The sequence below is a fragment of the Pinus tabuliformis genome, chromosome X (genome assembly GCF_031772625.1).
Source record: "Pinus tabuliformis cultivar Carrire ecotype Pingquan chromosome X, CPIR1, whole genome shotgun sequence".
NCBI lineage: Eukaryota > Viridiplantae > Streptophyta > Pinopsida > Pinales > Pinaceae > Pinus > Pinus tabuliformis.
In genome coordinates this window covers 1,744,789,416-1,744,861,504 of record NC_142308.1, presented here as the reverse complement: position 1 = coordinate 1,744,861,504, position 72,089 = coordinate 1,744,789,416, and the positions used below count along the sequence as shown (strand labels likewise).

General features: G+C 40.1%; 1 protein-coding gene across 1 annotated transcript; it reads right to left on the bottom strand.

Annotated features, from left to right (window-relative positions):
- Positions 1-24,636: 24,636 nt before the first annotated feature.
- LOC149146766 (putative calcium-binding protein At1g02270) lies at positions 24,637-61,954 on the bottom strand. The gene is made up of 11 exons (XM_089452993.1): positions 61,787-61,954; positions 61,246-61,673; positions 48,671-48,769; positions 29,130-29,235; positions 28,422-28,642; positions 28,127-28,203; positions 27,809-27,923; positions 27,311-27,436; positions 27,008-27,121; positions 26,720-26,830; positions 24,637-26,619 (listed from the first exon to the last, which is right to left on the bottom strand). Exons 1-11 carry the CDS (start codon positions 61,803-61,805, stop codon positions 26,206-26,208), a joined length of 1,830 nt encoding a protein of 609 aa, XP_089309119.1. The 5' UTR covers positions 61,806-61,954; the 3' UTR covers positions 24,637-26,205.
- Between the last annotated feature and the right edge of the window lie 10,135 nt (positions 61,955-72,089).

Sequence of the window (72,089 nt, the reverse complement as noted above, 5' to 3'; positions counted from 1 at the left end):
ACATAATGATTTTATACTATTTCTCTCTGTCGAACTATTGAAGATAAAAGAAGATTTGATCAAAGGGTTTCCCTACATTGGGTTTTGTCCCTGGCTAGCCACCACATCTTGTGTCTCTTGTCTTGGCTTGTTTTCTGTTGATCGTTTTATGTTCTATCTGCACTTTACTTAATATATATGTCATTGCTAATCTGTGGCTAATAAGAAGAAAAGACGTAAACTGCTCTAAGCATAAAACATACCATAATTTAACAGATATCTTCGAAGCGAGGTATTATGAGATTCAAATGGAGATTGTATGCCAAAGTTATGACCCTGGGAAGTTGACGTTCCAACTAACCCCAACGGGGCCTATAAGCTTTTGTCACTTCTTCTCCTAGGGTTAGGATTTTTTATGTTTAAAGTTTCCCTTTGTTTTTTAATGATAAAAAGGCCTCTGAGACTTATTGTAACAGAGTTCAAAAGGCATGTCGCTACCACTTCTCTTCTCAAAGATAAGCTACCATCACCTGAACTAGTTTATTTCCATTCTGCATGTAATAGTTTTCAGTACTTTGTTATTAATGAATTAAAGTTTTGTTTTCATTGTAGCTCTGTGTTTCTATTTATATATGTGTTTCATTTCGTTTTTGCATAAATCTGGATCATTATACATGAAGGACACCTTGACTTATCATAGGTCGAACCATGAACTAAGTTATTGGGTGGTTATCAATTGATATGATTCTCACCTCGCAATTTCATTGGGAGAGAAATGAGAGAAAAGTTGCAGAGTACGACCTAGGGTTCCATTCTGATCTCTGCAACGACAGTGTCAGGAGGGGGTTATGGTGCCCCCTGCTTCGACGCATTAGTCGTTGGCAAAGGGAAGGAGCAAGAAGCCTCCTTCTTCATAAAGCTCACCAACTTCAACGCATTTAAGAAGCCTTCAGCTAATCACCCGGGAGAGGGAGGGGCAAGAAAAGGAGTAGACCACCAGCCAATCAATCATTTTGCAAGCTCCAACGGAAAGCCCCCAACTCAGCCATAGGCAGCGAATCCTCGCAAACCAAAAACCAAGAAAATACCAACACTAGAAATAAAAGACCTGAACATAGCAGCCTACAGGGAATACATGCAGGGGCATGCAGTCATCTGCAAATTCATGGGCTACTGGCCCACGAAGAAGGCTCTGAATTAGTGGATACAAGTGAAATGGCGCCCTAAGGGAGGCATCAAGCTTCAGCTTGGCTCTAAGGGCTTCTTTATAGTGATATTTGATCTGCTGGAAGAAAGAGACCATATCTTTGAAGGAGGGCCTTACTTCTTCAACTCGACTGAATTATATATGAGATACTAGAAAGAAAACTTCACCCTGAAGGAGTACTTCACAAGAGTATTGGCTTGGATCCAGCTCTACTCCTTGCCAACTAACCACTGGTCCCCCTCAGTCCTCAAATGGATTAGAGACAAGCTAGGCGAATACATCAAAATATCGAAAGGAACATGAGCACGGCACTATGTCTCCTACGCTCGTATATGTGTCTACATGGATCTTTCTGAGGCTCTCTCAGAGGAGGCCATAAAACTTGTATTCGGGGATGAAATTTGGCTCCAAAGAAGAGACTATGAACGTATTCCTTTCAGATGTCACAAATGCCATGAGCACGGCTATCTTTTCCTTGACTGTCCTCAGAACGCATCACAAGCAGCCAATTATTCAACTCAACAGAAAGCAGATGAACAGGGCTTCGCAAAGGTAGCCTCCAAGAACAAGAACAACCGAAATCCCCAAGGCAAACAAGTCTCATCGAGCCGAGTCAACAAAAACAAGTTTGAAATATTGGGTGAAGATCAAAAGATCAAGATGGAGAAAACAATGAAACGAAAAGCAGCACAAGCGGGCAAATACCCCTCTCTCAAGCAATCTAGAAAAAGAAGCATCCCCCTTATCCATCCCAAGTACAATCGATCAAGGAACCGAAGACAGAAAAATGGAGTAATAAAGCAACAATGATCTAGCAGAGGAAGAGGCGATTGAAGAAATCATGGGGGACATGGACCTCAATAAAGTCGATGAAGTTTGGGAAAAGGGTAGACTAGAAGCCATCTCGGAGGAGTACCTTCAAAAGGTAGAGGAGGTGTACCTTTATCAAGAGGAGCTTAAGCAAGCAATGACCAAAAGGCAATACAAGAACCTCTACAAGATCGACATCAAATCCAACATCCCAGTAGATCAATACAATGCCAAAGGAGCAAGAAGAAAGCAAGGCAGGAAACCCACCAGTCAAATCATGCAGGAGCTTAAAGCAATGTTGATCAATGAAGGAAAGGTAAGAACCCTAATCTTAAAAACCTTCCCAATGAAGTTGATTTCATGGAACATTCGAGGTCTGAATGGACTTGCAAAATGAAGACTCCTCAAGCAGAAGATCATGGAAAGCAAACCAGAAATAGTGTTCATCCAAGAAACAAAGGTAGGGTTAGAGGCAATCCCTTCCCTGTAAAAGTAATGTTGGAAGGGTTGTAACAGTATTTCAATGTTGTTAGAGGCACCGCGGGGGGGTAGCTAATCATATGGAATGAAAATTTGATGGATCTCAAACATCCATTACTACACCCAACATCCAGACAGTCATATTTCAGTTAATAGGAACTCTAGAAACATTATGTGTTACCAATGTGTACGTCCCACATAGAGTTGAAGAAAGGATCAATATGTTGGACACCCTGAAGAAGATTCCTACAACCCTGCGAAGCACCCATAGAATCCCTGAAGGAGACTTCAACATGATCCTCCATCTTTCTGAGAAAAAAGGGGGCCTAAAAAAATTGGACAGAGATGCGGAAGCTTTTAGAGAGGTAATAGACCAAATGGAGATGGTGGATGTGGAAACTCATGATGACATTTTCACCTGAAATAACAAGAGGAGGGGACAGGAAAAATGCCTCCCACCTAGATCAATTTTTAATATCGGAATCCATACTTCTAAACATTCTGGAAAACGAAGAAAGAATCCTCCCATATGCGGGATCATATCATTGCCCAATTGTTCTGGAGATTCAACATCTAGGTACTCCCAAGAACATACCCTTCAAGTTCAAAGCCGTCTGGTTGGATCACCCAGAATTTCAATAAAAATGAAGAAATGGTTGAATGAAGACATACCCCTAAGAGGCTCCCAAATGTCATGTTTCCAACAAAAACTCAAGCACATCAAATCTTGAATCAGGAAATGGAACAAGAAGGTCTTTGGAGACATCCTCAAGGACAAAAAGACCTTGAAAAGCAAATGGAAGAGCTCCAGCAAAATATCATCCTCAATAGAACCTCAAAGCAGCTGAAGCAAATGGAACAAGATCTGCAATAGAAGTGGGAAACAAGAGCCAAACAGGAAGAGAAATTATGGCAACAAAAATCTAGGGTTCAATGGCTAAAATGTGGGGAACGCGACATGAAATTCTTCCACAAATCCATGATCCAACACAAAAAGGTGAACGGGATCCTCTTCCTAAAAAAAATGGATGGCAACGTGATCAACTCCCACAAGGACATTTCAGCGTAAATCAACGCCTTCTTTGGGAACCTCTTAACAGAGCCCACCATGGACAGGACCCCAACATTCAGAAAATTATTTAGAACATCCCCACAATCTTGAATTGTGATCATAACACCATGTTGCTTGAAGAAATCATTAAGCAAGAAGTGGAAGAAGTCATCGTGTTAATGCCCTCTGGTAAAGCCTCGGGGGCTAATGGGTTCACCACGAACTTCTTCAAAGCTTGTTGGCCAATAATAAAAGGAAAATTCCATGCCATAGTGGAGGATTCAAGATGAGCCAAGACAGTGTTGGAAGCCCTCAACGCCACCTTTCTAACTCTAATTCCAAAAGAAGAAGGAGCGGACACTACTGAAAGGTATCAGCCTATACCACCCTGTAATGTCATTATAAGATCATTTCAAAGGTTATAGCAAACAAACTCAAACCTCTGCTTCCTCTCCTTGTCTCTCCAATTCAATCTGGTTATGCTGAAAGGAGGCAAATTCTAGACAACATAATTTTATCCCATGAAACCATACACTCTCTCAAAGTTTCCAAACAACATGGAATGTTGATGCAGCTTGACATGTCAAAATCATTTGACAAGATTAGCTGGCAATACATGAGGGAGGTGCTCAAGGCCTTTGGATTCCACTAGGAGTGGATTGATTGGATTATGGCCCTCGTAACTGGAGCCTTCTTCTCCATCCTTCTTAATGGAGCCCCTGCCCAACCCTTCTCTCCCTCACGAGGGATCAGACAGGGAGATCCCCTATCCCCCTTCTTATTCATTCTTATCGTAGAGGGTTTGGGAAGAACAATCTTAACAGCCAAGGACAATAATCAACTGACCAGACTGAAACTTCATGACACCTCATCAACGTCTGCCCATCAACAGTTTGTGGATGATACCCTTCTTATAGACATCCCCACACTCATTGAAGCCAGAACTCTCAAGTAAATCCTTAATCATTTTTCTGAAGCCTCTAGCACCTCAGACAATCTTCAGAAATCTAAAATCTTTTTTTCAACACCTCTCCCATGTTCAAAGAAACATAACAAGCATCTCGGGGTTCCAAAATTGTCCCCTCCCCTCTGAGTATTTGGGTTCCTCTCACAGACAAAGTCCTCAAAAAAATCCACTTGGGAAGACCTCCTCTCCAGGGTCCAAAAAAAACTAAGTGGACCTTCTAATCCCTCAATCTAGCTAGAAGGTTGGTCCTCATCAAATCCGTTTTGCAGGCAATGCCCATGTACTTGTTCTCAACCTTGGTAGCTCCTAAATCAATTCTAAATGGCATTCACGACATTCAAAGGAACTTCCTTTGGAGAGGATCAGAGGAAAAATGAAAATGGGCTTTGTTCAACTGAGATAAACTATGCGGGCATAAATTTGTTGGAGATTTAGGCCTGAGGAACCCAAAAATCATAGGAAATGCCCTTGGAGCCAAGACATAGTGGAAATTGCTAAATTCTCCCACAACCCCATGGAAAAAACTCTGGAAAGCGAAATACACCCCCAATTAGCAACAGAAGGACCTAATATGTCTGGCAAGCCTTGTTAAGGGCTCAACCATTTGAAATCAAGCTTGGAAAAATAAATGGATCATTCAACAACACATTTTTTGGGAGGTTCGCAATGGTCAGAGTTCTCTTTGCTGGGAGGTTCCCTGGCAACAACTCCCAAAATTGAATGAAGAGGCCCATGCTCCCCTATAGGAGGTAATGCAGGGCAAGGGAAAAACTTTAGTATCCCATTACTGGAAACACACCCCTCAAGGAAGTAAATGGAGATCACGGATCGACGAGTAGGAATGGCAACCTCTCCCAGGAAACTTTGATTGGGAGGCTTTCTGGAAGCACCTCCAAGATCGTCAAATCCCCTTGGATCAGGAAAAAAAAATTAAGATGAAGCAGGAACATTATCTTTAAGGGAGCTTATGGCTATCTAGCCAACCACAACGAATTAGATCAACACCCTCGATGGACTTCTCTCTGGTTAAAAAAATCAATGGCCAAATATCACGCTCTTCCTATGGCTTGTCCTCCATGGCAAAATCCTCACTTGAAATAATCTCATAAAGCGCGGTTTCTCGAGCCCTTCCAAATGTAGGTTATGTGAAAACCAGGAGGAAACAATAAACCACCTTTTGAACAATTGTGAAACTACTTCTACAATCTGGGACTAGGGGGTGGAGGTTTTCAGAACCTCAGACAAGAATAGAGCATCAATTCAAAGCACCCTTAACATTTGGAGACCACAAATCTCCACTCATCTCATCATCAATAAAGCTTGGGATCTGTTTCCGAGGGCACTTTATTGGGTCCTGTGGAAAGAATGAAATGTGAAAATCTTTAGAAACTTGCAAGTCAGAAGGGATGTTCTACTTACTAAGGTGAAGAATATTATCTAGGATTCAATTTCAGTTTCTAGACTCCCACCGCAACAAGGTCCCCCAACCTTTGGACATTCGCATCCTTCAACTACTCAGTCTGGAACACATTCAAATTACTGTCATAAAAAACCCTTTTGATAACCCCGATACCCCTTATCTATGGTCTCCTCCCAACAACAATGTCTACAAATTAAATTATGATGGGGCTTCCCGAGGCAATCCAAGACCTGCTCGCTTCATAGTGATTTTTAGGAACCATAATGGTGATATTCTTTAGATATGCTATGGAAAATTGGGAATCAACACGTACAATGCAGCTGAGTTGCAAGCTCTAGAGCAAGGACTTGATCTTGTTAAGTCTCGCCATTTTGTTTTGTTGGTAGTCGAAGCAGATTCTGCGGTGGCCACCCTCGCTGCCCAAAAATTACATAATGGCACCTCAGTGAGCAAAGTGATAGCCAACTGGCGGTTATCTAAGGCTCTTCAGCGCATTCGAGACCACATCACAGATCTTGGTGGGGTCCACTTCCAAGTTGTCAAGCAAAAGGCGACTTCCTTAGCAAACAAACTCGCAAATGAGGGGACAGATGGAAATGAAACGTTGAGCTCCCATGGCAAATATTACTTGATGGCAAGTTGCATCAGGACTCAGAAAATCTCAATCGAAAGGACGAGGAAAGTAATGGTTTTCAAGAGCGACCAGTCTCTCTCTCCAGCCAATAGCCCACTTCATGATGAAAAAGTGCGTGAATTACAGAGATGCTTTGAAATCCCTTACACCCACCTCCCAGCCTGAAGCTCTCAATGAGCCCTCAAATCCTGATAAAATGGATGATTGGCGCTGCCAACCACCTCATCCACCCATCAGCGGCCTAAATCAACAACATTATGAAGTAGATCTTGCCTTTTAAATGCCCTAAACCTCGGCTTTTTTCCCCATTCGAGCCAGCCTTGCATTCCCTTATTTCTAACCTATGCCTTCTTTTACTTAGCCTAGTTTACTATTGAATGCCCCTGGCCCATCCCCCCTGAAACTCTTCCCATCTTGCCCTCCAACTCCCTTTGTTCTCATTCCTCTGGCATCCCTAAAACGGCTAGGACCCCCATTCTACCAAGGCTCCTCCTCGAGCCACAGACCAAGAGGTCGCAGCATGGACCGCGGAAGGCAGCCAAGCATGCGCCCTAGAGCTAGAGCTGAGGTTGCAGCTCGTCAGGCAACTCTCAACTTCCACATCACAGTCTCGCCTGAGGAAAAAGAAAATATCAATCAACTTGAGGAGCGAGTGCCAGAAATTATGCGAAACACCAGCACTGAGGTCATGGACAAGGAATTCATTGGATTCCGGGCCTAGGCCTAACCAGAGCACGCGAAAATCTTTATAGTCGCACAATTGAGCTCGCTTGGAGCATGAAAACTCTCATGGGTCCGGCATGTAGAAATTTTAAATAATTTGACACATATTCACAGAGATTATCCCGATCATACAATTATAAGCGGAACATGTATAATACATAATCTCCTCTACGTTGATCATCAATTTACAGAAGCAGAAACATTCACAGGCACACATAGAAGCACCAATCAAACTCATTAACACAGTATGTATCCCGGGGAAAGCATCTCGCTAAAAACCCCACACTATCTGTATATTATATTGATTGAATCATGTAACATTACAAAGTACAATGCTTATCACAAGTAATCGAGTACCATCTCCACCAGTTACACACAATACAGCTCAGATCTGATCTCCAAATCTATTCCACTACTTGCCTGCCTCTCCAGCTCAATACATGCTCAAGAACTGATGAGAATGGTTCACCAAACTCGTATTTCACCTCAAAATAATCACTCACACTTTGTTGGACGTGAGCAAAGACTACAATACTGGGCAAATACGTGAACAAACTCATTGACATCCTCAATCCCTTGATTGTGCAAGATCTAGTGCACAACTATAGTCACAACTGATAGCAATCTGATTCTCTAACACCTGTCTCTGCTGAACTGAACATGCACTGACATGCAACTGAGTTAACTGATGTATTCTATAGTTGCATTATGAGTTAATAACTTGTGAATTAATTAATAACTAATTCACCCAACTCATCTCTAGTCTATTGATCAGTTAGACTAAATACAACTAGTTTAACAAAGCTAAACTGAACACAACTCCATCAACTGTACCTCCAGTCCACTAAACTCAACTCACTTGAGTTCTAACTGAAGTCATGCATGCAACAACTCAACTGACTCATAAGAAAAGCGTATTTCCTTCTGACAGCTGCATGTGCCACCTCTGTAGCTCAAACTGAAGTGCTCCAAGAGAATAAGATCAAGTTTATAGTCCAAATATTATTATGAGACAATAATATTTGACTTTTCTGTTTTTTACAGCGAGTCTAAAAATAGACTTTGATCACTCACACTGTGATCACTCACACTTTGATCAAAAAATAGAAGTCCATCTATTTTTCCCAACTTGACCAATCATCCATAAACAGCAACCTGCAATCCATAGACATGATCCATATGTCTAAAAATAGACTTGCGCCAAAAATAGCCAGCGGGCCCACTTAGTGAAGGCGACTCTCTTCACTAAGCTCCATCATCTTGTTGCAATCTCAACAAGCATTTCTTGTTGCACACTTTTCAACACTCCCTCTCAACAAGAAAGGCTTCCTCTCAAACCCAATCTTGTAACTCTGGAATGTTCTCCATGCAACACATATGGCCGGTCCACTTGCTCTGTCATCAAAGTCTCTGACTGCTATTGCCTCTGTCGTCTGAAACTCTGCATCTCTGTGCTCTTCAGTATCTTACTACTCTAGCATCTGTCACTTTGATCTCTGACTGCATCTGTGCTGCTGCTAGTTCTATCTCCCAGCATTGCATCTGCACCGCACCTCCCAACTGACCTCCCTGTTGGGCTAGAAACACCCTCTGATGCTGAAGCTCTACCTGCTGTTGACAAGTGCTCCCTCTCTGACATCTGCGCTACTGCAACATCTCCATGCATCTCGCACCATTGCACACCTCTTTGTGCCACCTAGCACTGTGCAAAACACTTGTGCCTCTTGCATTGCTGCAGCCTGCTAGCTATGCGCTGTCCTGGGATTCCCTGCATTGTCGCTCTCTCTGCCGCTCCATCCACATCTGTCTCTACCCAATCAATCAGTTCCTGCTACTACACATCTGGGGCTCCCGTAGCAAGGTCTCATCCAAGAGGTTGGGTACCTCAAGGATCTTGCCCCTCCTCCTTGGGACAATCAATCCACATCACCCCACCTCCTACCTGGAGGTATGCCTGCATGCGATCCTTCAGCCCATCTGGCTCGAAGTTTCCCCCTACTGGAGGTCTCTGGATGAGTAGATGTCTCTACTCTATCTCCTCTCAGCTTCCCCTGTTGTGGCTCCTCCACAACCTCCTGAAGTTGTTGCACCAATCGTGGCTCCTCCACAATCGTCTGAGACTTCTTCTGGCTCTGCATGTTGAGAGGTAATATACGCTCCCTCTCAACCACCAAGTCTCCATCAGTTGCCTCGCTGCTCAAGGCTTTGCATGCATCTTGAACCTCAAGAGCATACAGGTTCTTGACCCATGAACCAATCTGCTTCACCTGTCTAGTGATGATGTGTCTAAGGAAAACCTTTCCCTTACTAAAGACCACATCATAGCCTTTGTCTTCCAACATCGCGATCGACACCAAGTTTCTCTTCAGTCCCGGTACACACTTGACATCGGTCAAGGTAAGGCGAGCTCCATGCTCCCTCTGAAAAATAACCGTGCCTACACCTGAGACACTATACTTCTCATCATTACCATCCCTATGAGTATCTGGAGATCTTTCTCCTCCAAAGTACTGAACAAACTTTTGTCACCGGTCATGTGGAAAGAAGCTCCACTGTCAAGAAACCAACCACTTCCCACCATGGATGAAACCATGCATGCGAAGAGTGTGAAGTCCAACTCAAACTGTGAAGCAAGTGAGGCTGCCTCACCTTCAAATCCTTCCTCGGATCCCTTCTTGGACTTCTTCTTTGGGCAATTAGTAGCATAATGACCCAACTCATGACAACAAAAGCATCTCACCTTCGCCTTGTCAACCTTCTTCCCATCATTGGAAGAACTGGATTCGGAAAGAGAAACCTTCCCCTTCCCCTTCTTCGCCTTACTCGTTAAGGCACAGTTCTCCTCATCCTGCATGGATGAAGAACCGTCTCTGGTGCTCTGTCTAATCTCCTCTTGCACAAGATCTGACCACAGTCTTTCCCATCCTGGCAATTTCTCCCGACCATTGACAGAGTCCTGGTAGCTATGCCAACTCTTAGGAAGGTCAAGGAGTGCTAGACTCACCATCCTCATCCGACAGTCACCCCCACACTTCCCAGCTCATCCCTGCATTGAGTGAACTTCGTGAGATATTGGGGCATACTGTCTCCATTCTCACACTGAATGTTTCTGAGTTTTATCTCTTGCTTTGGAATTAAATTCGAATTCCACCAGCTCAAAACTCAACCGCTTCCGATCTAGAATTCGTGAGAACAAAGTATTTCTTGTACAGAGATCGACTGTATGGGCATTTACCGGATATCTCACCTTCCAAAGGAAGGATGAATCCAGAGGCTACATGGCCCGATTACAGACTCTGCCTGAAGAAATAAAATGTAAACACTTTCTGAATAATAGATCTGATGATCAATCCTCGCTTGATATCTTGTAAAAATCTCTTCTACAAATCAAGCAGCTCCGATACCATGTAGAAATTTTGAATAATTTGACACATATTCACAGAGATTATCCTAATCATACAATTATAAGCGGAACATGTATAATACATGATCATCAATTTACAGAAGCAGAAACATTCACAAGCACACATAGAAGCATCAATCAAACTCATTAACACAGTATGTATCCCGGGGAAAGCATCTCGCTAAAAACCCCACACTATCTGTATATTATATTGATTGAATCATGTAACATTACAAAGTACAATGCTTATCACAAGCAATCCAGTACCAGCTCCACCTGTTACACACAATACAGCTCAGATCTGATCTCCAAATCTATTCCACTGCTTGCCTGCCTCTCCAGCTCAATACCTGCTCAAGAACTTATGAGAATGGCTCATCAAACTCGTATTTCACCTCAAAATAATCACTCACACTTTGTTGGACGTGAGCAAAGGCTACAATACTGGGCAAATACGTGAGCAAACTCATTGGCATCCTCAATCCCTTGATTGTGCAAGATCTGGTGCACAACTATAGTCACAACTGATAGCAATCTGATTCTCTAACACCTGTCCCTGCTCAACTGAACATGCACTGACATGCAACTGAGTTAACTGATGTATTCTATAGTTGCATTATGAGTTAATAACTTGTGAATTAATTAATAACTAATTCACCCAACTCATCTCTAGTCTATTGATCAGTTAGATTAAATACAACTAGTTTAACAAAGCTAAACTGAACACAACTCCATCAACTGTACCTCCAGTCCACTAAACTCAACTCACTTGAGTTCTAACTGAAGTCATGCATGCAACAACTCAACTGACTCATAAGAAAAGCGTATTTCCTTCTGACAACTGCATGTGCCACCTCTGTAGCTCAAACTGAAGTGCTCCAAGAGAATAAGATCAAGTTTATAGTCCAAATATTATTATGAGACAATAGTATTTGACTTTTCTATTTTTGACAGCCAGTCTAAAAATAGACTTTGATCACTCACACTGTGATCACTCACACTTTGATCAAAAAATAGAAGTCCAGCTATTTTTCCCAACTTGACCAATCATCCATAAACAGCAACCTGCAATCCATAGACATGATCCATATGTCTAAAAATAGACAGTCTAAAAATAGACTTGCGCCAAAAATAGCCTGCGGGCCCACTTAGTGTTAAAATTCGACAACTAGGTCCAAACTCCATGTTCTGATGCTCAGATTAAGAGGCTAATATTTTTGTTGGATTCCTCTTTCTGAGAGGTGTAAAATCCATATAAAAATAGTCTTAATCCGATGAGCAGAACTTATATTTTGAATTTATTATTCTTAATAAATTATATGTGCAAGGTCAGCCAGTTTTGTAATGTAGGCTCACATGCCCAACAGATGTGTCACACACCCTCATTGATGGATATATATACAGGAAAAGTTGGAGAGAATTTGAACACAACACAACTCACATCTTCCTCTCTCATCCTAAAAGTACGAGCTACCTGGAGGACGAATTTCAGCCACACGTGGGAAGGACGAAGAGGATCTTTCTGCTGCTAGGGTTTCTGCTGCTAGGGTTTCGCAGAAGTTTGACCAGCGTTGACTTTGGTCAACGCTTGGTCCAAACAAGCTGAACTGACTTGGGTTGACTCATCTTCTGGTTGGAGGGTTGTTGTGACACATGCTAGGCTGGCTGACCAAAGGAGACTTTGCTGGTTGAAGCATCCTGTTGACCGCCGAAACGAACACATACATTTTTCTTGTTTCTGATTTGTCTTCTGTAAGATCTGCTTATATGTTCTATCTGCATTTTGCTTATCTACTTGTATGATTGCTGTGAGAAAAGTGAAATTGCTCTTAGCATAGAACATCTACAAAACTTTACATGGTATCGGAGCTGAGGTGAAGACAAACTCTATCTATAGCAATCATCATCAAAGAAAATGGATTCCTCTAAGCTTGAATTCAAGGAGAATGACAAGCTGACTGGAAGTGATGACTTCCATGCCTGGAAGATGTTATTAGATCTCAAATTAGAAGATCATGACCATATACACTGTACGCTGGTCATGTATATATATATACATATACGCTGGTAATGAGCCGAATCGATGAAGTGAACACAGTCATGATACGCTGCTCCTGGAGGCTTATACTCACATCAACGGAGTCATATATGCTGATATATATATATATATATATATATATATATATATATATATATATATATATATATATATATATATATATATATACGCTGTCATGAAAACATTTCTCACGCTGTTTATGAAAACATACAGTGATGCCCTAGCAGCAGTGGTCGCAGTAATGAAGATAGCAGCTGTAGCCGCAGTGAGGAAGACATAGCCGCAGTATTTGATTTCATACGCAGTTATGGTGACAGTTAATATGTTACGCAGCAATGTGATACGCTTTTCATATATATGCTGATACGTTGGTTGATCTCTGGAAAATCCATGTACAACGCAGTTATATATGGAATGTTGTTAGTCGCAGAAGCCCGCAATTGGATTATATATGGAACACTGTCAGCATATACGTAGCAACTATCCTCTATAAGCTGTTATCTATACGCACAGAAATTGAATACTACTTACGCGCAGTTCTTGAAGACTCACAATCTGTCCCTGAATCTTCGGGTGATGAAGGAGCAGAAGTTACGCATTACAATGGGGCAGGGTTTCCGCAGAACAGAAGATACGCATTACTGTGGGCTAGGGTATCCGCAAACAGCGACTCAATTCTTTCGTGTGATCCACACTATAGGAAGGAGGGTACAGACCTCTGATAGTTGTAGGATCTAGATGCTATCGTAGTGTTTGGATACAGGCAGACCAGATCACGTATGACATGATAATGCCTTCTCACCTCAGGAACTAGGCATACTTAAAGAGGCATGAAACAGAAAGACAGACTTGGCATAATGGCGAGACACAATATAGTATGATATTGAGAACTGTGACCCCTTACTATTCTCCCTGTCTTGGATTAATGGAGATCACAATGATACTTAAGAAGCAACCTTAGTCTCTGCATATTAGCACAATGAGAATTAGTGATAAAGGTTTCAAGCAATGTCAAGTGCTGCTGTAGTGATGACAGTGATAGTTACATTCTCAGCATAGTGGAAGAAGTTGTGTCAAGAATGATCAGTGACAAAGTCATGATCTAGTTCTTGTATAGATCTTGATCTCGTTGAAGATTCAGAGATCGCCTTTGTGGTAACTTCTAAGGGACAGGCATGGGCAACACAATGTTGAATGAGATCATGAGCAGCATGATGGATAGGATCATCCACTTATCCTGTGAAAGGGACCGGGACTGTGACCCTCCACTTGTCTCAAGGACAAGTCCTCCATCTACAAGATGAACAATCTCAGTTCATGATGAGGAAGGATGCATTGTAAATGGGCATCCTAAGCAAGGGCAACATGATGATGAATGACGTACATTAGCAGTGGGCAGCATGATGATGAGAGCAAGAACAACTCAGTCATCTAGGTTCAATACATGTGACAGTACAACATGGTGTGTGTCACAAAGACATCTGAGATATTGCAACTGGTCCATTCTGATCTTTCCGGTATGTTGCCTGTAACATCCCTAGGGGGATGTTCTTACTATATGACATTTACTGATGACTTCTCTCGCAAAACCTGGATATACTTCTTGAAGAAGAAGGATGAGGCTTTCATGTGGTTCCGTACCTTCAAAGCCTTGGTGGAAAATATGACCGGAAAGAAGATCAAGATTTTGAGGACTGACAATGGCACTGAATATGAGTCAAATGAGTTCAAAGACTTTTGCAGAGAAGCTGGCATTAAGAGGGAGACTACCACTGCATATACTCCTGAGCAGAATGGTGTTGTTGAACGCAAGAATAGGACTATTGTGGAAGCTACCCGTGTCATGCTATGTGACCAGGGTCTTCCAAAGTTTCTGTGGGGAGAAGCTGCAAATACTGCTGTGTACATTCAAAACCGATGCCCTCATTCCGCTTTGGACTCCAAAACTCCCGAAGAGGTTTTCTCTGGTAAGAAACCTGATGTCTCACATTTTAGAATTTTTTGATGTCCTGTCTATTTTCATGTGCCGAAAGAAAAGAGAAGTAAGCTGGATGCTACTGGGAAGAAAGGAATGTTTGTGGGCTACAGTGAGACTTCTAAGGCATATAGAGTCTATGTACCTGGTCAAAGGGAAGTAGAGATAAGCCATGATGTCACTTTTGACAAAGATGCTTCCCTGAAGAAAGTAGTAGATCTTCCTAGATCTGAAGAAAACCATGAAGAAAGACCTGGAAATCTGGAAGAACCCCGGGATGAGACTATGCCTGATGTTGAAGGGCCAATGGACCCTATTGATCCTTCCCCTTCTCTAGGAAAGAGGCCATCATGGCTCAGGGACACCCTCGAAGATGCTGAGGGTCATGCTGCCCCAAGGGGAACATTCCGTGAAAGCAAGAAGCCGTGTAGATACCAAGGGTATCTAGCTGCCATGAGTACTATTATACAATCTGAACCTGGATCTTTTGAGGAAGCCATCAAGCATCAAGTCTGGAAGGATGCTATGCATGAAGAATATGAGGCTATTATGAAGAATGATGTCTGGGATGTGGTCCCGAGACCGAAGGACAAATCTGTTGTCACCGCTAAATGGCTCTACAAGATTAAACATGGATCTGATGGGAGTGCTGAAAAGTTTAAGGCAAGATTTGTTGCTCGTGGCTTCTCTCAAAAGGAAGGAATTGACTATGACGATATATTTGCACCTGTGGCTCGATATACCACCATCCGATCCATCATAACCCTTGCTGCTACGCAAGGATGGAGTCTTCATCAGATGGATGTCAAGACCGCTTTTCTGCATGGTGCAATAAAGGAAGAGGTGTATGTAGAACAACCTCTGGGATTTGAAGTTCAAGATCGAGACACTTATGTCTGCAGGTTGAAGAAAGCCCTCTATGGGTTAAAGCAAGCACCCAGAGCTTGGTATGAGAGGATGGATAGTTACTTGATAAAGCTGGGCTTCACTCGAAGCAATGCTGATCCAAACCTTTACTTTAAGGTTGAGGAAGGAAAGCCTCTCATTCTAGTGCTGTATGTGGACGACCTCTTCCTGACAGGTGATGACCCTCTCATTCATCAATGTAAGAGGGAGCTTGCTGCTGAGTTCGAGATGAAAGACCTAGGACTGATGCACTATTTCCTAGGCCTGGAGGTCTGGCAGAGACCTGGAGAAATTTTCCTTTCTCAAGGAAAGTATATTGTGAAGCTTCTAGAAAGATTTGGGATGGTGGACTGTAAGTCCGTGTCGACACCAATGGAACTCAACTTTAAGAAGTTGAGTGGCAGCGCTGCAGGGCCTATCTTGGCCAATCCTACTGAGTATCGTCAACTCATAGGAGCTTTGATGTTCTTAGTGAACACCCGTCCGGACATATGTTTTGCAGTGAATACTTTGAGTCAACAGATGGTTGAGCCTCATCATTTTCACTGGGTTGGTGCCAAGAATCTTTTGAGATATCTTCGGGGCACGATAAACCATGGGCTGAGATACACTGCCGGGAGTGTGATACTCCGGGGATATACTGATACCGATTGGGCTGGCAGTGTGGTGGATCGTAAGAGCACATCTGGATGCTGTTTCAATCTTGGTTCTGCTTCGATCTCATGGATGAGCAGGAAGCAGAAGTCGGTGGCTTTAAGCACCGCGGAGGCCGAATACATTGCTGCTAGTATGGCCTGTTGTGAAGCAGTTTGGTTGAGGAAGCTCTTTAGTGAGCTGTTCCAACATGTGCTAGATACCACTGTAATACTCTGTGATAATCAGAGTGGGATTCGTATGACTGAGAATCCTGTGTTCCACGACCGATCCAAGCATATTGATATCAGGTACCACTTTATCCGGGATATGGTACAGCGAGGCGCCGTAAGGCTCGATCATATAGGAACTGATGAGCAGGTCGCGGATATTCTCACTAAGCCCCTGGGGAAGGTCAAGTTCCTAACCTTCCGTGAGAGTCTTGGTGTCGTGTAAAGACCCTATGATGTGGGTCCTGTTGGACGATGAGCTCTGGGAGCTCTGGGGGGCTTTGGGGATAGCTTCTCGGAGCTATAAGCACTCATAATGCTTCTGCCCCACCCTTGTGATTATTGAGCTGGTTCGCCACTCATTTAATCTGTGCCTCGTATGCATCCTACCCATTGAGTTCAGGGCTCATGGGAAGTACCTCTCATTTGGCCAATGAGGTGTGGAAAAGCTAGAGACTATTAGCAAAGACTGATGGACGCATCAGAGATTGCCATACTCTCTATCTAGGATGGCATGGTCCAACCACTTGATCTGGGATCAAGATTTGTGAGGTCTGGGACCTCTGGACTGATTATGTCAGTCGGGGAATGATGTCTTTGTGACTGACCCACTTCTGTTCTGAAATAAAGAAGCCAGCAAAGCAAGTTTCGGCGGGATGACTCACGATGTTAATTGCACTAATAGATGGAGTTCTCCCTAGTTGAGAGGGAGTGTTAAAATTGGACAACTAGGTGCAAACTCCATGTTCTGATGCTCAGATTAAGAGGCTAATATTTTTGTTGGATTCCTCTTTCTGAGAGGTGTAAAATCCATATAAAAATAGTCTTAATCCGATGAGCAGAACTTATATTTTGAATTTATTATTCTTAATAAATTATATGTGCAAGGTCAGCCAGTTTTGTAATGTAGGCTCACATGCCCAACAGATGTGTCACACACCCTCATTGATGGATATATATACAGGAAAAGTTCGAGAGAATTTGAACACAACACAACTCACATCTTCCTCTCTCATCCTAAAAGTACGAGCTACCTGGAGGACGAATTTCAGCCACACGTGGGAAGGACGAAGAGGATCTTTCTGCTGCTAGGGTTTCGCAGAAGTTTGACCAGCGTTGACTTTGGTCAACGCTTGGTCCAAACAAGCTGAACTGACTTGGGTTGACTCATCTTCTGGTTGGAGGGTTGTTGTGACACATGCTGGGCTGGCTGACCAAAGGAGACTTTGTTGGTTGAAGCATCCTGTTGACCGTCGAAACGAACACATACATTTTTCTTGTTTCTGATTTGTCTTCTGTAAGATCTGCTTATATGTTCTATCTGCATTTTGCTTATCTACTTGTATGATTGCTGTGAGAAAAGTGAAATTGCTCTTAGCATAGAACATCTACAAAACTTTACATGGTATCGGAGCTGAGGTGAAGACAAACTCTATCTATAGCAATCATCATCAAAGAAAATGGATTCCTCTAAGCTTGAATTCAAGGAGAATGACAAGCTGACTGGAAGTGATGACTTCCATGCCTGGAAGATGTTATTAGATCTCAAATTAGAAGATCATGACCATATACACTGTACGCTGGTCATGTATATATATATACATATACGCTGGTAATGAGCCGAATCGATGAAGTGAACACAGTCATGATACGCTGCTCCTGGAGGCTTATACTCACATCAACGGAGTCATATATGCTGATATATATATATATATATATATATATATATATATATACGCTGTCATGAAAACATTTCTCACGCTGTTTATGAAAACATACAGTGATGCCCTAGCAGCAGTGGTCGCAGTAATGAAGATAGCAGCTGTAGCCGCAGTGAGGAAGACATAGCCGCAGTATTTGATTTCATACGCAGTTATGGTGACAGTTAATATGTTACGCAGCAATGTGATACGCTTTTCATATATATGTTGATACGTTGGTTGATCTCTGGAAAATCCATGTACAACGCAGTTATATATGGAATGTTGTTAGTCGCAGAAGCCCGCAATTGGATTATATATGGAACACTGTCAGCATATACGTAGCAACTATCCTCTATAAGCTGTTATCTATACGCACAGAAATTGAATACTACTTACGCGCAGTTCTTGAAGACTCACAATCTGTCCCTGAATCTTCGGGTGATGAAGGAGCAGAAGTTACGCATTACAATGGGGCAGGGTTTCCGCAGAACAGAAGATACGCATTACTGTGGGCTAGGGTATCCGCAAACAGCGACTCAATTCTTTCGTGTGATCCACACTATAGGAAGGAGGGTACAGACCTCTGATAGTTGTAGGATCTAGATGCTATCGTAGTGTTTGGATACAGGCAGACCAGATCACGTATGACATGATAATGCCTTCTCACCTCAAGAACTAGGCATACTTAAAGAGGCATGAAACAGAAAGACAGACTTGGCATAATGGCGAGACACAATATAGTATGATATTGAGAACTGTGACCCCTTACTATTCTCCCTGTCTTGGATTAATGGAGATCACAATGATACTTAAGAAGCAACCTTAGTCTCTGCATATTAGCACAATGAGAATTAGTGATAAAGGTTTCAAGCAATGTCAAGTGCTGCTGTAGTGATGACAGTGATAGTTACATTCTCAGCATAGTGGAAGAAGTTGTGTCAAGAATGATCAGTGACAAAGTCATGATCTAGTTCTTGTATAGATCTTGATCTCGTTGAAGATTCAGAGATCGCCTTTGTGGTAACTTCTAAGGGACAGGCATGGGCAACACAATGTTGAATGAGATCATGAGCAGCATGATGGATAGGATCATCCACTTATCTTGTGAAAGGGACCGGGACTGTGACCCTCCACTTGTCTCAAGGACAAGTCCTCCATCTACAAGATGAACAATCTCAGTTCATGATGAGGAAGGATGCATTGTAAATGGGCATCCTAAGCAAGGGCAACATGATGATGAATGGCGTACATTAGCAGTGGGCAGCATGATGATGAGAGCAAGAACAACTCAGTCATCTAGGTTCAATACATGTGACAGTACAACATGGTGTGTGTCACAAAGACATCTGAGATATTGCAACTGGTCCATTCTGATCTTTCTGGTATGTTGCCTGTAACATCCCTAGGGGGATGTTCTTACTATATGACATTTACTGATGACTTCTCTCGCAAAACCTGGATATACTTCTTGAAGAAGGATGAGGCTTTCATGTGGTTTCGTACCTTCAAAGCCTTGGTGGAAAATATGACCGGAAAGAAGATCAAGATTTTGAGGACTGACAATGGCACTGAATATGAGTCAAATGAGTTCAAAGACTTTTGCAGAGAAGCTGGCATTAAGAGGGAGACTACCACTGCATATACTCCTGAGCAGAATGGTGTTGTTGAACGCAAGAATAGGACTATTGTGGAAGCTGCCCGTGTCATGCTATGTGACCAGGGTCTTCCAAAGTTTCTGTGGGGAGAAGCTGCAAATACTGCTGTGTACATTCAAAACCGATGCCCTCATTCCGCTTTGGACTCCAAAACTCCCGAAGAGGTTTTCTCTGGTAAGAAACCTGATGTCTCACATTTTAGAATTTTTGGATGTCCTGTCTATTTTCATGTGCCGAAAGAAAAGAGAAGTAAGCTGGATGCTACTGGGAAGAAAGGAATGTTTGTGGGCTACAGTGAGACTTCTAAGGCATATAGAGTCTATGTACCTGGTCAAAGGGAAGTAGAGATAAGCCATGATGTCACTTTTGACAAAGATGCTTCCCTGAAGAAAGTAGTAGATCTTCCTAGATCTGAAGAAAACCATGAAGAAAGACCTGGAAATCTGGAAGAACCCCAGGATGAGACTATGCCTGATGTTGAAGGGCCAATGGACCCTATTGATCCTTCCCCTTCTCTAGGAAAGAGGCCATCATGGCTCAGGGACACCCTCGAAGATGCTGAGGGTCATGCTGCCCCAAGGGGAACATTCCGTGAAAGCAAGAAGCCGTGTAGATACCAAGGGTATCTAGCTGCCATGAGTACTATTATACAATCTGAACCTGGATCTTTTGAGGAAGCCATCAAGCATCAAGTCTGGAAGGATGCTATGCATGAAGAATATGAGGCTATTATGAAGAATGATGTCTGGGATGTGGTCCCGAGACCGAAGGACAAATCTGTTGTCACCGCTAAATGGCTCTACAAGATTAAACATGGATCTGATGGGAGTGCTGAAAAGTTTAAGGCAAGATTTGTTGCTCGTGGCTTCTCTCAAAAGGAAGGAATTGACTATGACGATATATTTGCACCTGTGGCTCGATATACCACCATCCGATCCATCATAACCCTTGCTGCTACGCAAGGATGGAGTCTTCATCAGATGGATGTCAAGACCGCTTTTCTGCATGGTGCAATAAAGGAAGAGGTGTATGTAGAACAACCTCTGGGATTTGAAGTTCAAGATCGAGACACTTATGTCTGCAGGTTGAAGAAAGCCCTCTATGGGTTAAAGCAAGCACCCAGAGCTTGGTATGAGAGGATGGATAGTTACTTGATAAAGCTGGGCTTCACTCGAAGCAATGCTGATCCAAACCTTTACTTTAAGGTTGAGGAAGGAAAGCCTCTCATTCTAGTGCTGTATGTGGACGACCTCTTCCTGACAGGTGATGACCCTCTCATTCATCAATGTAAGAGGGAGCTTGCTGCTGAGTTCGAGATGAAAGACCTAGGACTGATGCACTATTTCCTAGGCCTGGAGGTCTGGCAGAGACCTGGAGAAATTTTCCTTTCTCAAGGAAAGTATATTGTGAAGCTTCTGGAAAGATTTGGGATGGTGGACTGTAAGTCCGTGTCGACACCAATGGAACTCAACTTTAAGAAGTTGAGTGGCAGCGCTGCAGGGCCTATCTTGGCCAATCCTACTGAGTATCGTCAACTCATAGGAGCTTTGATGTTCTTAGTGAACACCCGTCCGGACATATGTTTTGCAGTGAATACTTTGAGTCAACAGATGGTTGAGCCTCATCATTTTCACTGGGTTGGTGCCAAGAATCTTTTGAGATATCTTCGGGGCACGATAAACCATGGGCTGAGATACACTGCCGGGAGTGTGATACTCCGGGGATATACTGATACCGATTGGGCTGGCAGTGTGGTGGATCGTAAGAGCACATCTGGATGCTGTTTCAATCTTGGTTCTGCTTCGATCTCATGGATGAGCAGGAAGCAGAAGTCGGTGGCTTTAAGCACCGCGGAGGCCGAATACATTGCTGCTAGTATGGCCTGTTGTGAAGCAGTTTGGTTGAGGAAGCTCTTTAGTGAGCTGTTCCAACATGTGCTAGATACCACTGTAATACTCTGTGATAATCAGAGTGGGATTCGTATGACTGAGAATCCTGTGTTCCACGACCGATCCAAGCATATTGATATCAGGTACCACTTTATCCGGGATATGGTACAGCGAGGCGCCGTAAGGCTCGATCATATAGGAACTGATGAGCAGGTCGCGGATATTCTCACTAAGCCCCTGGGGAAGGTCAAGTTCCTAACCTTCCGTGAGAGTCTTGGTGTCGTGGAAAGACCCTATGATGTGGGTCCTGTTGGACGATGAGCTCTGGGAGCTCTGGGGGGCTTTGGGGATAGCTTCTCGGAGCTATAAGCACTCATAATGCTTCTGCCCCACCCTTGTGATTATTGAGCTGGTTCGCCACTCATTTAATCTGTGCCCCGTATGCATCCTACCCATTGAGTTCAGGGCTCATGGGAAGTACCTCTCATTTGGCCAATGAGGTGTGGAAAAGCTAGAGACTATTAGCAAAGACTGATGGACGCATCAGAGATTGCCATACTCTCTATCTAGGATGGCATGGTCCAACCACTTGATCTGGGATCAAGATTTGTGAGGTCTGGGACCTCTGGACTGATTATGTCAGTCGGGGAATGATGTCTTTGTGACTGACCCACTTCTGTTCTGAAATAAAGAAGCCAGCAAAGCAAGTTTCGGCGGGATGACTCACGATGTTAATTGCACTAATAGATGGAGTTCTCCCTAGTTGAGAGGGAGTGTTAAAATTGGACAACTAGGTGCAAACTCCATGTTCTGATGCTCAGATTAAGAGGCTAATATTTTTGTTGGATTCCTCTTTCTGAGAGGTGTAAAATCCATATAAAAATAGTCTTAATCCGATGAGCAGAACTTATATTTTGAATTTATTATTCTTAATAAATTATATGTGCAAGGTCAGCCAGTTTTGTAATGTAGGCTCACATGCCCAACAGATGTGTCACACACCCTCATTGATGGATATATATACAGGAAAAGTTGGAGAGAATTTGAACACAACACAACTCACATCTTCCTCTCTCATCCTAAAAGTACGAGCTACCTGGAGGTCGAATTTCAGCCACACGTGGGAAGGACGAAGAGGATCTTTCTGCTGCTAGGGTTTCTGCTGCTAGGGTTTCGCAGAAGTTTGACCAGCGTTGACTTTGGTCAACGCTTGGTCCAAACAAGCTGAACTGACTTGGGTTGACTCATCTTCTGGTTGGAGGGTTGTTGTGACACATGCTGGGCTGGCTGACCAAAGGAGACTTTGCTGGTTGAAGCATCCTGTTGACCGCCGAAACGAACACATACATTTTTCTTATTTCTGATTTGTCTTCTGTAAGATCTGCTTATATGTTCTATCTGCATTTTTCTTATCTACTTGTATGATTGCTGTGAGAAAAGTGAAATTGCTCTTAGCATAGAACATCTACAAAAGGAAGCAGAAACATTCACAAGCACACATAGAAGCATCAATCAAACTCATTAACACAGTATGTATCCCGGGGAAAGCATCTCGCTAAAAACCCCACACTATCTGTATATTATATTGATTGAATCATGTAACATTACAAAGTACAATGCTTATCACAAGCAATCCAGTACCAGCTCCACCTGTTACACACAATACAGCTCAGATCTGATCTCCAAATCTATTCCACTGCTTGCCTGCCTCTCCAGCTCAATACCTGCTCAAGAACTTATGAGAATGGCTCACCAAACTCGTATTTCACCTCAAAATAATCACTCACACTTTGTTGGACGTGAGCAAAGGCTACAATACTGGGCAAATACGTGAGCAAACTCATTGGCATCCTCAATCCCTTGATTGTGCAAGATCTGGTGCACAACTATAGTCACAACTGATAGCAATCTGATTCTCTAACACCTGTCCCTGCTGAACTGAACATGCACTGACATGCAACTGAGTTAACTGATGTATTCTATAGTTGCATTATGAGTTAATAACTTGTGAATTAATTAATAACTAATTCACCCAACTCATCTCTAGTCTATTGATCAGTTAGACTAAATACAACTAGTTTAACAAAGCTAAACTGAACACAACTCCATCAACTGTACCTCCAATCCACTAAACTCAACTCACTTGAGTTCTAACTGAAGTCATGCATGCAACAACTCAACTGACTCATAAGAAAAGCGTATTTCTTTCTGACAACTACATGTGCCACCTCTGTAGCTCAAACTGAAGTGCTCCAAGAGAATAAGATCAAGTTTATAGTCCAAATATTATTATGAGACAATAGTATTTGACTTTTCTATTTTTGACAGCCAGTCTAAAAATAGACTTTGATCACTCACACTGTGATCACTCACACTTTGATCAAAAAATAGAAGTCCAGCTATTTTTCCCAACTTGACCAATCATCCATAAACAGCAACCTGCAATCCATAGACATGATCCATATGTCTAAAAATAGACATAGTCTAAAAATAGACTTGCGCCAAAAATAGCCTGCGGGCCCACTTAGTAAAGGCGACTCTTTTCACTAAGCTCCATCATCTTGTTGCAATCTCAACAAGCATTTCTTGTTGCACACTTTTCAACACGGCAATGCAGGAAAACAATCAGGCCAAGAAGCATTGGAGGACAAACTTTACTTGTTGGACGTGAAGTTCACTGTCTACGTGGAGTCGGTGCACCACAAGAATTTCATCACCAAAGACTCACTTCACTATTAACTGCTCAAAAGCAGCACGGCCAAGAAGCACGGAGAGGGCAACAGCGCTTTCCCCAACCCTGACAACCTGAAGCAGGATGGTGTTCAGGCAAGTGGGTCGTTGGCCAAACCCATCACCATTGGAGAACACTAGTCCCTCTGAGTTAAGTCAAATGATCCAGAATTTTTGTCTCCTTTTTGTAATTTCTGACCTGAGGGCACTCGACTACATGGTTCAAGGGCTCAGATAGGGTATGGCTAATGTCCACCCTGGTTGGCACCTTGGGCAGCTCACCTGTGGAGTGTTTTGCCCCTAATTGTGTATCTATGTTCAGTTTTAAGTCTGGTAGGATCTCAAACTTTAGACAGTATATATCGTCAAAAGATGAACAATTATGTAGATGGTCTGGCTTTTAGTCGGGCCGACCACTGAAATACTAGGATGTATGCCTTTTTTTATTTTCTGATCTAGTATAATTACAGTCTTACAAAAAAAAAAAATTGTTATCATTCTCTAGGCAAGTTGTATTGAGGTGAGGTACTAGTGCTGATTTGAGACAAGATAATCCTCTTTTGTATAAACTGCTTCCTTCAATTGTTAATGTTTTCCAATCAGCACATGAGCAATCTATTACATATAAAGTGGGTTGTACGAGCAGCGTCTACTATCATCAGTCCCTATTGCATTTAAAACCGCAAAGTACAGCCTAAAACTTCTATACCCACCAAATCAAAGCCAAAATTATCATCGCACCACTTGACCACAAGTAGGAAAATCCAAGGGTCCAAAGGTTAGTAGTGTAATCATGATAAGTACAAACAACACAAAAATAAACAAGACCATAAAAACAAAATATCCTGCAGCTGTCGAGATCCAACCAGTGACTAGAGGGCCGTTGTTATCATTGTGTGGCCCTCCTCCTCCCTCGATTAGTGACTAAAACTTAATTTGGTCGCCAGTGGATTTTTCGTTGGAGAGTTATTCTCATCCTTAGCAGCCAATTCAAAGACAAAAGTTTGTATGATAAATTTCTGTCATCATGCAATACAATATCATTAGAATTTAGTGTGAAATTTATTGTCTTGTGCATGTGTGCTTTGAAATTCTAATATTTCCATGGAAACTCGAAAACATAAATGAGGTATTTTTATATGGATTACGTGATGTTGTGATATGCACACATTTATGGTGGGTAAAGTACGATGTTTCATGGGACACCCTGTACCGGATTACTGAAATTTCCTAAAGATTGTTTTTCCATCTCAAGAAGTATACGTGGATAAGAAAGGTGGTCTATGGCCCTGTTTCTGACAAAATCAGGGTAGAAACACAGGCAAGCAACAAGAACTGTGCGACATTCTGTCCAGCAACTTCCTAACATATAAAAATTCAGTGTTGTGTTTTGAGAGACCTAAAATTGCAGAGATTTGATGTGTTCTACGATTACATATGTTGATTTTTGGTGAGAAACTTGGCAATGGTACATCTTTTGATTGCAAAATTTCCATATATAAACTTTGACTAAAACCATTCTGATCTCAGAAAAGAATGAAGTCGAGACTAGATATATAACTTCGTCAAGTAATGAAGCGTTGTAAACTTCAGACACCAAGACTACTGCTTGCCGATGATTAATCACTGTATTTTGGAAAACTACAATTCTGGGATTTTGATGAACAATGTGTTATCATAGTATGTCATGATAAATTCATTTTTCCTTTTTCTACAGTTACAAAACCCATTTTTGGAGAACCACACTCTGGTCAAAAGTTCGCTTTGTCACACGGGGGTATCTTTACCGGTGAAAAAACGGCACTTAGTAGAGCATGGTCAGACATGAGATAGTTTTCGGGCCAGATGCCCTGTTCCACCTCTGAAGGAAACAAAGATGCACCCTTCACATCAAAACCGATTTCTGTTTCTTGAAGGTAACAAGGATCCTGCATATCTGGATCTGCATCAAACTTCATCAATTGAGTCCCTGATTCAGACCCTATTGTTTGCATTAAAAGTGAGTGTTTATTATGTTCCGAAGTTGTAGAGCCATTTTGATATTTCTTAAGTGGTCCTTCACTATTCCCAGGAAAATAGGGTGCTGACAATTTCACTGCTGCAACATTTGTTCCTTCCGAATGAATAACAGAACTCCGGTCAATGGATTGTGCCACCATCAATTTCTGAAAGTAATGAGTCAGTACATAAAAATGCATCTAAAGTATTTCAATACCCTCTAGAACTAGTGAAAACATAGAAACTGGAAGAGAGGTTTTCACACACCTCAAATTCCCAACTGTCTATTATACCATTTCCATCAAGGTCAGCTGCCACCATCAAGTCTTCAATCTCCTCCGTTGTAAGACCCTCTGAACACTGTTCTGTGAGCCCTAGCTACAACATTTTCAATTCCTTTAGTGAAAGGTATACAGTCTATTCCAAAAGCTAGGGTGAAAATAAATGGGCAAATTGAACAAGAGACTACTTTAAATCTTTGGAAATTAAATACCGAAGCAAGCATGCCAGGCAACAAAATAAGACATCTCGATTGCAACAAGTACATAAACCTACCTGTTGAAGTCCCTGACCGAAGTCCTTTAGTGTCAAATAATCCTCAAATCTCTTCGCTGATTTAAAGAAGCAAAAGGCATCTAAATCATTAAAACCAGCTTCTTTCAATTTGGACTGCAATTAAGACATATGCAACAAGTTAGAAGTTTCATAAAGCATTATAGAAAACGATGGATTTTAAAAACATAAAATCTATCTTTCTCGGAGCAGAAAAATCAGAAAGTCAACTCTTTGAAAATAAATATGAGAGAAGTTTCATCTAAACATATTCACTTTCATGGCTAGAAGATCAGTGTTCACAACCTTAATAATTCCAAAAACTGCTTCCATCCAGCTAGTCCTTAAAAGCTTCCGACGTTTATTGGGATTAAGAAGCCAAATGAAATCCACCCCACAGATGTTTCCTCGGTGATTCCTGTGGCTGATCCACTGGCAAAGCAAAATAAGACAGTCAAAAGGTAAAGTGGCGTCAAAAGCCATAAATGCAATCATTAAATTCATTGAAGAAAAACTGAGATGAGACCATGAAAATATGCCAACCACTGTTAAAATTTAATCACCAAGTTTAAACTATTGTTGCAAAACTCAGCATCAACATAAAACTGCCGGGATGTCAACTTGGAAAATCAGAAAATTAAGGAAAAAAAATCAACAAAAACTTCAAAAAAAATCAGCAAGCATAAACTCAAAAAAACTTGGGAACCTGAAAAGAACGGAAAAATCAGGAGAAATTGAAGATTTTCGCAACTCTGTTACGGACAAAATAATGAGTTAAGTTATATCTAGCTGGAGAGTGCTAACCTTCTGAGCATCTTTATCATTGTCACTGTAATTATGAGCAGCATCATAAGATGAGACAAATCCTTGAGACCGTAAAAACTTGTATACGTGTCCACGTTTGCTTCCATTCCAGTCCCTGCAGAGAATGCATTCAAGGTAGGCATCTTACAGTTGACAGAAGATGAAGAATGATCCATGCAAGTTCTATCAGATGGAATTTTGCAATTTTATGGCAACAATTCCTCTGCAGAGTGATTCTGAATAAGAACGATCTCTTCATAAGCTTAACTTAGGATTTAGTCAATGCTATTGATCTGTCAAATAGGAACTGATGCTCACCCACAGAGAATAACAGGGATTGGAGGAAGCTTATAATCTGCCTTAAAGGCCTCCAAATACTCTAAGATCTTGTATACCTGTTTCAGTCAGAAATTTAATCAACATAGTGTAATCTGAGCTACTGAAAGTGGAGGCACAAAAAAAGGAGCTAAAGCATGTTATTGCCATCTCAGAAAGCAACCAAAACTGCAGTCACTACTGAAGAGATAATAAGAAAGCGCATTGCAATTTGCAGCCCAGTTTGTGAAAACTAAAGTAGCATATAGATATCACAAACTTATGGAAAGAAACATACCTGACGGAGGCGAACAAGGCAGAAATTAGAATTGTGGGGGAATAGCAAATGGGTGTTAACAACAAGAGCTTCGTATGGAACACCACCCGTTTCACTCTGTAAAGATGGAACTACAGACCGGAGGTGCAATAACTGAGCTACACGGTCACCAAAGTCATGGAAGAGAAGTTCCCGCTGGTTCACAACCTTGAAATGGTCCTTTCTCACTGCAGTGAAAAGACCTGTAAAATGCTAAAGAGTCAGCTTATAAATAAAACATCCCTACTTCAGGTTTGACTATCTCATTTTGTAGGCAGGACTTGAAAATTTAAAATAGATTAGAAGTGCCTTGAAGTTGGATGTGAAACATAAGGGGATTGAATTATCAACTGCCTCTGAAAATGTTTTATAACTAGCCCATGTGCTTCATAATTCAAAGGAAAATGATTAAAAATAATTATTAGAAGAAACGCCATTAAAAAATGGTTCATATAACCAACCCAAACACAAATTCTAATAATCGTGAAAAGCACATTAAATTGCCGCAGCCAGCAAGAGACATGCTGAGTGGTGAACATAGTACATACATAAAGATGTTAGTTTCCTGTTCTATGTACATAAGGCTGTCAATCTAATGGGTATTATGTGAAACAACCTCAAAGTTTGTCTAAAATGATATTGTATGGTACAACATATGAAGTGTGAAGGCCACATAAAAAACTAAGTTACCATCTCCACGATTATTGGTGCGTCCAAGTTTATAGATCTCATATCCACCATCATGGAATTTCTGTTCATACATCTCCACAAGCTCTTCATTCCGAAGCCAGAACTCCTAATTATGAAAGGACAGCAATGAAAATCAGCTCAAGAGAGCCACATCAAGAACATGTGCTGAAAATTCAATAAATATAATGCATAATTAGTTTCATAGTATAATCCTCTAAGATCAACAAATCTACGGAAGATGTCAATTTATTTGCACATAATCAGTATTTCAATTTTTCAAATTTTTCATCAAGGGCACTTCCTACAAGAGAAAATACAAGTTCCTCATAATAAGAATCCTTTTATATATTGCTGAAAAATAGCATCCGCTTTACTTCAGTACATTTGGATTACAGGATGATGTCGTATTGACGTAGTTGAATATGAAGGATGAACTAATATAAACAAAACAAAAAAACAATGAACAATACCTCACTCATTCATGGAATTCTAATTCCAACAATAGTTAGAACTTACGATGCACTGAATCATATATGATATATATGATATATCGCTTCTACAAGGATATAACTATAAGATGTAGCGTAAATAGCCTCAATAAGCTATTAAAGCCTCTGTCAGCTTCTATCATTATTTTTTATTACACTGTCAGAAAAAGGAAAGCAAAAAAACAGCTTGAAACCAATCAAAGCTTCTCATCTATCACTGAAAAATCAGAGACCTTGGTTTCTCCTCCATTGGCTCAGAAGTCACCAGGTATACTCAAATTTGTTCACTCTGAATCAAATTGCAGTTGCTTATCAGTTAAAACCTTCAGTTACAAGGAGCACATCAGTTTAGGTAGATCATGAAATTGACTCACAGGAATAGAATAAGAAAATCCACCTATACAAGCCAAGCATCAAATTTCAATAGACTATGCGATGATAACTTGAACAGTGTTCTAAGGGTATTTGAAAATGAGAATGTAGAATAGCCAGCAAATAAATAAACCCTGAACTTCTGTCATTCCATGACAAATGCCAGAGATAGATCTCATTTATATTATTTATTATGGGCAATGTTAAATGGAATAGTACACATTAGTGTTATTAATTTCAATAGACTATGTGATGATAACTTGAATAGTGTTCCAAGGGTGTTTGAAAATGAGAATGTATAATAGCCAGCAAATAAATGAACCCTGAAGTTCCGTTGTTCCATGACAAACGCCAAAGATAGATTTCATTTATGTGTCTTGATTATGGCCAATGTTAAACAGATTAGTACATATTAGTGTTATTAATGTGTTGAGCACACACTTATACTAGGTGCGGGGGTGAATCAGTATAAGACAATTTTTACTTATTTAAACATGAATGAACCATAAGAAAACAATCACATATGAGATCGATTAGCTACAGAACGTGGAACACAAGATTTATGTTGAAACCCTCTCGGGAGAAAACCACAAAACTTCTTTCTATAATTTTTTGTAGGCACCAATCTATTGTTATCTATGTTGCACTGGTTTTGGAGATGGGGGAACGGCAGGGACGTGGGGGACGAGTCCCCGGAATGGCTAGAGCGCACCCCCAAATTTTCAGGGGACGAGGGGTTGGGGACGGCAATATATATATATATATATATATAGAGAGAGAGAGAGAGAGAGAGAGAGAGATGCATAATTCAATATTAACATTTGTAGTTGTTTCAAGCTAGTATTATGCACAACCCTTACACTCGCCAATTAAAATCTCAAACAATTTGAAAAGGGGTTGAGTGACATTCCATTATTGGCCACTAGACATGAGCTTTAGCTTTAGGAAACTTAAGTGTAACTACTTTAAATTTGTAATAAGGTCCATGAACAATCTATCAAGGAGAACTGTCTTTATATTAGTTTTTTTCCTCATATTTCTTGTTAATGATGACTATGTTAAACACAAAAGGCATTCCCTTTTCAATAGGTTTTGCAAACTTTTATAGTTGTGTTGAAAACCACTATAAAATAATTTGGTTTTCTAATGATATTAAATTCATATTTCAGATTAAGAAGGGGATTGAATAGGAATTTATTTAAACATTTAGTACTCAATCTAATTCACAACTATATGATTGTTTTCACAATGCTTGGGGTCGGGATGATGGAAGCATTGAACTTGAATAAGTCCTCGAAACCCACATACAATATGTAAAAGCTGAGATGATCCTAAGAAAGAACAAGAAAAATAACCACAAGGATCATCCTTTTAAAACGTTGTATTTTCTGTTTTCTTGACATGGAGGGTGCTTTTTGTAATTTTACCATTGAAAATCCAATATCTAAATCACTAGAAATCCAAAATGAAACCCATCATACAAAACCCATGTTTTGAGCTGCAACTTGTACAAAAAATTTAGATTCAATGCATTCCAAAAAAAATGAATGGGAAAAATGATCATATTGTTCAATCATCAATGTCCATGATTGTCAAAATTGAAGCTCTATGCTTGGATTATCCCTAAAAACTTCTCAAAACATCCCTGAAATCTGCCCTGAAAACCCTTGAAATCTGCCAAAAGCATCTCTGAAATTTGTCTGGAACATCCCTGAAATCTGTCTGGAACATCTTGGGGACGACTAGTAAATCCCCAAGTCCCCATTGGAGTCCCCAACAGTTGGGGACGTTTCCTAAGGGTCCAAAAGTCCCCGGAATGCGGGGACGCAAGGTGCGTGAGTATTTTTGGGGGGGATGGGTCCCCGTGCAACATAGATTGTTACAAATATTTGTAGGCAACAACCTACTGGAGATACCAATCCCCATTGCTGCAAATATTCATAGGCACCAGTGACCAACCTAATAGAGACACCAATTCCCACCATTGCAAATATTCACAAGCACCAACCTACTGGAGACACCAATCCCCATTGTTGCAAATATTCATAGGCGCCAACCTACTTCACTAAGTCTGTGTGTTATTTTGCCTTCATCAAGTCCACTAGCTGCTTCTACCTTTACTAGGTCTGCTTTTTGCTTCGGCCTTCACCAAGTCTGCTTCTCCCACAACAAGTTGTTTTCGGCCTCTTCCCGAGAATGAACTTGTACAGCATGCCACGTATCCAATTTTGCAAATTTGAGTCTCAAATTTTTACCTAAGGCACTTTTGTATGCCTTCTTAGATCTCTAAAAATTTCACAATTTGAAAAGTACCAGAATATAAGTTATAGCAAAAATTCCAAGCTGATTTTTTTGAAATCGATTTTAGGATCATTCAAAAAACCCTAACTTCCACAAGGCATATCTCTGAAAGTATTGCGAACCAAAGTTCGAAATTTTTATTTGCGGTACCACGATATGTCTCCATGGGTCATTAAAAATTTCACACTCTAAAACATCCCAAAAAATAAGTTATAGCAAAATGTCAAACTGACCTATTCGAAACTGATTTCAAGACTATTTAAAAACCCTAACTTCCACAGGGCATATCTTCAAAATTATAGCGAACCCAAGTCTAAAAATTTGATCACATTTACCCAAAGATCTCACCTTTGTTCCCTCAATTTTTCACGGTTTGAAATGTCCCAAAACTTAAGTTATAGTGAAAATCCCAAGATGGCTCATTTGAAGCAAATTTCAAGATCAATCACAAACCCTAACTTCCTTAAGACATACCTCAAAAAGTATAATGAACCAATGCCAAAAAAAATTACCACATGTACACAAGGATCTCGCATCTATCTGCTCAAAATATCATAGTCTGAAACATCCCAAAAGAAAAGTTATAATGAAAATGCCAAGATGACTCGTTCACTCCACAAAATCACGTTGTTTTCCACTTTTAAAACCCTAAAGAGTATTCCCCAACTTCTCTTGCACACATCAAATATTTTCTTGCTTAGATGATCTTCAACTGCACTCATCTATAATTTATTTATAGTGTTTCTATGTTCATTTATGGGGCTGACTTGTAAAATTGGGCAGGCCAACTTGTACTCTATGGATGTGCCAACTTGACAGAGTCTTTCACATCTTCTCATTCCTATGGAGCTGGAAGGAGTGTCGTATATTGTTGGAAAGGTCTCAGAATAAGCTTTTCAATCATATATCTATGCTCCCATTTGAGCTAGGTCTTTAGAGTAAAACTGCCTTCAGAGAGAGGGTATTCAAACTAGTGATCATAAAACTAGGTATCCAAATAATATTTCCAACAATCTTCATTTTGTGATCATTATCTTGGACATATTTAGTCTCCCTCTGTTTTTGACATCAATGACAACAATATTTCCAACAAAATGTAAACCAATTGCACAATTAATTATGACTTAACATTAAATAGATTAACCTCGGGTGGGGGGTGGGCAGCTCAATTGATTACTTCAATGTTTGTGAAATTGTGGAAACAAGGCACAAATCCCCCCCGAAGTGACCCAGTTTACAGCAAGGAGGATAAGTCGTAAACCCCCAGAGGTTTACTAGTAGTTACATGTCAGGCGGGTTGTTGGGTTACTCTGGGATACAAAAATAAAAATAAACATTAAACAGTTTAAAGATATAAATACTAAAGACCCCAACAATTGTTGATGTATGCTTCTCCCATACCCCATCCCATGTTATAACATTTTCAAAGGAACTTGTATCAGCAATAATTCACCCTCCTTTCTGTTTATATGGTACAAGCTTATCAAACCAAAAGCTGCCAATAAATTAGCGAATGGCACAAAACTGAGAATACAAACTAAAGAACATACGGGTGTTATCACAAACTCGCACTTTAGGAAATAAAATCTGAAAACTCAAGTGAATGTAGAGTGAAACTAAGACGGTGTCATTCTTGCCTCACCAACACTCTTCTACACTTCAAGCCAGCTCTCCTACGGCTCAAGTGGGGCTTCCCTAGGTTAAGATTGCTAGGTCTTAAGGCAATGAATTTCAAGGTGATATGAAGAGTAAATCCCCTTAGTTTCACTCCACCCTCGCTTGAGTTTTCAAACTCTATCTCCTAAAGTGCAGTTTGTGTGATAACAATAGGCAATGCATTCAGACCTCTGACAACTTTAAACCTAAGTCACCTGACACGTGGATTCGAGATTCGTAGGATATGGGGATTCGAGTGTCAGATTCGAACAAGTTGACCCCCCAAAACAGGACACGTAGGATTCGCTATATATTATTTTATTAAAATATATATATATATATATATATTTAAAATATATATGTATATATATATATATACATATATATTTTAAATATATATATATATATATATATATCTTTTAAATATATATATATATATATATATATTAAAAATTAGATATTTCTTACACAAATTCTAATTAATGATACAAATTCATTGATTTCAAACATAGATCTTCATCTATAGCATGCATAGTACATACAAAATTCAAATACATGTCAGTGGTCACATAAATCATGATTCATAAATGAAAGACAACTTACAACTACAAGATAGTAAGATAAAGACATTGACAATTGTAGTTTTCTCATTAAGTCATCAAATCAAAATGTGTTACATAGGTAGTGTTGGTGCAATGCCAATGGCAAATAGAAATAGAAAATATAAAACAACTACAGGTATACAAGCCTCAAGGCAATAGGTAGCCCATGACTCATGAGTCATCAATTCTCATAGTCATCATCAGAATCAGCATCAATGTCCTCATCATCATGGTCACCACTGCTCTCCTTTGCATCCTCCTCCTCCCCTGTATCCATAGTCGCCTCTGCATCTGCTGGTGTTGAGGATGACCCCTCTAAAATATCACCGTTATCAAATCTAACATGCTCTAGCTGAACGCTCCACACCCTTAGCTCCTTGCTCCAAACCCTTAGCTCCTTTCCCATAGCTCAAAGTATGCAAAACTGGAAGAGAAATATGGTAAAAAACATAAGGAACAATGCCTTTTTTATGCGCGTAGGTTTCAGTTTAGGGGATTCGAATCCCAGAATCGGGACACGTTGTGTCCTAACGAGATTCATACGGGATTCATACGAATCCCATTAGGACACAACGTGTCCCCTTCTGGGATTCGAATCCCTAGCGAATCGTGTCTGATTCGCAGGATTCAGACACATGGCCCCTTTATAACGAATCCGGTTACTTAGCTTTAAACCAACCATCCGAATGTTGAGAATTAAATAGGGCAATGAATATGTTAATTCTCTTCAACTTGATGTTTGTGTTATCTTTTTACTTATTAGCTTTGATCCTGATTATTATAATGTGATAAACATCAACAACTACCAAAACAATAAGAACAGTGATAGTGTATAGGTTGCAAGCCAGGGCCAAAACCCCTCCTCCTGAGAGAAAAACCCTTAAATCTTTTCTCTTCTTATAGATCTTTCAATTGATAAATACCATGACCTAATGACTCATACCAATACCCTCCAAGATCAAGATTAACCTCTTGACACAGTGTGCAAACTTTGTACTTGCCAAACCCAAGTAAATCTCTTCCAATTGCACCAACTCGGCCTCCTACTGTAGATCCGAAATTTCGACTCCCCAACAACTACTGTTGCCACATGTGGAAGCTTCAATCCTCTCCCTAGAGCCTTCGTTTGTCCTTTGCTTGCCTCTCCTTGTGACTTAGGGCTATATAGATACCCTTAGTAGCCTTCACTTGCTTTCTTCCCTTCCTTTGTCCCAAGATCAAACTAGATGAAGCCCTTGCATAGAAACCCTAGCTTCCTCTATCACATGAGAGAGAGAACTAGCCCAAAACACTCCATACTTCTTCAACCTTTTCTTCATCCTTCTTCTTCGATCTCTTCTTCATCCTCTTATTTGCATAGAATGAGAGATGAGTGGGTGCCTCTTTGGAAGACGAGTTCCTCCCCCTTATATAGGCTTCTTCAAGGGGTAGACATGGCTCTTCAATTAGGCCAACTTGACAACTTCTAGGCTGACTTGATCTTGGAGGGTATTCTGACACTTTAAAAACAAAAATAATTTTTCTTTACAAGTTACAATGTGCCCATTGGGGTCTTCAATATATGATACTGACTCTTTTGACTTTTAGACCTATGACAAACCCCTATAAGCACTCAATGGGTGCTTGACCTATAAAATAAAAGAACTTGAGCATGAAACCCATGCTTCAATAATTATAATAATTTCTTTTCATTTTATAATTTACAAAAGATACATTACATACTTATGAAGACCGAACCTAATCACAAGAATGTAGTGTCTATCTCTCCCTCTCAGTTAGGGAGGATACATCAACCAAGACAAGCTTGTCTCTCAAGCACACAAGCTTCTTGTTTAGAAGAGATTTTGTCAATATGTCAACTACCTGCTCATCAGTGGAGATACACTGTAGCTGCAGCACACCATTTTGTACTAACTCTCGAATATAGTGATACTTGTTTTTTATATGCTTTGTCTTTCCATGAAATACTAGGTCTTCAGACAAACGTGCTGATGTTATCACAAAGTATCACTGTAGGGTTCATTGGTTCTTCAAACAGGTCGGATAGCAAATTCCTCAACCAGGCTGCTTCTCTGCTTACTTCATAGGCTGCAACATATTCAGCCTCAACACTACTTAATGCAACTGTGTCTTGTTTCCGGCTCATCCATGAGATCATGGAGGATCCTAAACTGAAACATCCTCCAGTAGTGCTTCTACCATCTTGTTCACTGCCTCCCCAGTCGGAATCTGTATATCCTATCAAGTGGACATTATTTCTTTTGTCATATTTCAGGCAGTAATGAATGGTTCCTCGTAGATATCTCAGAATATGCTTTGCTGCTATCCAATGATCATGCCTTGGCTCCACTTGGAATTGACTGAGAATATTTACTGCAAAACATATGTCTGGTCGAGTATTCACCAAGTACATTAGAGAGCTAATTAGTTTTCTATACTTGGAAGGATCTGCAGGGCTTGATTTGGGACTCCTTAGTCTCTTCAAGTTTATGATCATCATAGGTTTCCAGTCCATCATGTCAAACCTTTTCAACATCTTGATCACGTACTTTCCTTGACCCAAATTGTTATATACCTAGGGGGATAATATGGGGTACAAAGGGAGGTACCCAAGGGAATAATGTAATAATGGGATGGGCCATAGTAATAAATAAGGTGGTTAACCCGTATCATGTAAGGGACCACAAGTAGTTAGTAATAATGTAATGGGCCCATGGTATTAGATAGATGGTATTGAAGGAACCATGGTAATGACCCATGGTATTGTATGTATGAGGCCTATATAGAGGCTAGAGACTCCACATTGAGGGATGTCAAGGAATATTGTATGAACAGGCATATGGCTTGTGGAGTGTTCTCCTTCCTTAAGGAGTGAATGTATGGTGTTGCCCTACCTTAAGAGTTTTGATCAATAAAGAAGAATTTCTATCTATTTCTTTCTTATTGTTTTTGGATTTATTTGCATTGTCTTATATTTTCAGATCAGATCTATAACAAGCTATGAAACCGGATTCGTCCAAAACCCTGGACGAATCGCGAATCAGTCGAATCGGACACGATTCTGTCCGGACTCGTGTCAGGATTGCAGGACTCGTCGTGTCCTCTTGTGGCACGTCGTGTCCAGTAGCGTGCCCGAATTTCGAAATCGTGTCTCGATTTTTCTGCCGAGTCCTGGTTTGCGGATTCGTTTTCGGAACTGCTGCTAGGTTAAAACTTAAAAGGGGGCGTGTCTCTCTCAGTTGACGGCAAAGGATTCAGTCATTCTGCAAGGTATTTGGCAAAGCCGCAAAGGATTGCATCATTGCTTTGTTGCAGCGAGGAGCGGACCGCCCAAGTCCACAGTCCACCCAACGTCCAGAACTTCAGGTAAGGCACGGTTTATTCAAAATCACGTGGCTGTGCAGAACAGATTTTGTATGATGACTATAGCATAAGTTTCTATTTTCTAATATAAAAAGAATAAAACCTCCGGTTACAACCTTCAATCGCCACCATGAAAGCCGTGAATGAGCATCAAGTTAGCACGTTTTGTCATGCTTCAGCTATTAAAAGCCCATTTGCTTTGATTCTTGACATAGTCACAATTTCCGTGATACACTGATATCAATCTCAGATTCTCAGGCTTCAGCATTGTCTGTATATAGAGCCTCTGTTGACATTACTAACTTCCTTCTTGCCTAAAATCTCTATGGTTTTGAGGACGCAGACGTTATATCGCATTCAATCAGCAGGGTTTCCTACAGGATATCGAAACTGATTATCATTCAGCATGAGACCATAAAAGTACAAAGTTTTTATAATGGATAGTAAGGAGGATATACAGAGGGGTGAACTCATTGACTCTGCATCATTTCTGCTATGTATCATTTGTCTTAGATGTCCTACCCTGTTCATTTTCCCATCTATCTGTTTTGTTTTTTCTTTCTTTTTTTAAAGCCTTGTTTTACATTCAGCTGTAGTAGTATACCACATTCAAAACACCAGTTTGCCTAAGCATATTAATGTTGGACCTCATACCATACTCAGCAACAACTTTTGCAGATAGAAATCTACAGCTCCAAGGCATTCAAGAACCACGTACTTCTGTTCTTAGCCACCAGAAAGGCTTTCCATGTTCCTTATGTTTAGCTTGTATGCCTAGACCAAATCCTAAATGCGCACCTATTCAAACCAATACCAAATTGATGCATGGCCAGTGGCCACTGATATAGTATAAAATATTTAAGATATTATGGATAGTGGCCACTGATATAGTGATATTAATATATATATTAGTGTTGAACTTGATTCTTGTTCATTTCTTTTGCATTTTTAAATTTTTACAGCAGTTTGTTCATTTTTTTTACAGGTTGAGGTAACATGGCTCAATCAAAGGCAGCAAGGAAGGGCAAGAATGTCATGGGTAGAGATGCCCTTCCTCCCCCAATATCATCAGAGTCTGCTGCAAGTAATGTTGAGGGAAGAGGACTTAAATACAATGAAAAATATCCATTGTGGAAATATGTCACAAGAGAGGGTGGGCCAAACAACAAGGGAAAGGGAGGAGGCAATGTGCCATGGAAATGCAACTTTTGTAACATTTCTTTCAAAAGCACATATTACCGTGTGAAATCACATTTGTTGGCTATACCTGGTTGTGGAATTGGATCTTGTAAAGTTATTACTTCACAAAAGAGAAAAGAATTGGAAAAGGAGGCCAATGTTGGTATGGAACATGTGGCACTGGCTTCAAAATCAAAAGCACCCAAGGGCAAGAATGAAGACCCCCTTCCATTTTTGAGGAAAGCCACCACCAAATTTCCATTTGAGAGTTCTACTTCTACTGGGGGACAAGCATTAAAAAGAAGATCACTTGGTCCAATGGACAGGATTTTCCAAAAAGAGAGACGGGAAGAGCTTGATCTCACCATTGCCTTCTTCTTCTATCAAAACTTCATATCATTTAATGTTGCACGTTCACCTTTATTTGTTGAGATGTGCCGAGCTCTAACTCAAGGGGCTCCAGCAGGGTATGTGCCTCCTGGGTCAGAGAAGCTGAGAACCACATTGTTGACGAAGGCAAAAAAAGAGGTGCAAAAAATGCTCGAGCCTATTATGGCATCATGGCCAACATCTGGGGTTAGCATTGTTTTTTATGGATGGACAGATCCAGCACGACACCCAATCATCAACTTCATGGTGTCTTCCTTGAATGGTCCAGTTTTCCTGAAAGCAGTGGATACACTTGGCGAATACAAGGATGCACAATTTATGGGTGAGTTATTTATTAGAGTTGTTGAAGAGGTAGGTGTTGATTCTTGTGTGCAAATCATTACAGATAATGCACCTGTTTGCAAGGCGGCTGGCATGATTGTGGAAGCTAAATATCCACAAGTGTTTTGGACACCTTGCATTGTCCATTCATTGAACTTAGCACTGAAATCCATTGCTTCTGATGTGCTTTGGATTGGAAGCATTATTGAGGATGCAAGACATATCCGTAACTTTGTGCAAAATCATACAAATGCCCTCACTATCTACAAAGAGTACAGCAATCTATCATTGTTGAAGATTGCTGATACATGGTTTGCATCTTCATTCATGATGTTGAAGAGGTTGAGGGAGGTCAAGACTGCTCTTGGGTCCATGGTTATTTCTGAGTTTTGGTCTTTTTGGAGAAAGACAGATCAGGCAGCCTCTAAAAGAGTGAAGGACACGATACTAGATGATGCTTGGTGGGAGAGGGTAGATCTAATTATTCGGATCATGGACCCTATCATCTCTTTGCTTCGAGTTGCAGATACAGACAAACCCATCCTAGGAGAGGTTTATGAGGGATGGGATTCCATGATTGAGTCTGTGAGGAGCATTATTCTACAGAGTGAGTGCCCCCAGTATGAGACATCACCAGAGGCCTTCTGCGATACCATACATGATATTCTTGTCCGCAGATGGGACAAGAATTGTACACCTTTACATTGTTTGGCTCACTCATTGAACCCCAAATACTACAGCCATGAGTGGCTGAATGGTGGACCTTCCCGCAGATTCCCTCCTCACATGGATGGTGAAATCTCACAGGGGAGGAAAGAGGCATTGAAGCGGATTTATCAGGATAGTGCATTGCTTGCTGAGGTGGAGGATGCCTTTGCAGAGTTTTCCACTGGCACTGGTCGATTTGGAGGTTATGATGTGATTAGAGACAGGGGGCTTAAGAAGCCCTACTCTTGGTGGGCAAATCATGGGGTAACAAGCCCTCCTCTTCAGCAGTTAGCCATGAGGCTCCTCTCTCAGGTGACTTCATCCTCTTGTTGCGAGAGAAATTGGAGCACATATGGGAATTTGCATACTGTGAAGAAGAGCAGGCTTGAGCAGTCCAGGGCAGAGACAATGGTGTATGTGCACACCAACCTTCGTCTTATTTACAGGCAGAGGGAAGAGTGGTTGAGGGGAAAGACAAAGATGTGGGATGTCTTTCCTGATGATATGGGTCTGGACACCATTGTTGAGTTGGCATTGGCCAACATGGATCTCGGTGATCCAGTGCTAGACCCTATTAGTTTTGATGACTTAGAGGGGTCAACCTCCATACCAGCAGATGCAGAGGCGACTATGGATACAGGGGAGGAGGAGGATGCAGAGGAGAGCAGTGGGGACCATGATGATGGGGACAGTGATGCTGATTGATGCCTTGAGGCTTGTATACCTATAGTTGTTTTATATTTTCTATTTCTATTTGCCATTGGCATTGCACCAACACTACCTATGTAACAGATTTTGATTTGATGACTTAATGAGAAAACTACAGTTGTCAGTGTGTTTATCTTACTATCTTGTAGTTGTAAGTTGTCTTTCAGTTATGAATTATGAATCATGATTTAAATTTTTAATAGATTTATCATTTATGTGACCAGTACCACTGACATTTATTTGAATTTTGTATGTACTATGCATGCTAATAGCTATAGATGAAGATCTATGTTTGAAATCAATAAATTTGTATCATTAATTAAAATTTGTGTAAGAAATATGCTAATAACTAATTTTTATATATATATATATATATATATATATATATATATATATATATATTTAATAAATATAATATATAACGTGTCCTAACGTGTCATGTTCCGGGGGTCAGCGTGTCCCGAATCCGACACCACGAATCCCGAATCCTACGTGTCCCGAATCCCCGTGTCAGGTGACTTAGATAACAAGTGGTATCAGAGCACTTTTTTGGGCAAAAGTGGAGAATTTTTTTGCATGAACTTTCAAGGGCGACGAATTTGCAGATCAGATCTGTACATTTTGGGGCAAAATCTGCAAAATCTAATTGTAGATATGGATTCTTTGTGAAAAATACCCAATTTCAAAAAAAAAAATCGGCTGAATCTGGACATCCCCAAATACCCAATTTCATTGATCTAAAAATCAGTGGTGTTGCAAACAATTTTTTGGGGCAGCGAGTTTGCAGTGCAGATCTGGACATCCTGGTGCAAGATCTGCAAAATCTAATTGCAGATCTAGATTCTTTGTGAAAAAATACCCGATTTCAAAAAAAAAATTCAGTCGAATCGGAGTCCGGATGAGGGAGATATTGCTGATTTAAAATCAACTCTTTTTTCAGAAATTTTTGTGACGGCGGGAGAGTTGCAGCGCAGATCTAAAATTCCAGTGCCTGGATCGGGACTTCTATCACATGAGCAGATGCAGAATGGTTGTTCCATTTCCGAAAACAGGTCATAATATGGATTCTGAGCAATATTGACTAAACTGTGACAATTTCAAATTTTCGCCAAGTGATTTTTTTTTCAAAACACCCTTCATGACGATTTTATATTTTACAGGAAAAGATGATGGTCCTACTATTGAAGAATACATAAAAGAAATAAAGTCAGTATGGGAAAAAAATTAGAAATTTTGGGTAGTGTACCAATTTAAAGATGAGGCCTACAAATAGTAGAAATCAATTTACAACACGCAGTTGCCTAAACTTTCAGATAAAGAATTTGAAAAACTCCTTTTGGACAAATGGTCTCAGGCTAGAAAACAAGATAAGGGGAAACATGTGGGGTTATTTCCTACTAGTATATCCTTATTGCGGGTTCATGGATTGATTCAGAAAGAGAAAATCATTGTGTCTATAAATCTGAGTTGCAAGCAAAATCTCATAAATGTCAACTTGGCAAAAAAATTGCAAGTGCCAGCAAAACACATTGATAACACACAAGTTGATGATGAGGAAGTTCAAGTTGATAAGGATTTGAAGCTTTCTATAGATAAGTATGTGTTGCATGGTGATTTTTGTACTTCAAATATGGATAACATGGATATTGTTTTGGGATATCTTTGGATGGAATCCGTGGGTACTATCAATATTAATGTGCAGAAGAAATTCCTGAAGCTATGGCATAAAAAGAAGAAAATTATATTGCAAGATATTTCCATTAAGACCCAAGCAGAAGCACAAAGCTCTAAGGACACTTACATATCAGATGATGAGCAATTGATGGTCGACAATCAAACACAAACAGAGGCTAAAGCAGAAAAGGTTACAGGTGCTGACACATCAGATAAGGGCTCAGTGGTTGAAGTAATATTGGAAGATAAGACACCACAGCAGGCACCACAACATGCACCAGATAACAGTCAGGCTCCAGTAAGGGGTGAATTAAAGAAAAAGACGCCGTGGATTAAAACTTCAACATATCATCACCCATATCACCCCGCAAGAAAACAACCAACAAGATGGCAACCAATTAGCCACAAGGACAACAACCCCCAAATGACAGATAGAGAGGAGCAAAGATCCACCTACTACACATCAACACAGAAGAGCTACCACGATCAACTTCCATCTCAAGCGAGCGGGGCACCAGTGAGATCGAGGGTTCACCTTTCTCTTGGATGGCTAGATGCACGTGCATGGTACCAATGGACTACTCTTTTGAGTATATCTTATTATTTGTGTTCTTCCCATGTTTCGGGGACGAAACATGTTAAGGGGGGTGGAATGTTATATACCTAGGGGCGATAATATGGGGTACAAAGGGAGGTACCCAAGGGAATAATGTAATAATGGGATGGGCCATAGTAATAAATAAGGTGGTTAACCCGTATCATGTAAGGGACCACAAGTAGTTAGTAATAATGTAATGGGCCCATGGTATTAGATAGATGGTATTGAGGGAACCATGGTAATGACCCATGGTATTATATGTATGAGGCCTAAATAGAGGCTAGAGACTCCACATTGAGGGATGTCAAGGAATATTGTATGAACAGGCATATGGCGTGTGGAGTGTTCTCCTTCCTTAAGGAGTGAATGTATGGTGTTTCCCTACCTTAAGGGTTTTGAACAATAAAGAAGAATTTCTATCTATCTCTCTTATTGCTTTTTGGTTTATTTGCATTGTCTTATATTTTCAGATCAGATCTATAACACAAATAAACTTCATCAGGTCCTTGCCAGACTTCTAGTCCCAAATAATAATGCATCAGCCCAAGATCTTTCATGTCAAATTCTGTTGCTAGTTGCTTCTTACATTCTTCAATTCGACCTTCTACACCAATCAAGAAAAGATCATCTACATACAGAGAATGATTACAGGTTCTCCATCTACAAAATTGATATAAATGCTCAGATCAGCAGAACCTTTTGTGAAGCCTATTCTTTGAAGTATGCATCCATTCTAGCATACTATGCCCTTGGTGCTTGCTTGAGGCCATATAATGCTTTCTTCAGTCTACAAACATATGCCTTCTTGTCTTTAACTTCAAATCCCAAGGGTTTCTCTTTCAGAAATGCAGTCTTGACATCCATTTGATGGATGTTTCATCCCATCAATGCTGCTAGAGAGACTAATGAACGAATCGTCGTATATCTTGTTGTTGGAGCAAATGTCTCTTCGTAGTCGATGCCTTCTTGTTGCGAGACACCTCTAGCCACAAATATTGCCTTAGACTTCTCTATACTTCCATCTGCCGCATGTTTGATCTTATAGATCCACTTGGAAGTTACCACAGGTTTGTCTTCGGGCCTAAGTACAACCTCCCATGCTCATTTCTTCATTATAGATTGATACTCTTCATTCATGGCATCTTTCCATTCCTAATGATTGACAGCCTCTTAAAAATTGGATGGTTCTGCTTCTATTAGTTTCGTCATGTATGCAACATACCCAACATATCTTTTGGTTTTCTTGCCTTCTCTAAATGAGCCTTTCACTACCCCATGACCTTCTGCATCAAGTAGTGTAGAATTCAACCAATTAGGTCTTTTCCTTGTTTCTGGGATGGCCACGGGTTGAAGATTCACTAGGACCTTTTTTTCATGGTGAGATTCTTCTCCTTCTGTGTCAATTTCTTCCTCAAATACCAGAATTTCTTCATCATCAGAGCCTACAGGAAGTTCCTTTGATTTCTTGAATGTTAAACTTTCATCAAATATGACATCTCAACTAACTTCTATGTGAAGTCCTTCTTTTATGTAAATCCTATAGGCCTTAGATGAGTTGTTATACCCAACAAACATTCCCTTCATGCCTGATGGATCCAGCTATATACGAACACCCAAAGATCCAGAGATGATCCACAGATGGCTTCTTTCCAGTGAACACTTCCTCCGGAGTTTTGTTGTCTAGGGACCTATGGGGACTTCGATTCTGAATGTAGACAGTTGTCTTCGTGGCTTCTCCCCACATAAACTTAGGTAGATCCTAATCGTGTAACATTGCTTTCACAGTTTCTTCAATGGATCTATTCTTCCGCTCTGCAACTCCATGTTGCTCAGGATTATATGGGACTATTAGCTCCCTCTTAATCCCAGACTCCTTACAGAATGCTATAATCTCCTTGGATGTATATTCTCCTCCATTATCAGATCTTAGTATCTTGATTTTTCTTTCTGTAAGGTTCTCCACTTCAGCGTTGAATTCTTGAAATTTTGTAAATACTTCATCCTTGGTTTCCATTAAGTAAACCCAGCCCTTTATTGAATGATCATCTATAAATGTGACATAAGATAGATAACCCCCAAGTGATTTAGGAGTCATAGGGCCACATACATCCTAGTGAATGAGATCCAAGATTACTTTTGACCATGAAGCACTACTTCCAAATGGTCTCTTGGTATTCTTACCCAATGCACATCCCTTACATACTCCATGATCTTCCTTAAGTTTAGGTATTTCATCTACTGTGGAGCTTAGAGTTGGAAGGATTTTGAAATGTAGATGACCAAATCTTTTATGTCAAAGTTCACATGGGCTAATTTCAACGTGAACTAGGGCTTGGGCTAAAGGAGATATCAGTTTGTAAAGTCTTCCTTCTTGAATGCCAATGACTTTAGCTTGTTCTATATTTGAGTCTTTACTCCATACAACAACCTTTCCATCAATGAAAGCTACTCTATCACCCTTATCTTGTAAGCTTGAAATTGAAAGTAAGTTCTTATGCAAACCTGGAACAAATAGAATGTTGTTGAGGTGGATGTTGCTTCCATTCTCCAGCTTTATAGAAGTCGATCCAATACCCTTACGGGATAGCTCTTGTTATCTCCAAGTTCCATTGAATAAGTGGATTTACCTTTTAATAAGGTCTTCAATTGTTTGGGATGGTCAGCCATGTGTCTTGATGCATCGCTATCAATTACCCAAATGTTTTCATCTTGGAATGTGCTAGAGAGAGCCGAGAAGAGACCTTCATCCTTTTCCTTGATTGATACCTTCTTTGAAGAAAATAAGAGACTCCATGTTTTCTTGATACCTTTCTTGAGATGGCTTGCTATCTTAGAACACTTCTTGATGAACTTCTTCATTGAAGAGGAAATCTTCACGATGCCCTTAGCTAACCTTAGCTCTAATACCATGTTGAGAATGCGATAGAGCAATGAATATGTTAATTCTCTTCAACTTGATAATTGTTTGTGTTATCTTTTACCTTATTAGCTTTGATCCTGATTATTATGATGTGAGAAACATCAAACAACTACCAAAACAATAAGAACAGTGACACAGTGTATAGGCTGCAAGCCAGGGCTGAAACTCGTCCTCTTGAGGGGAAAACCCTTAAATCTCTTCTCTTCTTATAGATCTTTCAATTGACGAATACCATGACCTAATGACTCAGACCAATACCCTCCAAGATCAAGATCAACCTCTTGAGATAGTGTACAAATTTTGTACTTTCCAAACCCAAGCAAATCTCTTCCAATTGCACCAACTCGGCCTCCTACTGCAAGAACTTCGACCTCCTACTGCAAATCCGAAATTTTGACTCCCCAGCAACTGTTGCTGCCACACGTGGGAACTTCAATCCTCTTCCTAGAGCCTTCTTCTGTCCTTCGCTTTCCTTTCCTTGTGACTTAGGGCTAGAGAGATACCCTTAGTCGCCTTCACTTGCCTTCTTCCCTTCCTTCATCCCAAGATCAAACTAGATGAAACCCTTGCACAGAAACCTTAGCTTCCTCCAGCGCATGAGAGAGAGAGAACCACTGTTGATAATATCGGCGATATATCGGCGATATTCGGAAATATCGCGATATTTTCGGCAAAACGATATATCGCCGAGAAAATATCGCGATATTTTCTCTTTTGAAAATATCGCGATATTTTCAAAATATCGGCAAATATCGGAAAATATCGGCAAAATATCGCGATATTTTGAAAATATCGGCAAAATATCGGCTATATTTAAAAATTTGAAAAAATTATTTTTTATGCTTGCCGATATTTGCCAATATTGCCGATAAGATATTTTCTGGACCCTCGCCGATATTTTGCCGATACCGATATTTTCAACACTGGAGAGAACTAGCCCAAAACACTTCGTCCTTCTTCGACCTTTTCTTCGTCCTATTCTTCGCATAGAATGGGAGATGAGTGAGTGCCGCTTTTGAGGACGAGTTCCTTTCCTTATATAGGCTTCTTCAAGCGGTAGACGTGGCTCTTCAATTAGGCCAACTTGACAGCTTCTAAGTCGACTTGATCTTGGAGGGTATTCCGACAATTTAAAGACAAAAATATTTTTTCTTTACAAGTTACAATGTGCCCATTGGGGTTTTCAATATATGACAATGACTCTTTTGACTTCTAGACCTAGGACAAACCCTAGAATCACTCAATGGGTGTTTGACCTATAAAATAAAAGAACTTGAGCATGAAACCCATGCTTCAACAATAATAATAATTTCTTTTAATTTTATGATTTACAAAAGATACATTACATACTTATGAATACCAAACCTAGTTACACATTTTTCAACACCGACAATCTCACAGATAAAAACTGCTTGAATATAGAATAATTTTCCCCTTTTTATATTAGTTCAAACAGTATTCTTAGTTAGTAATAATATCATGGATGAGTTATACAACATAATAAACTGGTACACAATGCTAGCTCAGGTGGTCCTCAATCATTGTTATCTTTTAGCAGTGTTGGTAAATCTACACGGACCATGCTAAAGGCCAAAAAGGTCCATCATTATTTTGATAGCATAGAAGATAAGGCCTGGATGTGTGACAAATGAATAGCTTCTCTCTTGGGATTCATAACAAAGTTCTGAACTGCCATTATAAATATAAACTAGCGTTTAAGTTATGACTGGTTGTGTAATTGAATTCCCACACATCAATTATTAAAAGTTTCATTAAGAAACCCTTCTTTTACTGCCTTTTAACGTTGTTTAAGCATTGCCTTAAGTTAAAGCCTGAAATTTGGATGCCTTATTGTAAATGTCAATTAAATCCCCACAACTACAAGTAATGGTGCAGATATTATAGAACCCGTCCCTCATTGCAGAATGAAACCCACGTATGTGAACCGGAGCCTCAATAGTACAGAAGAACATAACCATTGCTGTTCTTCTATAATCTAAAAATGTATTTCTCCGAAATTTCAAAATCATAGGATCCCTTACAATTAGAGTCTAGCAACTTCATAACTATAGTTTGTTTTCTTTGAAATAATACATCTTATCTTAAAAAGAAATAAGCATATGTACAAAGGAGATAATAGAAATTACTTTAGTGTAGTCAGAATTGCAATAACATTAGAATAAGAAGAAGCAGAGATACTTTTAACATCCTCAACCAACAAATGAAGAAATGCTATCATCAATTACGGTCCTCATATGTACCTGTAAACAAATGACAGAAGATCTTTCCAGGAGCAGCATATCAAGTATACTCTTGTTTCGGCTGATCCAAGAGTCTCTGAATTGGCTTTCTCGACTGTCCTGTAAAATTAAGTCCAAATACCCAAAAGATGAGTCCAAGGGACAAGAAAAAATTGACCTGAAGAATGAACATAAATCAAACCTGCAAGAAAAGATAAATTAATGCCTAAAATAAGGAAGCTCTATTTAGCATGATATTAGAAGCGAATATCAATAACGTATACAAGCATAACACAGATATATGCTTTGTCCCCACATAATTTCTTTCAAGGACCTGTCAATAAAAGCATTATGTATTTGAAAGGAAGGTTTTGCATGTTTCTCTTTCGTTAAAAATGAGAACAAGTTGATCCTGCTTCCTAGTACATAAAAGCCAAAGATCAAAACATGGCGGAAACAAATAAACGACAGATCAAAGAATATGCTTAGCAATGGTTTATGGATTGGGCAAGAAACAAAATGGAAAAAGAGAAATCCATGCCCAACATATAGAAATTATCTCATCCTGTGGAGAAAAAGACAATGACATATAAAAACAGCAGGGAAAATAAAAGAAGCACACGTGCACATTCCATCGAATATTTCTGTTATTAAAGATCAATATCAGTCGAGACTCAAATGCAGATTCATAAAACAGAGAAAATACTGCAGTATTACACACAATACATCTAACAGCCGTGATGTATACTAATCAAAATCTGCAAACATAACTCAGATATCTAAGTTGATTAGTTGCTCTACAGCTGATAGGATAACAAAAAATGTGACTTTACATCATACCAACATGTAATGACATGGCGCCCAAAGGGGTTGGATCCAATGGTGATTGGGTTCAATTCCAATCAGGGCTTAACCTGAAGCCACCAGGGAACCTTGAGGTAGTGGTCGATTGTGTGGTTGCAGCCAGAGAGATTATGTTAGATGATTTCATGACCTGTGTACAGATAAGCGGATCAAAGCCCACCCCCATGCCTTTCAATTTAAGCAAACCCCTAGTGAGCAGCTCTGCTGGTGATGGCCACCTTATGAAGTTTTATGTAAACTATGAGATCCAAGGTTCAAATCCCCCCAATTAACCTGTGTCTACAAAAAGGGCACACGTAGAAACCTAGAGATTAGAGTGATAGTGGTCGGAATCGACCCTGAGTCATGCAAAAAAAACCAGCCTAATTGCCAAATCCTCTAGATAAAAACAAAAAAACCAACCAAACAATGACATGGCATGTAACACACACATACCTATTATTCTCAAAGAAAAAGGTTATGTATACCAAAATCTTAGTATACCAATTATAGATTACAGGATTGACACTAATTATACAATACTATGACTGAGCTTTTAAACCTACCTCACACACTGGTTCACGTACACAGATACAAACAGACCTTAAGTTGCCAGGGTACAGGTACATGGAAGCAGGTATGGGTACACCACTTTTTAAAACATGGGGCAGAAGTATGTCAGGGGTACATATATCAAATCCTATATCTGCAATAATATATAGAAAAAGAGAACTGCCATTAATGTAAATGAGCAATGATTCAGATTCACTTATACATTCAAGAATCAGATCACTTCAAAGTCCAGGATTCACCAAGTGACGTTCATGATATAGCATTGGGCATTTAACATTGGCATTCTTTCCGTCTAGACATGGTGAAGACAAAATTGAAAAATCTGAAACTTCAAACTTGATGAAACTAAAATGTCGGTACCTGGGGAGAGAGGAATATTGATAATGATGAAGAATGCTTGATGTTGAACAATTGGCATTGACACCAATTTCCTGTAATAAAAACAAAGAACGATGACCCACTTCCTCTCTTCATCTTTGCTGATCTTTCTAAGCTCATATAGCTAAAACCAAAAATGTAAAAGTGGGCATGAAATTAGAAAGTTTAAAGGTGTAAAAGGGAATAAGTATAACTGTATAACACTTGGTTGCTTAGGTTCCTTGTTGGGCATACACTAAATGTTGGGTGTGGAGCCTGATTATTTTCTATATTCAAAGGTATCGCCACATAGGACCCCAGTTCGAAATGGGGGCGGCAACGCCGCCCATAAAATATTCACTGCAGGGGGGGTCCGGGGGGTGGCGGCTGCAACCTTTGGGAGCCCCCCCTTGGCGGGGGGGTTTCGGGGGCAGCGCCCCCGAAGCTAAAAACAGCTGTAAAATTGCCTTGTAAAAGTATAGTAATTTCTAGTCAATCTTGGCCGTTCATTAGGCGGATGATCTGACGGTAGAACTTATGTTTAGTTTAGGGTTTTTTGCCCTAGAAGGCAATCCCTCTCTTTGTATGAGGGTATTGTATTTGAGGTTGTGTGATAGATGTGTATTCTGTGAGCGAGAAACAGAGAGGTGAGACTGTGAGAGAAAACAGAGGATATTACAGCGGATTTGCTATAGGTTGTGTCTCTTCATTTTGCTGGATAATAGAAAGGAAGGATTGGCTGTTCGGGTGGACGTAGCCCAAACTGGGTGAACCACGTATATCTGTGTCTCTCTTGTTTTGTGCGTTTTCTGTGTTTATATTTCTGCAATATTTTATGTCTTCCATTGCTCCATAATATATAATTTTCTAACACTAAATGCAACCTTGCTGGAGCTTTTTAACTAAGAAACTTTTCTCCATGTTAAAATATGATCTGGACTTGTGCAGGGACGCAACAAAATACAGATATATACATAAACACAGATGTAGCAGAAATAAAACTTCATTTCAATAATATCAAATAACTGAAATATGCTTACACACAGAAATGGAAAGAAACTAGCTCGGGCGATGGTAGCTTATCTCTTAGAAGAGATGTGGCGGCTACATGCCTCTAAACAGTGTTACAATGAGGCTCAAGGGCCTTTTTATTATTGAACAGCAAGGGAAAACTCTAAACAACCAAAACCCTAACCCCGGGAGATGGAACACCAAGAGTTTGTGGGCCCCGTTGGGGTTTGTTGGACAGCCAACTTCCCAGGATTGTAACTTGGTCATATTATCTTTGCTTGGTGCGTATAACACCTCGTTGGAAAGATCTCTCCGAGTACTACAGGATTTGTCGCAGGCTCGTAGTCGTAGACTGCTGCAGACCTCAAAAAAAATGTCATGTAGGGGGTCAAAACTGCTCCAAAAGTTCAAGACCCGAAAAACTGCTAAAAGTAGTAAATGCTATTATAAACAAGGAAACTGATGAAACTGACTTGAGGTCTAGGTGGAATAGGCAGGTGGCCACCAATATCCACCTAGATCAGTCCTCCCTCCTTAGGAATCAATCATCTCCATTGCACGCAGAGCCTCCATGAGGTGAGGCAATTTTTGTTGAACCTGCTCCTTAGTGAACCACTTGCCCTAGTGAAGGAGTTGACCCGCTTTGACAACTCAATATAGTTGGATCCTCTGTTGGCGAGTGTTCTTGATCTACATGTCTATGATTCGATCAGGTGTCGTATGTTCCATGCAGTTGGGGTTTAACTCTATTGGTGTGAGTTGTTCTGCAATATCAGATGTGTCCAGCGATGGTGGAAAGTATGGCCGAAGGCAGTCCACATTGAATATTGGGTGCAGGCCAAGGAACGGTGGAATGATGAGCTCAAAGGCATTGTCCCTACAGCCTTGGTGATGGTGTATGGCCCATATTATTGAACAGCAAGGGAAAACTCTAAACAACCAAAACCCTAACCCCGGGAGATGGAACACCAAGAATTTGTGGGCCCCGTTGGGGTTTGTTAAACAGCCAACTTCCCAGGATTGTAACTTGGTCATATTATCTTTGCTTGGTGCGTATAACACCTCGTTGGAAAGATATCTCCGAGTACTACAGGATTTGCCGCATGCTCGTAGTCGTAGACTACTGCAGACCTCAAAAAAATGTCATGTAGGGGGTCAAAACTGCTCCAAAAGTTCAAGACCCGAAAAACTGCTAAAAGTAGTAAATGCTATTATAAACAAGGAAACTGATGAAACTGACTTGAGGTCTAGGTGGAATAGGCAGGTGGCCACCAATATCCACCTAGATCAGTCCTCCCTCATTAGGAATCAATCATCTCCATTGCACACAGAGCCTCCATGAGGTGAGGCAATTTTTGTTGAACCTGCTCCTTAGTGAACCACTTGCCCTAGTGAAGGAGTTGACCCGCTTTGACAACTCAATATAGTTGGATCCTCTGTTGGCGAGTGTTCTTGATCTACATGTCTATGATTCGATCAGTTGTCGTATGTTCCATGCAGTTGGGGTTTAACTCTGTTGGTGTGAGTTGTTCTGCAATATCAGATGTGTCCAGCGATGGTGGAAAGTATGGCCGAAGGCAGTCCACATTGAATATTGGGTGCAGGCCAAGGAACGGTGGAATGATGAGCTCAAAGGCATTGTCCCTACAGCCTTGGTGAGGGTGTATGGCCCATATCAGAGCGGGCGAAACTTGCGGTGGGGCCCAACGAGGCGTTCCTTCTACAGATGTAGCCAAACATTATCGCCCACTTGCAATTTGTGTGGCACCCGATGCTGATCATGTCGCTGCTTATACTTAGCATTGGCTCCGTCCAATAGGTCATGGACCTGTTGGCGGATGTGTTGAATGCGCTCAATAAATTTGTTACCCCTGTCAGCTTCAAACTGGACATGAGTCGAATCTACCTGAGTAGCTGCAAATGGTATGGCCACATCAATGGGACATAGTGGATGGAATCCCAATCCCACCTAAAAGGGGTTGTGGCTAGTTGAGCTATGGAGAGCTCTATTGTAGTTGTGTTGGACATAGGGGAGGCTTTCATCCCATGTGCGTGGATGCTTTGAGTTGTACATATGCAGAATGTGTACAATCATCATGTTGACGACCTATGTTTGGCCATCAGTTTGGGGATGGAAAGTCATGGACTTAGTGAGCTTGGTATCCAACATCGACCAAAGACTTGACCAAAATGTGCTTAAGAACCTGCTGTCCCGATCTGAGATAATAGATTATAGGATCCCAAACTGTACCCACACTCGTTCAAAGAAGAGCTTAGCAGTGCCTTCTGCAGTGATACTCTTCTTGCAGACCGCCAGAATGGCCATCTTAGAGAATATGTCAACGACCACGAAAACGCAGTCGTTGCCATGCTTAGTAGAAGGAAGGCCCAACATGTAATCCATGGAGATGGATTCCCAAGGTCAACTAGGAGTAGGCAGAGGAGTATATAGGCCTTGCTTCTTAATGGTCGGTTTGGCAATGGCGCATGCAATGCAAGATCTAATGTACTTCCCAACATCCTGTCAAAGGTTCGGCCAATAAAAAATACTTCTGCATCATTGCCATTGTTTTCTCTATCTCGAAATGTCTAGCAACCCAATTGTAGTGCACCTCCCAAATCATCTTGGCACACTCACTTGAAGGAACACAGAGGTGTCCTAGGTGGCATAACAGTGCATCTTGGAGGTGAAAATTTGGAACTTATTTGCCTTCCAGGACTGTCTGGTATGTGTTGCCAAATTCTGGATCGCTCTTGTAAAGATGCGGCCACCCCGTAGTCTCATGCCCATAAGATTTGAGCATAGTGGTCAGCGCCATGACTGGCGGTCGGCTAAGGCAGTCTGCAACATTGTTGGTGCTACCCTTCTTGTACTTAATGTTCAAATGGAACTATTGCAGGTATGTGGACCATTTCTGCTGGCGATCGTTCTAAAACTACCCTTGTGTTTGTATGAACTGCAGAGGTCGGTGGTTTGTGTGGATGATTGTTTCCTTCCGCATAATGTAATGTTTCGATTGTCGGCAAGTCTGGACAATGGAATACATCTCTTTGTCATAGATGGGATACTTTGAAAGTGTCTCACTGTGATATGCCACATGATGACCCTGCTAAGTAAGAACCAATGTTCCACCAAGACTTCGGGACGGGGAGACGCGGGTGCGGGGAGACGCACAAGGGGACATGTGGGAGTACCCTCAAATTTTAGGGAAATTTAGGGGGGATGGGGGGACGTCAGGGTATATATATATTTTTTTCCTTTTTAATATATATATATATATATATATATATATATATATTTCAAATTCATATTCAATAATGAAAGCATAAATACAATGATACATACATAATTGAATTAAATAATGAAATACATTGATCCATACTCATCATCCTTACTAATACATACATGATTCATCCATAGACCACGAGATTCAATAATGAAATACTCTAATCCATATTCATGATTCATTATTCACCATTCTAGAATCTACATTGATTTAAAAATTAAATTCATCATTCATAATTCTAGATTCTATATTGATTTAAAATTAGAATTCATCATTTAACATTCTAGAATCTAATTAGTACTAAGCAAAATAGACTATAATAGATACTGAAATCTGAATACTAGAATAGTAAATTGATATAACTAAAACTCAAAAACAGTGGAGTGATGGGTCTAAAAGTCACTCTAAAGTACAAAGAGGGCTTGGTGCTCTTGATTAAATACAAATTCCATACCTTTGTGCATGACAAAATGCAATGGAAACATTGCAATCCATCGAATCTTGAACTCTTGAAAAACCGTTAAGTCTACTGGATTTTGAGTGAAATCTAAAATTCTACTTTCTCCATATGAAATCCAATGAGATCGGAACCACTCTCAAACATCCTGAGTCATTTCATGGTAATGTTAAAAATTTAAGTAAAAGGATGAAAATGAAAGATAAAAGAGAATGTCACTTTTACTTTAAGAATTTAACATTACCATGAATTGCATAGCATTAGTAGGGAAATATGGTCAAACACTAGGTTTTCCCTGTCATAAATCATTGTTTACAAGCAAATTTAATGGGGGATGAATTGCCCATATTGAGGGCCTTTTGGGGAGTCGTGTCCCCCACACTGGGAAAACGTCCCCCCCCCTGTGTCTCCCCGTGAGGGGGGATGCCCAATCATCCCCCTTTTGGGGAGTCGCGTCCCCCACACTGGGAAAACGCCCCCCCCCCCCTGTGTCTCCCCGCATCTCCCCAAATGGGGGACGTGGGGAAACGTTTCCCCAGACGTCCCCCCGTCCCGGGTGCGTGGGATGCGAGGGGTGCACGCACCCGACCCTAGGGGACGCGTCTCTGTGGAACACTGGTAAGAACTGCACCAATAGCATAGTCGGAGGCATTTGTCTCGATCTCAAATGGTTGTCGCAGGTCTGGTAATGTGAGCACTAGTGGAAAGTAGAGACGATGCTTCAACTCGACAAACGTCTTCTATTGGGATTCGAACCAAAAGAACTTTGCTTTTGCTCCTCCCTTAGTGATTTGACCAAAAGGCCAAGTGATATGAGAGAACCCCAACATGAACCTGCAGTAGAAGTTGGCAAGACCCAGAAAGTTGCAGAGCTCTATTAGAGTTGTTGGGGCTGGCCAATCTCGAATGACTTGTATCTTGGTTAGGTCCACATGCACACTCCACTCATCAATGATGTACCCTAGATATTGAACCTAGGTCATATCAAAGTGCATTTCTCCAAATTGGCACACAACATGTGTTGTCGCAGGGTTTGGAGGACCTGTCAAATATGGTGGAGGTGCTCTTCCCAACTTTGACTGAAGATCAAAATGTCAAATACACCACCACGAATGAGTTGGTGAAGTGTCGCAAGATGTCGTCCATCAGCCTCATGAAGGTTGCGAGGGCATTCGTCGACCTGAAAGGCATGACCAGCCATTAGAAAAGGCCCTCCTTGGATTTGAAAGTAGTCTTCCACACGTCGGAAGGTTCAATCGGTACCTGGTGATAACTAGACTTCAAGTCAATCTTGTTGAAATATTTGGGCCCCTTGAGCTGGTCCAAAAGGTCATCAATCTGTGGGATTGGATACCTATTCCAAACAATGATCTTATTCAGCGCCTGATACTCAATACAGAGTCTCCAGGTCCTGTCCTTCTGTACCAACACGATCGGGCTCCCACAGGGTGATGAACTTGGCCTGATGTGCCCAACTCCGGAATCTACCTCTTGATTTCACCGTTCTCCAGAACAGAGCGTCGATAGATCGCCATTGGGTAGCGGCACGCCCGGGGTCAAATTGATGGAGTGTTTGACCTGACAGTGTAGAGATACCCCTATGGGTGTGGTGAAGATGTCCCTGTACTCCTCCACAACCTTGTCCATCTGCTGTTGTCATGCAGAGGAGCCCTGTCTGGAGGTCATGGCCACAATCTTCTTCTTGCCCTGAGGGCGAATCATAAGGAAAACAAATTTCCTAGTCGAGGAAATGATCTTACTGCATTTCTTCACATTGATCAAAGAAATGGTGGTAGGCAGTGCTACCTCCAGTATCCTTTACAACTTATTGCCCCAAATTAATAGTAAGAGTGCGAGGCTTACACTCATACACAACACACTGCTTCTACAAGTATGGTTGACCTAATAATACATCACAAACTTCAAGAGAAGCAACGTCACACAGTACCTCATCTGTGTAGGGCTTGATGTTGTAGGGAATGCGGCACTATTGGCTAATGCGAGATCTCACCCTTGGCGAAGCCACCCAATGGTGTACAGCTGCGGGTGAGGTGTGGTTGGTAGGCCCAACCGCTTCATGACCTCTGTTGAAATGAGGTTCTTTTGGCTCCTGCTATCGACAATGAACTGCAATGGAGAACCCTTCACCCACATCTGTGAGTGGAAGAGCCGCTCCCCCTCCTCTAGATCTTCGGGCTCATCCTTATGGATCTTGGTGGTGGCAATGGTGGCACTAGGCTCTGCATCGATAATCTGCTTCCCTTTGTCATTCCCCTTGTCGATTTCTGACTTAGAGTCAGAACATGCATCTGATTCGGAAGCCTTCAACTCGACCACTAGTGACTGCTTGGCTCGACACTCACTTATGTTGTGAGTGGGGCTCTTATGGAACTCACACCATTTCCCTGTGTCCTTCTTTGTCTTCGTGGTGTTTTTCTTTGCTTGCAGCTTCGATGGGTTGTCCTGGGTCGCCCCGCCTTGGCTTTGTCCTTTGTTCTGCAGGGCGCTTTTCCCTTGCTTCGGATTCGCAGATCCAAAGTCTCACTTTTTCTGTTTAAATTTATGCTTGATCTTGACAATGTATCGATAGGCAACGCCAAGCGAGGAGATGTCCAGGAACTCCATCTCGTCCTGAATGTACTTGTGTAGAGAGCTGCGGTACTTGAATACCAAATGCCGCTCAGAATCCTTGACACCCAGCTTCGTGTGAAGGGTATGGAAAACATTTGTGAACTCTAGCACATCTTGGTCCCTTCCGTGTCACAATGTGGTCCACTTATGTATTTGTCTTCATAGCTCCCGACTGGGTAAAATTGTTCCTTGATGGTGTCTAGGAAAGAATTCCAAGTGGGTCAACTGAAAACAATGAGGATTCCCTTACCACTTTATAACTGCCAAATCAAGACACTGCAAATTATATTAGTTCAAAAGTAATGCTCTAAGCTAAGGCTTCGCTACGCTCAATGTATAATATGATATAACAGCAGGCACAGCACAACGCAGTGCCTTCTTCCACCCACATGTTCCATCTCTTTTCATTTCATTAGTTGTTGTAAGTGTTCTTCCTCCCCTCCCCAGAGTGTTGCTTCCTCCCATAAGTAACTAAGTGTCACACTGCAACACAACAACCCATCACAAAATGAAAGAAGAATCATCACAAAATGAAAGAAGAATTGATTCAAATCACTTCCCTTCACCACGCTCAAGGTATAACCTTCCTATTCTTCCACATGTTCAATCTCTTTTCAGCAATTTTCCTGGAGATCTTTCTCATTAACGCAACCCTAATTTTGCTCATTCATGGGGTTGTATTGAGTACCTATACGAAATATTATTATCCACTGCTAGTATGGTAGAATTAATGAATAAAAGAGTGAGCTAAAGGCCAGTAGAATAAGGTTAGAGGGTCCTGATAGCAGCCCTAGTGTTCTTTAAGATTGATTCTTTCTCGTCATTTTGTTCACAATAGGTTTCCCACCAATCCTTGACAGGTGGGGCAGCTTTGAGGAGTGCAAAAGTAATATTTTCGTGATTGGAAAAGTCATGAACTGAAAAATATTCTTCCAACAAATTTAACCATCTATCTACAGCATCTGCATCTATCTGGCTTTCAAATATGAGAGTGTCAAAGTTAACTTGTACCTTAAAAGGAGTGGCGTCTCCAAAGTGGTTGTTGGATGAAGATGTGTCGCCTATGGGTAGCCGCCAAAGGATCTAGGCAAAGTTATCCATCATCGAGTTCCTTTGTCACTCGAGGGCTTCCTCGAGCAATATTTTAGAAATATCTCCTGCCCCCTTGTCTTTCTTTTCTTCCGCCATGGGAGGTCGTTAGGGTTTGTGAGGCTGGTCTTGCAAAGGTTCAACTAGTTCGAGCCCTAACTCCTTATACTTTGACCTTGTTGGGGACATGCAAAGAAAAATAGAGAAAGAGCAGACCGCTCTGATACCACTTATCCAAGCTTATGCAGGAACGCAACAAAATACAGATAAACACATAAACACAAAGATGCAGTAGAAATAAAACTTCATTTCATTAATATCAAAGAACTGAAATATGCTTACATACAGAAATGGAAATAAACTAGCTCGGGCAATGGTAGCTTATCTCTTAGAAGAGATGTGGCGGCTACATGCCTCTAAACTGTGTTACAATGAGGCTCAAGGGCCTTTTTATTATTGAGCAGCAAGAGAAAACCCTAAATAACCAAAAATCTAACCCCAAGAGATGGAATGCCAAGAGTTCGTGGGCCCCGTTGGGGACCTGGGGTTAGTTGGGCAGCCAACTTCCCGGGGTCGTAACTTGGTCATATTATCTTCGTTTGGTGCATAAAATACCTCATTGGAAAGATCTCTCCGAGTACTACATGATTTGTCATAGGCCCATAGTCGTAGTCTGCTACGAACCTAAAAAAAACGTCGTTTAGGGAGTCAAAACGGATCCAGAAGTTTAGGACCCGAAAAACTGCTAAAAATAGTAACTACTGCTATAAACAAAGAAACTGATGAAATTGGAGGTCTAGGTGGAATAGGCAGCTGACCACCAATATCCACCTGGATCAAAATCAACATCAACGTACCCAAAATTAGGGTAGATCTCCAAATTTGGCCCGAGCATGGTGTGGTACGTGGATGAGTTGCAGGCTGCAACATACTGCTGGGTAAAGCAAATATAAGTAAATGTACATTTATGATACATGGCTACAAGTACAAAGAATCCATCACCTAGGTACACATACCCATGCTACTTAGAAATAGACACAAACATATATGTACATATAGATGCACATACATAACAAGCTAATAGGTAGCACCTACTTTCTCACAGAGGGGCGGGGTGAGGAGCTGACCTTTCACCCCTTGCTTCAAAGTGGCTTTATGTATACATATGCACATACATACATAATGCGCTGATGGGCTGACCATTCACCCCTAACTTCAAGTGGTTTCATGAATAGATGTGTACATACATAATGAGCCAATAAGAAGCACCTGCCCTCTTGCCCTCTCTTTATCACACAAAGGAGCAAACTGATGGGCTGACCATTCAACTCTCCCATTTATGTGTGTATATATATAACCAGCATAGATCCATCTTAAATACTGATCTAACATGAGCCGAGAGTGATCCAATTTCTTCACATGTAAATTTTTTTTATGAACCGACATTATTTAGCTATTTTGTATAGTTATTTAATTTTTTATTTTATTTTTTAAATTATTATTTGGGCCGACCTAAGCGAAATTTCAACTTTGATGACGGATAGACAGGGTTACACATCATACTGGGCTGTAAAAAAGCCTATCGGCTCAATGAGCCATCAGGTAGTTTCTGCCCTCCCTTAGGACACAAAGGAGTAAAGTAATGGGCTGACCATTCACCCCTCATTTCAAGTGGTTTCGCTCGATCCTTTTAAAGAGAGTGATTGCTGCAGGTCACTGGGACTGCTATGGCCAAAAACATAAGCAGCTACATGGTAATGATAAAAAAAATTCGGATGGAACCAACCTGTCCAAAGCCACAATGAGAATATAGGTGTTTATGGTTTGGATATATTCTTTTCGATTTGGCAAGTGCCCCTAGATCATAGGGACCACTATTAACAAAATAATAAGCAGCTAGACTACAATACGTAAGAATGCCACAGTGAGAATGGCCAGTGTCTAGTAAACATGGAATTATTTGGAATTATTAATCCTTGAGCTTGACCAATTCAAAGACGTATACACGCATACTATGTTACCAAAGACAGGAAATGGGAATGAGAGGGAAACGTAATGGGAACTGGAATGGAAAGAAAAATAGGGCCAGAGGAATTTGGGGTTAAAAATGTGAAACAACCCCACCCTTCCCTAAGGTATATCATGCACATTAAACTGATCAGTGATGTAACAGAAACAGGTCTCTTCGTTAGGCTTCTGCTAACATATTGCAGGCAATACCCTTACATAATATACATTTCAACATTTCTATATTAATATCGAATTGATGCGATGTAACACGCACTTCAACATTTCCTTATTACTTGGAATTGAGGCTTTGGTCTGAAAAGGCGAGTGTGTGAACCCACCTCACCATTGATACGCTTGTATATTGGCGCAAGAATATTGAACGTTGTGCAGGACACCGAATTTTCTGCAGGCTTATCATGTCGGTCACCATTCTTAAAGCACAAGGCCATATGCCTTCGGTTTTTTACCCTACAAATATTGTGCATCACTCTTCTATGGGTGATACCCAAAAGCTGTTTTTGTAAACCTCCATTGCTGAGCCTTTCTTCTAAAACCATTAGACCTCTGCCTTCTCTCGATACCATGCCTCCTCTCAACATACTCGGATTGCAATGGTATCGAGAGAAAAGGTAATTTCTTCCTGCCCTTACTTTGGTTATAAAGTCCACATACAGCAGAGGCCCTTGCTGTATATAACCCTGTGGTTGAAGGCTTCTGTATCGTGTGGTTCCGGAGAACCCCAGAACAGAGGGTGCTGCTGCAGCAGCTGCACTTTTTAATAATGAAAGAGTTAGGAAACATGGAATCAATAACTTAGCCAATTGGAATGCAATTTCAGCACGAATAGAAAACAATGGAATGTGATAGCATGGATTTTACCAAATGCCGAGGTCCCCATTTCAGAGATATTTCATTTGATGGAACCCCTGCGATTCCTACGCCTTCCGCGTACTTAGAATGTCGGCAATTTTGATAAAAAAAATTAGAATGTGGTCAAGGGCCAGCCACGGAGTCCCGAGTCCCGACATGTTGCCTGCAGGGACTGAAAACGTCAACTCGCGTTCATACGGATGTCTATACTTATTATATTTCTCTGCTATATTAATTGATTCATATTTGGCAACAGGGTTTGTGGACCTTCAGAGTAATCCATTTCACCCGGTATCTACTGAGAATCTAAGGATAATGGATTTTAAAGATTCCTTTAAATCCGGACCGCATCATCAGGAGATTCTAAAATATTTTTAAATAAGATTTATGTTAATTTGCAAACATTTTTAAAATAATTTTAATGGGAGGGTTCGTTTTGGATAATTTTATTTGTTAATGTATAATTAGATTATTGGTTTATATTAGGTAGTGTAGTTTGATAATGAGGTTATGAGGATAAATCATATTAGTTGGTTCAAAAATGTTGATAAATCTTAACTATGTAATTAATCCGAAAGACTTATATCTAATATATATATTTGTTAATAGAGTCATATAAATTAAATAATTATCATTAATAAATATCAAATATTTAATATTTATTTCAGTCATTTTAAATTATTAAAATTTAAAAAAACAAATGATAAAAATAATTAAAATACAATTTTATTTAAATTATATATATATATATATATATAAATATGATGTAATCTAACTTACAGACGAAATAGCTTTTTTCACGGGTATTCACCAAAATCGGCAATACAATTTCAAGATTTTTTTATTGTTTAAAATACATTTTTGAAAGCATAAATACATTCAGCATCCTTGAAAACCATTTTCAAGGGAATTCACCAGAATTCACCAAAATCCGGCAATACAATTTCAAGATTTTTTATTGTTTAAAATAAATTTTCGAAAGCATAAATGGATTGGGCACCCTTGAAAACCCCTCGAGCACTGGAATTATGCATATTAAACAATTTAAAATCAAGATTTTAAAAATCTCTTCGGATTTTGACTAAAATTAACGAGAAAAATGATAGTGAAAAAGGTCATTTCATCAATAAGTTAGATTGTGCCTTAAAAACTTATGCAACAAGATTCTTAACCACAAAGATTCACCTCATTTTGCTATGAAGATTCTTAACATGTAAATAACAAAGATTGACCTCATTTTGCTATGAAGATTCTTAACATGTAAATATACTTTGTTATAATGCCTTGGCTTACTAATACCTCATGCAAGAATAATAGCAGGCATACTATGCATGCATATGATAGCTACATATGCATGTGTCGCATACACCACACTAGTATTTATATACTAAATTAACTATAAGTATTAAATACCATGACACTTCTTGGAATAGAGGTTCTACTCATCCATCAACACCCATATTGCTTAATGTATGGGTAAATACTAAAAGATGGCTATATAAATTATATATTTCAGATTATTAATAAAAATTATATTAATAAATTACTAAAATAATTAAAAATATATATATAAGAAATTAATTAAAATGGCTAATTAGTATAATGTTATAATCTTTATATTAAAAGGAGTATTTTAATAAAACATAAAGAAATGTAATTTATTAAATCATAGAATATATATATATATATATATATATGATGATGGTGGTGGTTACCGTCTGCTGAGACCAAATAATGATCTATCAGACCTAAAAAGACAAATTATTTATTTTGATTTAAGATTTTATTCCTATGCTCAAAAAGCTTGGAGAGAAGCCTCTCGAGTTCACTATAATTTTGGCATTGTAAAAGGCTAGGAAGGTCAGTATTGTAACAAAGGTTGTGAAATTGAGATCTAATGTGGTTGTATGCAGGGCACTCTAAGAGGAAGTGGTTTTCATCCTCGATGCTTCTATTCTCACAAATATGGCAGATCCTTTCCATCCATGGCGTTTTAGGAACTACCCAGCGGCCAGTTTCACTATGGAGCTCATGAGAATTCGTTCTAATCTTTGCTATATTAATTTTCTTTTTTGAGCTAGTTAGAATAGAGAGATACTTTTGATCTTCAAGGGTGGGGTTGATGACCTTCTTATAATAACTTAATTTTCTTTTAGACGCTAAATCTTTCTCACACCACAATTTGTCTTTGAACTTAGAAGTAACAATACCTTTAATGTTATTTATGTTTTGCAGAGCATCATTCTCATTGATCTCCCAATAGTTTAACCAGGCACTTGTGTCCTTATGCCATCCTCGGTTAAGCCTTAGGTGATTTTGGCTGGAATTTAAAGCTAGCTTAGGAAGTCTATGATTGTCTATGTTATTGAGCTTGTGCTTGTACATCAGAAACCTGAGCATAGCTAGGCTCTCAATAGAAGAAAGACCTACTTCTATAAGGAGAATAGGATAGGGTGTATTACTTTTAATTTTCAGGTTATAAGTTATAAAACGCTTCTGGATTTGCTCAATCTTCCTCCATGATTCTCTGGAGATGCTGCAGCCCCAAACTTCACAGCCATATAAGATAACAGGAGTGACTAAAGTTTCAAAGAGGAACTTCTTTTTATCCCACATTACGAGGTTTGTTGTTTTACAATTATTTTCAAGACCAAAATAAGCTTTCCATCCCCCATTGATCCTTTTCTCAATGCTATGGTTCCAGTTGAGCTTGTGATGGATATCAATTCCTAGGTACTTGTAAGAATACACTTCCTCCAAGTTATTATTGTCATACGTAAAATTAGCGCAAGTGTCCTTCTTAGATTTGATAATCATAACTTTTGTTTTGTCTGTGTTAACAGTCATACCCATGGTAGAGCAGAAATCCTTAAGAAGCTTGAGTTGCTTATCAAGATCAGAAGGGCACCTTGCCAGAAGAACAATATCGTCAGCATAGAGAAGAAGGATAATGACTATCCCAGCTAAGATTGTGCCACCACATCCTGCTTCTTCTAAATAACCTTCGAGCTTATCGATGTAAATGCCAAATAGAGTAGGGGAGAGGGGGCAACCTTGTTTAACTCCAATATATATACGTGACCTTAAAAAGAAATATGGGAGATGATACGTGACATGGAAGGGTGTCACTAGTAGACTAAGCGATGGGCTGTTGGTGGAAGAGCGGCCACCGCCAAGAAATCGGATAAAAACCACGGAACAGAAATTTAGAGGGGGATCAAGGGAAGAGGAAGGTAAAACAGAGAGGGAAAGAAATCTGAAGGAGGAGGAACATCATCAACGGAAATTATCTACAGGAAGAACCTGAATTGTTTTGAGGTTCTAGGCACCCGGGAACAGTTGGCTTCAACTAAGAAGCTTACTGGATTGAGTAGCCAGGTTCTGCTCAGTTTGGTTGGGTGGATTCGGTCTTTTGGTAACGGAAGCATGGAGTTGGAGGCATCATCAACCGCAAGGGCACAGGTAGCTACCCTCAACAGTTCTGTTAGATAATCTGTTAGTTAATTTTGTAAGATTTCAGGGAAATAATTACAGGTTCAGGATAAAATCTCCTTTACTATTTTTACATCTGTTTTACGGTCCTGTCATCATGTCCAAAACCCCATCACTCATATTCATCACTCATGTTCATATAACTTTTTTTTTAATTAACCAATTTAATTTAGAAAGATAAAAATAACATAACTACTTTTGAGATGGATATCAAACACTTATTCCAAAATATTCCGTGGAAGTTAAGTTCCTACCATCTTCCAAATGATATTTGATAATTAAATTTAAATTTTGAAAACCTTATTTTAATATAAACAAGCTACAATTGTAAAAATATATTTTAAAATAAAATTTTAAAACTTTTACCCAATACTTTGAATTTCGCAATTAATTTATTTGATTAAAAAAATAACTTTTAATAGTTTTAACACAATTTTAAATTTTATTTCGAAATTCTTAAATACTACTTTTAAAAAAAAAAAAAAAAAAAAAATTAACAGTATGAAGTTGCCACAACAAACATTTAACCCTAATCCAAATTTAACTTGAACTTATTCTTAAAAATACTAAAAATACCCTGACCTCACGCATTTAACCCTAATCCAAATTTAACTTAAACTTATTTCACATCAATAAAAAAATATTCTCTTCAAGGGTAAAAATACTAAAAATATCCTAACCTCAATCCAAATTTAACTTAAACTTATTTCACATTAATAAAAAAATATACTTAAACTTATTTAACATTAATAAAAAATATTCTCTTCAAGAGTAAGAATACCCTGCCCTCAAGTGTGTCATGAGTATCAACCTCATAAACATTTTTGCCCAATAAAAAATACTCTCTTCAAGAGTAAGAATACCGTGCCCTCAAGTGTGTCATGAGTATCAACCTCATAAGCATTTTTGCCCAATACTCCTTTCCTCCTAGTACTCGAGCATTAGCTAGCCATATCAATGAAAAAAATTATGTACTTACTTTGATAGAGCCTCTCAAGGCCATACTCAAGTATCAGCTAGCCATATCAATGAAAAAAAAGCTAGCCATATCAATGAAAAAAAATTATGTGCTTACTTTGATAAAGCCTCTCAAGGCCATCTTTCGAAGAAAGGGATCAATGGAGTCATCTTATTCTCTCTAAAAACATTCTATTTTGTCCATTTTGGAATTGGCCAAGCCACAAACAAGCTCATAAACTCCAAACAAGCTCATAAACTCTCTGCTCTGGAGTTGGTTATCATTATAGAACTCAAAAAAGAACTCACATAAATACAAATTCTAGGTGGCTCCCTTCTCAATCATACAATGGATGGATAAAAGGAGACTTGATTCGAAAAACTTCTTACTTGAACCAATATTTAGGGATATCAAGAATTTATAATCCACTTTTTGTTACATCTGATTTCTATATGTATATAGATAAAAGCATTGATGTCCAAAGAAAAGTTGCAAAAATAAATTTTAAAAGTTTATATTTTTATTTTTTCACTGTATTAAAAATTTTAAATAAATAATTTAATTATATTAAGTTGAATATTTTGTAATTTTCTCTTAATCTATTTTGAGATATGTTTTTTTTATCCTTATTATAAAATATGTGTTTTTTTTAAGGCATGGTTGTCTATGAAATCAATTTTAAACATGATAATATATTGGTAAACAAGCTTAGATACCATAGCTATTTTGTGAAAAAGATGATGTATCATTTTGTATAAAGCTTTTATGAGCTATCCAAAATACTTAAACCATATTTATTTTTTTAATTTTTATTTTTAATTAAATTATTTAAAAAATATTAATAATTGTCTTTTTAAATAAAATTTATTTTCATTACCTTAATATTAAAAGATAGATTAATTAATTAATTAACAAACTTAATTGAATTGAAGAAGGGAGAGTGAATTGTTAATATTGGGTTGATATAATCTTTGATGCTTCCTTTAACAATATTGCATATGCGAGGCAACGAACAGCTAGGGTTTACAGTCTGTAGCAGGTGTTGAACTCCATGGAAGGGCGCAAAGGAGGGAGCTCCACTCCCTCCTACAAGCAGATTGTTGCCAGCTGAGGTAAGAAGCCAATAGAGGAGGTCAGAGGTCTTGCCGAAGAAGGAAGAGTGAGCATGGAAGAAGAGCAAAAGGGAGTCAAAGCACGAGAGAATAAAAGCACAAAAGAAAAGGAGGAAGACGACAAGGAAAAGGGAGCAAAAACCAAGGCACAGAAGGGACCATGTAAACCCAAAACTGAGGTTACACCCAGAGTAGTTCTGAATGATCCTGCTCTGCAAGCACACATGGACCACATGCGGACTTATGCTATCATTTGTAAATTCATGGGAGTATGGCCCACTGAAAAAGCATTACAGACATGGATTAAATACCATTGGAAACCAAAAGGGAGCATTGACCTACATCTGGGGTCAAAGGGATTCTTTACTGTGGTCTTCACAAATATTGAGGATAAAGACAGAGTGTTTGAAGGAGGGCCCTACTTCTACGCAGTTGCTGGCCTCTATATGAGGCCGTGGATGATGAACTTTGTCCCGGAGCGAGAGACTTTCACTTCAGTTCTGGTTTGGGTAAGACTTTACTCCCTTCCTCTTGATTACTGGCAAATAGAATCGTTAACAACCATAGGAAATAAATTAGGACGTTTTGTCAAAGCTTCTGAAGCCACTAGAAGAGGAAAATACACTTCCTTTGCACGAATCTGTGTGGAAATGGATCTCTTTGGAGCTCTGCCAGATGAGGTGATCTTAGAAGTTTTTTATGAAGAATGGGTGCAAACAGTAGATTATAAACATATTCCCTTTAGATGTTGCAGATGCCATGAGCATGGACACCTTTTCAAGGATTGCCCTCTCAGTAAAATAGAGAACAAGAGCAAAGCTTCCACAATGAAAGATACGGAAAGCTTTCAAAAAGTGAGCCATAGAGGAAAAGGGGGCAAAAGGGGACTTAAGCAACATCAAGCAGAAGGGCCTCAGGCTAATCTGAACAGGTACCAAGTTCTCGAGGAAGAAGAAGAGATGACAAAAGTAGATCAGGGAATGGAGGGAAGTCCAGAGGAGAAGGAGAAAGAGGAAGACAAAGACCAAACAAAGAACAATAATAAACAGAAAGAGGTTATGATGAGCGATGTAGAACTGGATATGGACCAGGAAATGACCCAGAGCGAGATGGAAATGGAGGACCATGAACTTCAGGAGATTCTTGATATAGAACACCTAGATTTGGAAGGGTTCTTGAAATAGGGAACCATGGGAGGGTTAGACTCATTACCTCAAGAAGAGTTCACTAGAGTACAATAGTTGTACTTATGGAAAACCCAGGCTAAAGGGATGGACAGGCAAGGTAACATGGCAAAACAGGGTAACGAAGGTGTGAAAACTATAAAAAACACACCAGGATTAGCACCTAGATGCCCAGGAAAGAAAAGAGGCAGAAAAAAGCAGAATGAGTTGTTGATGGAATGTGGAAAGCTAATGATAGATTCAGGTAAGATGAAAGACCTAACTAGTTACTCCTTCACAAATATTTAATGATGAAGTTTACTTCTTGGAACATCAGGGGTCTAGGTAGTAAAAGGAAACAAAGATTACTTAGTAATAAAATGAAACAAGAAGCTCTGGATATGATTTTTATCTAGAAACCAAATGTTCCATTTAGAAAATAAAAGAAATTTATAGCAAATGGCTCAATCGATTTGAGTTTCTAGAAGTCAAGGTAGAAAATACAGCAGGAGGCATTCTTACTCTTTGGAACCCCCTAAAGATTGGTATAATAGATGCTGAGGCTTCTAGAAATTATTTATCAGTGGTTATTCAACCTGTGGGGGATAGGGAGACCTATCTGGTCACGAATGTTTATGGCCCTCAGAGAATGGATGACAAACTCAGGTTTCTAGATTCTCTTATGGATCTCAGAGAGAGATATGTAGAGATACCATGGATTATGGGTGGGGACTTCAACATGATCAAATCACTATCGGAGAAAAAAGGGGGCACCAGAACTCTAAATAAAGATTCCTTAGCTTTTCAAACTTTTATGGATACTATGAAGCTAGTTGACATTGATTCGAGTAATGGTCTCTTTACTTGGAACAATAGAAGAGGAGGAGAGTCTCTAGTTGCCTCAAAGTTAGACAGATTCATCATCTCAGAGGACCTTATACTCAATGATAATGGAATGGAAGCAAGGATTCTCCCCTTTGGAGGATCCGATCATTGGCCGGTTCAACTGGAGGTCAAGGGCATTGGTACTCCCAGGAATAGACCTTTTAGATTTGAGAATATCTGGCTCACCCATCCAGATTTCACCAGCAACATTTCAAGTTGGTGGTCTGAAGATTTGCATATTCAGGGTACAAGTATGTTTCTTCTTCACAAAAGACTAAAACATATCAAGCTCAGGCTAAAAGATTGGAACAAGAATGAATTTGGCAATATTTTTGAAGGAAAAAAAGTTGTCGAAAACAAATTGCAGGTACTCAACCAAACCCTTATCAAGGATGGCTTTGATAAAGTCAGCAATGATAAAGCCACCAAATTCCAGCAAGATTGGGAGAACTTATGTAAACAAGAAGAAATATTTTGGAGACAAAAATCTAGAGTGCAATGGCTAAAAGAAGGAGAACGAAATACCAGATTTTTCCACAGATCTACCTTGGCAAACAGAGCTCATAATAGAATCTCTTCGATCAAGGATGAGGGAGGGAAACTGCTTAGCACCCACGAAGAAATAGAAGTTGTGTTAGTTCAGCACTTTCGTGGGATTGTAAAGGAAACCATTTCAAACAGAGAGCCTTTCATCAAGGATCTAACAAGACATATACCAAGACTAGTGTCCAGAGAGGATAATTTCAACCTCAATAGGCTAGTAACTGAAGAGGAAATCAGTGAGGTCCTCAAGGAAATGCAGAATGGTAAAGCGCCAGGCCCTGATGGTTTTAATGTTGATTTCTTTAAAGCTTGCTGGAATATTGTTAAACAGGACATTCTGAATGTAGTAGAAGATTCCAAGAGGAATAGAACTATTCTGAAGGCACTCAACACCTCCTTCATCTCTCTGATCCCTAAACAGGACAATGCCCTAACTCCAGATAAGTTTAGACCCATAGCATTGTGCAATGTGGTTTACAAGATTATATCCAAGGTTGTGGCCAATAGACTCAAACCTCTTCTTCCCACTCTTGTGTCTGGGGAACAATCTGGTTATGTGGAAGGCAGACAAATTCTCAACAACATCATTCAAGCACAGGAGGTGGTGCACTCACTGACTAGCAACAGGAAGGCTGGAATGATCATGCAACTGGACCTAGCCAAAGCTTATGATAAGTTGAACTGGACCTATATTAGGAGGGTTCTTATTGCTTTTGTGTTTTATCATAATTGGGTTAGATGGGTCATGGCTCTAGTAACTTCTTCCAGCTTTTCAATTTTGGTAAATGGTTCTCCCTCCGAGATTTTTATTCCCTCAAGAGGCCTCAGGCAGGGAGATCCACTCTCTCCCTTTCTCTTTATACTCATGATGGAAGGACTTGGTAGATCGATTAAGTAGGCAAAAGAAGAAGGCAAAATCAAGGGTCTTCAACTTTCTGAGAATGGACAGACCTTGACTCATCAACAATTTGTGGATGATACCATGCTGCAGGGAGTCCCTACAGTCAAAGAAGCTCTTGCATACAAACAACTTCTAAGTGACTTTGCCATGGCCACAGGTATGGAGGTTAATCTTTCCAAATCTAAGATTTTTTCTTTAATACCAATATCGCTATTAAAAGGAATATCTCCATAATTCTAGGCTTCCAAAGGGATTCTTTGCCTTCAAAATATTTGGGAGTTCCTCTAACTGCTAAACCTCTACATAAGAGCATTTAGGAGTCGGTGATTAATAAGATGCAGGATAAAATCAGGAATTGGACCATCAGATCTTTAAACTTGGCTGGCAGGTTGGTGCTTACAAAGGTTGTTCTCCAATCTATCCTAGTTTTCATGCTATCAGCACTCCCAACACCAAAAGGAGTCTTACAACAATTCAGAACCATTCAAAGAGACTTCCTTTGGGGTAAGGGGGAGAAAAAAAGGAAATGGGCCTTGGTAGCTTGGGAAAAGATTTGCAAACCCAAAAATCATGGAGGTCTTGGTTTGGATGATCCAGAGGTTCTAAGCAGGGCTTTAGGGGCTAAATTATGGTGGCAATGGGTTAAAGAACCAAAGGCTCAGTGGGCTAGGATCTGGAAAGAAAAATATGCTATCACTTGGCAAATTAATGATCATATAAGGATGTCTAGAAGTATAAAAGGCTCATACATCTAGAATAAGGCCTGGGAGAATAGAGGCTTAGTACAAAAGAATAGCTTATGGGAAATTAGAGAGGGAGATCTGGCACTATTTTGGGAAGATAAATGGCAACAAGAACCAACACTGCTAAAAGAGGAATTTGTGGACCTCAAGATAGAGACAGACATCATAGGGTTATCAAAGGTCAAAGATTTTTGGGACCAAACCAATAATGCAGGAAAATGGAGAAATTGGAGGAACATTGTTTACAGGGAAGCAACTCCTTGAAAGCTAAAGTAGAGGCTCTTATGCAGATGTTGGAACAAAGGAAGATTCTAGTGACAGGGGGGCATGACCAGTTAAGGTGGGGCAACAAAAATGAGGGCACCTTTAACCTTAAGGAGGCAAAGTGCGTACCCCTTGAGATGGATTCTCTTGCTCCGGATAGAATTTGGCAGAATCTATGGAGGCATCAAGGCTGTATGAAGATTAACTCTTCATGTGGTTCGTTTATCATAAGAAAATTCTGACTTGGGATA

What these genes read in the sequence shown, in the direction of transcription:
- LOC149146766 (XM_089452993.1), bottom strand. An exon ending in CTTCTGTCATTTGTTTACAG is followed by an intron (nt 29,236 to 48,670) that starts GTACATATGAGG and finishes TTTCATAATTAG; the next exon opens with GAGTTCTGGCTTCGGAATGA. An exon ending in ATCCCTGTTATTCTCTGTGG is followed by an intron (nt 27,924 to 28,126) that starts GTGAGCATCAGT and finishes CATTCTCTGCAG; the next exon opens with GGACTGGAATGGAAGCAAAC.